The sequence below is a fragment of the Haemaphysalis longicornis genome, unplaced genomic scaffold (genome assembly GCF_048455015.1).
Source record: "Haemaphysalis longicornis isolate Haplotype H1 unplaced genomic scaffold, Haemaphysalis longicornis Haplotype H1 scaffold_10, whole genome shotgun sequence".
Classification (NCBI taxonomy): domain Eukaryota; kingdom Metazoa; phylum Arthropoda; class Arachnida; order Ixodida; family Ixodidae; genus Haemaphysalis; species Haemaphysalis longicornis.
The window spans coordinates 75,673,077-75,740,052 of record NW_027526204.1 but is presented as its reverse complement, the minus strand read 5'-3'; the positions used below and the strand labels follow the sequence as shown (position 1 = coordinate 75,740,052).

General features: G+C 47.9%; 2 protein-coding genes across 2 annotated transcripts; both read right to left on the bottom strand.

Moving 5' to 3' along the window:
- Positions 1 to 13,349: 13,349 nt before the first annotated feature.
- Positions 13,350 to 38,938, bottom strand: LOC144158799 (chitin deacetylase 7-like). Its single transcript, XM_077689940.1, has 5 exons — positions 38,754 to 38,938; positions 27,058 to 27,358; positions 23,721 to 23,906; positions 17,387 to 17,632; positions 13,350 to 13,736 (listed from the first exon to the last, which is right to left on the bottom strand). Exons 1-5 carry the CDS (start codon positions 38,884 to 38,886, stop codon positions 13,370 to 13,372), a joined length of 1,233 nt encoding a protein of 410 aa, XP_077546066.1. The 5' UTR covers positions 38,887 to 38,938; the 3' UTR covers positions 13,350 to 13,369.
- Positions 38,939 to 43,834: 4,896 nt separating this feature from the next.
- On the bottom strand, positions 43,835 to 61,154 carry LOC144159902 (chitin deacetylase 8-like). Its single transcript, XM_077691557.1, has 11 exons — positions 61,028 to 61,154; positions 60,697 to 60,789; positions 60,312 to 60,404; positions 59,980 to 60,072; positions 59,649 to 59,741; positions 59,317 to 59,409; positions 57,368 to 57,463; positions 49,057 to 49,354; positions 46,089 to 46,274; positions 44,890 to 45,135; positions 43,835 to 44,217 (listed from the first exon to the last, which is right to left on the bottom strand). Exons 1-11 carry the CDS (start codon positions 61,152 to 61,154, stop codon positions 43,854 to 43,856), a joined length of 1,782 nt encoding a protein of 593 aa, XP_077547683.1. The 3' UTR covers positions 43,835 to 43,853.
- Positions 61,155 to 66,976: the final 5,822 nt, after the last annotated feature.

Below are 66,976 nucleotides of genomic sequence, written 5' to 3'. Positions count from 1 at the left end.
TGATGATGAATATGAACACCTGAACAACTTATTCAAATGCACCCACTGCATCTGAGTACCACATAATGTTTTGCTCAAGAGGGCAACAGGTTTCTTAATAAACAACCCAGGTTATTTTACGGACTTCTTCAATCCAGTTCATAGTTTTCATAGAAAACCTACCGGAACTACAAAAATTCCTGCTGTAGTTCTGGACTGAATGACATGGCAGACACAATACGAAATAAAGAAAATTTTTGAATAATAAAAAATTATCATATCTGCCCTACCTGTCTATGCTTTACCAAAAAAAAATTAAGAGCATGATAACAAATAATAATAACCATCATATCGAAGCTTTACCAAGAAAATTAGGAGCATGATAACAAATAATAATATAAATGTATAATAATATTTCCCTTATTTTCCATCCTTGAAGATGGGGAGGCAAGGAAAAAAACCTGTACAATCAGCGTGACCTGCTCCCTCCAACATGAAATACAGTAAAACGTTGATATTTTCAGCAGCGTACAGCATACAATAAACACACCGACAAAAGAAAAAACAAAAATGATAAAAGAGATACAAACAATCAGCAGTCTTTGCAATAACATAAAGCATGCAACAATCCCGGTTGCACGCGTTTTTTACATAATACGAAAAAAGAAACAATTACGAAATAAACCAGTTGTGTACAGACAGAAAGAAGAATGTATACTGTTACAACAGGTGAGCACAGGAAAATACATAAATTAAAATCGGTAGCAGTCACTTGGTTTTGCAGCTGAAAGAAGGCACACAATTCCTTGTCCGTTGTCCTTTCGATAACGATGGTGTTTGTCCGGAAAACATTTAGCAATTCTTGAAGTTTGTTTCTCAACATTTCGTTTCCATAGTTTGTTCTCCAGACATCAATTTTAAAAATTCATTTGTTCGAGTGAGATATGAGTTCATTTTTACGCTGAGAGAGCACAATTGTGCGAGAAAGTTTCTTTGTTGTTTAAGTTCTTTTTTATAACATAAGGCTAAGCGATAGGAATAAAAGGAATATTTTTAGTTATAATATGCTTAAGAAAGAGCTCGGCGGAGGAATGATCAAATGGGACATTAGAAATATTTCTTAAAATGTTTTTTGCAAGCATGAATTGTTTGTAGATTTGCGATTGTAGTCTTACCCCACACAAGATGACAATAGTTAATATGCGATAACAGGGCATTTGTTGGGGCTAGTTGGTTATGCATAGCTTGATTGGAAAGGGCTTAAACTTTGACTTTGAACTTTGTTGCGCTTCGTCCTGTGTTGTAGTTTTTCTCGTTCTTGTTTACTAGTCAAAGTTTAAGCGCTTTCCATTCAAGTTAATATGCCAGTAAAATAACAAATTATAAAGATATATTTTAACTTCAGTTGGCAGTATGGCCTTGTAAATTAAAGTTAATCCAACTATTCGCAATAATTTTGAATTTATATAGTTGACATGCTCGTCCCAAGTCATTTTTTACGCTGAAGATAACCACGAGTGTTTTATAGGCAGTAACTATCTCTATCGCTGCATTGTTGTACTTAATAGTATCGAAAGTAGATACATTTTTGTTTTTAAACGAAAAAGAATAGCTTTAGTCTCATTTGTGTTTACTTTAAGGGCATTGTACTTGGTTCACCTAATTATTTAAGCAAGGGTTTTGTTTGCTCTTGTAACGAGACTATCAGAAGATGTATCAGAAAACAGTAATGTGGTGTCGTCGGCAATATATTAAATTTCGCGAATTTGTCTATGTTAACAATTTCATTAATGTATAAGTTGAAATGTGACGGGCCAACAATACTGCCTTCAGGGACGCCAGACAATAAAGGTTTCACTTCTGATGAATAACCATGAAGGCTTACGTATTGACGTTGGCTTCCAAGTTAAGATTTTAGCAACGTTAAACCAGTACCGCGGAATCCGTACAATTCTAATTTCTTCAAAAGTAACACGTTATTTAACTAGTCAAATGCCTTTGTGTGATCTATATATATTCCTATAGACACCTGTTCGTCTTCAAATGATTTTAGAATAAATTCCTTCTGTTCTAGCAGGGCTAACTCTGTAGAGCAGTTTTTCCGAAAGCGAAACTGTGCGGATCTCAGTATGCTATATTTATCGCAAACATTTTCTATTCTCAGAAAGAATTACTTTCTCAAATCCCATTGAAAAGACGGGTAATATTGATACGGTTCCGTAGTTTCTCATATCATTTTTACTTCCTTTTTTTATGTATGACTGCTACTTTAGCAATTTACATTCATTTCGGAAACACTCCCTCTGATAAGCATAAGTTAAATATATGGGTTAGAAATAGGATATTATTTCTATAACGTATTTAATGGGTCTAATAGTTACCCCATCAGCATCGCGGCTAGCAGTGTTACTCAACCTTTGAAAGATTGCGGCCACTTCTGCGTCAGATACAGGATTTAAAAAAAAGGAGTCTGCTTATATGTTCGAGAAAACTGAGCGCTCTACAATCGAATTCATCTGTGGTTACACTGACAAAATGATTGTTAAATGCATTAGCTAAGCTTTTTCCTGTCAGTTCTTTATTGTTCAAAGTAATTTTATCAATCGCATTTGTGTGGGCAGTACGATTGAGAGTTTTATTGATCATTTTCCTCGTTAAATCTGTTCTTGTTGCACATGCGGAAAACAGTTGATAAAAATGGTTATTTTTGAGACTTAATCTGTTTTGGTAATTTGTGCCAGATAGATTTGAAAGCTTTTAATGACTCGGAATTCGGTTTATAAAAACTTTTCTATAGAAATTATCCCTTTCTTTGATCTTACTGAGAAATTCAGGACTAATCCAAGGCTTGCGGCTTTTCTTGCATGAGCGAAGTCGCTTGTAGGAAAACGAGTCATTATATATGTTCAAAAAACTGCCCAAAAAGAAATTCTAAGCGCTCTCTGCATCAATTTGTTGCAATATCGTGCTTCCATAAAAACGTTCTAGCTTTTGTCTAAAGTCGGTAAGATTATTCGTCTTCATCTCCTGAAAAAAACTGGTGGTGCTTTGTGTAAATACATTTTTGTTTCTGTATGCGTAAGTAAATCGCACAGTGATAACTAATACCCGTACTGACAACACCTGCCCTTAGAGGAGGAGTGTGTATGTTCGTGATAAACAAGCCTAACAGAGTAGTGCATGAAACGGTGAACCTGGTTGGGCACGTTACAACATTCATGCAACCATATCAGACGATTAACTGTTCAAATTTTATCTTCATACTGGTGTCCGTTAACATGTTTATATTAAAATATCCACCTAAAATAATGGTGTATTTATTTTCACCCACAAAGGTTAGGAGAGTATCAAGAAAAGGAACGAAATTTCTAAAATTCCCGTTAGGTGGACGGTATGCAACCGCTAATATGCTTTCTTTTGTGTACGAAGACAAAAGTTCGAAGTCAACGTTAGCGCAAGAGAAGTCTGATATAACGTCACACATAACACCTTTTTTAACCATGAGGCCTACACCCCCTCTGCCACTGTTACTTCGATTCAAAAGAAAATTATTGTAATTCGAAATCCGCAGAACATTAGCATCTCCGACGTACCAAGTTTCTGTTAACACAATCGTGTCGAACACATCGTTGAACTGGTCAAAAAGTACTTCAAGTTGCGGTATCTTATTTCCGGCGGATTGCGTGTTTAGCGATTGTGTGCAGTCGCTACCGCAAACGTTGATAAACTCGGAAGGCATTGTCAAGTCCCCCATTGTCTTGATAAAGAGGCCCTATCGTGGAAGCTGTAAGAGCGAAGCCGCATTTAGCCAACGTTATCTAATTCGCTTTCGTTCCTCACCTTGACCGCCTTCTCTCCATCTTTCTGCCTCAGATACACTTTTCCGTTCTTGTGCAAGCCGTATTTCATACCTAACTTTTCAGCCCACACTTTTGTTGTTGCTTATAGAAGCCTGTTTTTTTTTGACAAGTTTTCCAGAATGTGGCATGAGTCTTCAGATTTCCTCAGTTCGTTCTTTTGTGCCAAGAAGTAGTTCCTTGTGGCTTGCTTCACGAATCCTACGATTACGCCTGGAACTTTTACCTTTAGCCGACGGTAACCGGTGCAAGGCTAAAACATCACTGTCGGCAAGCTGGGGCAGGGGTAATTTCTCCGCTACGTCATTGATGTTACCCAAGAGGTCCTCATTTTCGGGTAAGGAAGGCCATGATACTCAACGTTAAGTTTTCTACTGTACAGCTCGAGCTCGTGATGTTCCTGAGCGATTTCGTCCGTTTTGTACGTTCTATCCCGTTCTTCAATGGCCATAACCCGGTGCATCAACTGTTGCACCTCTTTGTCATGTCTAGTAATGTGAGCAAGAATTTCATCATACTTGCCTGACATCATGTCCATGGACTTCTCAATATTTTCTACAGTTGTTTTAAGCGTCATGAGGCCTTCAAGCTCTTCGTTGACAGCTAGCATTAAGCTCGCTACATTTACATCATGGTTCTTCGGTTTTTCACCCTGACTGCCTTTCGACTTCTTTCCCTTGCATGTTTGGCACTGCCATGATTTTCACCTTGCCTCGCCTTTAGACTTCTACGTACTTTCTACAATGTTGGAGCATTTCCAGAAGTGATAGTTATGGTTGCATCCCGCAGGCAGCAAACCTTCACAATCTTCACAATTAGAATCCCAAAAAGGGCACTCTTCACATTCATTACTAGGCATGGCGAAGTATGGCAAGATAAGATACTCCTTGAAACTGGACAGTCACTAATCATAAAAAACAAAGCAGCAGCGACAGCAGCAGCATACTTTGCATAATTGGTCAAAAACCTTCACAGAAAAAACAAACCAACCTGCAGAGCGCGATGCGCACAGATTAGCTTAGGCCGGCACTTTTACCCTGCCGCTGCCAAAATGGTCCAGGGGTGGATGCATCGCTTTTTTATAGCGATGCCGGGAGGCCCCTTTGAGGTCGCTGGCGTCAGTGGTTGGCAAGTTATCCTGGCGATGCTCTTGCAACTTTCGGTACGCTGTCGCAAGAAGCTGTCCGGTGCTCTAGGTTGATCGTCCGCCCGTTCAGCTGTTTTCTGCGCCAACCTTTTCGGCGACTCCTCGCACGCATCAAGGGCACATCGTGAAAGCAGGCCGCTGTCACACCAGCAACACACTGTATAAGGTGGGTTAGGTTGAAAGCAGAAGGGACAGGCTTTGGTAGGGTCAAGCGTGATGGGGCGACCCGGGGCTAACTCGACCGGTCTTGTTTCGGTGGAGGCTGACGGGGTGGTCGATGAATTAAGCGGGCACGGCGCTGTGTGAGTTTAGTCACCTCAGTTTGCAGCAAAGCCAACTGCTGCTCTATCTCTCCTAGCTCTTCTGTAATCGGAGACAATGGCACTGTTTGACTGTGCTGTTTCTTCTGTCGGCGGGAGCCACGGAGCACATCATGGTACGATGGCTGGTAGAAACAGAATGGCTCCAGAGCGTCTTCTTCTACTACTTCTTCGCTTTCCTCCGCCAAACAGCCGAAACGATTGGACAGAGGAATATCGTTGGGCTTGGACTGGCGTCGGAACGCGCGTCGCTTAGCGCGAGTAGCTTTCCACTTAGTAGGGCACTTTTTGTCCGTGATGTCATGTGCATCCGTGCGACATAGACCACATCCAAACTTAACTTGCGGTGAGACGGACGATGACGTAGCCAGTGCCTGTGATGCCGTAGAATCCGGTGGTTCTGAGGGTGTTGTCACTGGTGGTTCTTTCACAGGGAATGGGCACGACTTGCTCATGTGTCCCTGAGGGAAGCGTTGATAGCAATGCACCACTCCGGCCATGTATAGACGTGGGCGAAGAACGCAGCCGTTGTATAAAAGACGAACCGGTGGCTCTAACGTGCCTCGAAGAGTTACGAGCCACGTGCTGCCAGCTCCCAGGTAGCGGACATGAAGAACCTGGTGCGTGGAGCACCGGATACTGGCCTGCAGGTCTTCGGGATTCTCTCCGGGGTCTACTCCCGAAACAACACTGCGTCGAATGCCAGTACCGGACAACAGGTACGCTTGTATAGGTAGCTGTTTTTCTGCCGACAGAAGAATATGGTCCAGTGCGCAGAGTCGCCGGACCGCCTCAAGAGACGACACCCAGACAGACACTCTGTTGGTGCGCTTGTGGTATGCGTAGCCGGAAAATCCGGCTATTCCTAAGCATCCGTCGAGCGTCTGCTTCAGTGTCTTTGTCGGAAGAGAGAGGATCCTGAATCACTCTCGAGGTTTGATGGCAACTTTGTACACCGAGGGACTCTGCCCATTGGTTGTAGGGCCCTGGGAAGTAGCTGTCGGTGTTGTAGTCCGTATATCGGCCCCTTGCAGGGATGTGTTTTCGACAGATCTACACACCCGTTTTACCGCGCACGAGGGTGGAACCTCAGTAGTAACCTGGGCCGAACCTTTGTCCGATGGCCGCTTCGATAAAGTAGAGGGGTCAGCCGGGGGTAGCGGTAACGGTAGCGTTACCTCCATTGTAAGCGGGTCGCCAGTGCCGCGCTTGAAGCGACGTCAGATGCAGCGAGCGTCGTCCCAGTTTGAGTGGATTGCGCGACGCAGAGCTTTTCCGGCATGCGTGACATAGGTGCGCGGCGTCGAACCCGCCAGTGACTGAGAGACAGAGTGGTTAGGCCTAGCGGCAGCTGGGCCAGATCCGATGCAGAGGAAAACCCCGAAGGGTCATCCTTTTGCTTGCGGTGGGACCGTAGAGAGGCCAGAGATGTTACAGCGTCGTTAAAGGTAACTGGAGGGGAAAAACAAGCTGAAAAACATGAGTTCAAGCGAAAACAACGAGCAGAGGAAGAACACAAACGGACCGCTCCTTCTTCGTCGTCATTGTCTTGCTCCCGCAAAGATGCATGAAGGGCACCATTGCACGCGCTCAGCGGATGCCACGTGCTTGGTCCACTACCACAAATTGTGACGATCGCTCGGAGCACCGCGCAAAAGCAGCTATCTCGACAGCAGGCACTCGGGCGGAAGGTGTCGCGCCGATAGTTCTCGCGCATTCCTCCCGTGTTCCGATTTGTTTTCTTATCGACAGTAAATATTGTATATCTTGCCTTTGCTTGGAGTAGACCGTTTGAGGCTACGTGCCGTCGCCCAACGATCCAGCGAGCCATCGCTCCAGCGATCATCTCATCAATCATTGCCCGGCCGCTCCACCTGAATTTAACTGAGGGAAAGGAGGAAAGGAGGATAAGGATTGTGCGCGAATTCGTGCGTGTTTTATTCACGTACACGATCACTTAAATGACCCTGCCATACATTTTTCAACTTTTTTCAAAATATTACATGCTTTGACAATGTACTCGACAAACACATCCAGTACGTAGAATAGAAGGTCACAGAACACCTCAGCCACTCATTTCGGCACTATGGCCATCATGTGTGGTCAAAACTTACTGAAAAACATTTTCTGTCTTTCCTGGTGTTAAATTTCTCCGAGCGCTGGGATGGCGTCATTAGACCGGTAGCTGCTATTGGCCGGATTCATTTCAGTTGCAACAATAAACAAATTTGGTAGCCACTTAAAAAAAAAACTCCACAAAAGCAAAGCAGTAGATGAAGGTGTATCTGCTCCAACGCGCAAATCCCGCAGTGCCACTCGGTGTTGCCGATAACTATACCTTAAACAGGGCTTCCAGATGTGAAGGAACGAGTGAAAGCGTTTATCGGAAGGGTTGCAAAGTCTCTTTAATACACCTTTCACGGGAGGGGGTATTACATAAAGGGTGGAAACCAAATACAACAAATGCAATACGTATCCAGGATGGATACTAGTTAAACGGGAATTAACGAGTTACTGAAAAAAAATCAGAACTATGTCGCGCCGAGTAAGTGCTGATGCACATACATAATGGCGCCAATCTCAAGAAATTAGGCGTAATCTGTTCGAACAATCTGTTGTTTAATTTTTAATCATGCATGCTGTTTGATGTAGTTATGTTTATTCAGTTTTCTCTAAAATTCCTTCGTAAATTTTCTGTCTCTCCTCCGGTGTGCGAACTATTTTTGGGGGACTTACAAAATAATACCTTCATGATCCGACTTCGCTTATGTTGTGCTGAATTGCGCTGGAGAGCATGATTGGTGGAAAAAACACCTCTTGGGTGATAACTGTTCTTGCGGCCTTTCTAATCACCGTCAACCCTTCTCTCATAAATGGCAATAAAATATTTATCACGAATTGAAAACCGTTTATCAGTTGAGATGTCGAAGCCGAAATGCAATATTTCGGTGAACTCTCTTCGAGGTTTGCAGCGGGATTGATTTGTACCAGCTCGTGATAACCGCATGTTACAGTCAGGTACTTCCCTCTTGACAGCGTCCACAAGGACGTGCCGACCTGTGGTTATGTGAGCTACAATGGTATGAGTGAAGCCAGCGTCGCGCCAGCGTTTAGTCATTGGCTGACGTTTTAAACCTGTCATCATCATCGGCGGCGGGGGCGTTAGGTCCCCCAAGAAGAGTTATCCCCGGGCGCGTGAATGGCAAACCTAGCCACCTAGACGCACACCACGTGACCTGACGTACTGTCCGGCCACTTTTGGATGGTTTATTTGTTGTCATGCCTACTACACTCAGCCCTGGATAATGCAAATGACGCGGGGTACTCATGCTCGTTGCTACGCGGCTAGATTTAGAAGAATGTTGCGAGAAAAAGAAGCACTTTGCGCGGCACCGCTGCTCTCTCAAGTGTCCTTAAACCTTCATCGTGTTGTTATCGTGGTACTTTGTGTTTTTTGTGCTACAAGCACCACGCAAATTGCTTTCAACGCTACACCAGAGCGTCCACCACCCCCCTCTAAAGACTTCAGAGTCGTTTTTGCCGTGTTGTCGCTGTTAGGACCTACGCTAAGCAAGTAGCTTTTGTAGCCACTTCAAAGCATGCACGCCAGCCAAGATCGCACTCAATACACTACGCAGTATGGCGTCTTCATCTGCGCGAATGCCGAGGTTCAGCTATATACGAACTACTTGTATGCCCTAGCATATTGGACGAATGAGAGAGAGCTATACTCATCAAAAACGTGTAGTGCTTTTTGGTTTTAGCTGCTGCGCATTAGGCGTATTGAGTAGGATGGAATTGCAGTCGAGGGACTACCTGACGTACCCACGCACGTACGAACAAATGTTTCTCTGTCAAAAGTCACATCAATGTACCCGAACAATATAAATGAAGCTTTGGTAATGTGCCACCAGGCAGAACTCATAAAATCGCCTTGAAGTTTGGTTTCGGGCTGACGCTACGTACGTGCAGTGTGTCATGTGGCTTCTCACCTTCTCTGCCGCAGTACCGCAAGTTGGCCCAGATGTAATTCTTTGTAGGGGGGGGGGCAGGTAGATGGTAAAGTAGGGACGCATTGGCTGCTTCTTTCTTCGTCCCTGTTGTTTCAGAGCTTTCTCCACCACAACAAACTTCTCTGTCTTTTGTGTTTTTCTTTTGGCGCAGTGGTAGTTTGCACTGTTTCTTTCAATCTACATGCCACCCTTGCCCTGTTTTTCTCCAAACATAAAGTTTTGCCAAAGAAACGATTTTCTTTATTTTGAACAAACCAGGCAAGTGGTTCGAAAATAAGCTTTTATTTGCGCGATGCTGACTTTGCAGAACATTTCACTGGTTGGAAAAATTACCTGTTAGATACACATTACTACCTTCTCAATCCACTAGGGTACCAAAACTTCAACCTCAGAACTCAAACATGGTGACTTGTTCGTAATAGAGTGCTAAGTTGGGCTACTTAGTATGAACTGACCACACGAAAACAGTGCGACTCTGGACGACAAAAAAGACGGGTCTGTGACGGGCAGTGCTCGTGTTTGTCCTTTTTTCAATCCTGTATTTGAGCTGTTTCTAGTGTGTTCATGTTCACAGTACTGAAAGGGCACAGGCATGAATACAGTATGTTTCCGCTTGCAAAGCTCAATTATGCAACATGAGCATTCATAAGTGCTAACAGGGAGTATGCAGGGAGGGACATTCAGATTTCAAGGCTGAGTTCTCTCCCGTAAGCCACTCTTCGAATATAGTTGTGTTGCAGGCTCAATAAAGAAGGATATTAGTGATACAGCATTTTTTCGTCTAATTTCATCCTTGAACATCTCGCAGGTTTTACAAAAAAGATCTTGGAGCCTGGGCAGAACAAGCACAACCAGGACAGGGCATGGTTGGAATGGTGGAGCTCTGTGCTACACGTTCGATCGATGAGCCACTGGATTACGAGACCCTTGCCATCGGGCGCCAAATCATTTTATTGTCTGGGTCTCCCTTCCGGAAGGGTCAAGTGACTTCAGGGCCCTGCTATGTTATCCTACTCTGGCTTGAACCTGCGTTCCTGTTGCGGCGGGACGTGAGTTTGTGGTTCCTCGGTTGTTTTTGCACATGCACTAACCGCTTCGCTGCTACGACTTGTCCTTGACATTCTGGCTCGTCCTATCTCGCGGTTGATGTGTTCCTGAGTGTCTCATATCAGCTCGCAACTGGTCCTGCCATGCGAGACGCTGCCGAGCCTGAGAACCATCCCCTTCGGTGTACGCTGGGACTGATTGCACCGCACACATGAGCTGTGTTACACCGTGAATGTTTCATGTGTCCAGCACTAGCCACATCCACAAACCACAGTAGTGGGCCTTGTTTTGCTGATGTTCTCCCATTCACCATTATTTTCTTTATTGTGTCACTGTCTGACGTCCTTTCTCTGCTGTCAGGTGCATTTCGTAGAAAGAACACACTTCAAATTCACTTCATGCTTTGGGCACGTCCAGAACACGGCTGTGATCTTTCTCCAAGGTGGTAGCATAACAATGAGTTTAACACCAGCATTTCTTTACACTTACACTCATGCAATAAACACGTAGTGTTTCTTTGCGAATTCATTGTGTGTGTATCCCGTGCACAGAAGCTTAGCACTCAGTATTCCCGACAGCTCCATCACACCTTGTGGCATGTACCACAGTATATCCCATGCAACCGAGCTGAGGAACAGCAGCCTGCAGTTGGTTCTGATAGTACCCCAACAGGGTTCTACGGCAAGTAAATTATTATTATTGTTACCCTGATAGTTTTTGGCACCAGCTGTGTTGATGTGAGCGCTCAGACGGAGTGAATGGCTACGTCTGGTTGCTCCTTTTTTTGGCCGGCAAGAACCCTGATTGATCCTCCTAAGCTGTGGTCTGTGCCTTAAAAAACTTATTGCCTGGGCATCGTGATTTTATATTATACTTGTTTTTCCTGCTATCCTAATGTTTTCAGCCTTATCAGGAAGCAGTGCTGGAGACACTTGCCTTGACACCATCCAGCAAGGTATCATGCAACGGGTTTCCTCCAAGTACAACAATGCCAATGGCCTAGTACTGATAGTCAAGATGCTGCACAAGTTTTTGACCACTGTCAGCGAAATGTGGATGCTGAATTTAGTCCGCAAGTGAAAGAACGTTGTAGATTAGTCTCGGTGATTAACGAGTTCATCAAGAGCACGCTGTACATTATTAGGGGCTTACTTCCTATCAATGTCATGCCGTAGTGGATTCAAGAATAGCGCAAAAAGATTTTTAACATGAATTGAGATTTCAACTAACGCGGTTACTGAGCTTCACTCCTCATATAGGAAAAAGATATGTGAACATGATGATCATGACAAAGGCATGTAGGAAATCGGTGTGATGAGATAAAGCCACCAAATGTACATATGACCTTTCACACACCACATTTGCGACATAGGCTTAAAAGCAATTTCAGAACTCCGAAGACGTATTGACAGATTTTCACAAAAGCATGTTTGGACCTGTAAGCATGTGAGGACATGGCTAGCGTGTATACAGGCGCGTTTAAATGACTACATACAGCCAACCCTTGTCGGTTGGTCCAGGTTACTTAACTAGACGATCCGTTTGCCAAGGTTAATGACAAACTTTCCGAATTATTTATTTGCGTGCTCCCAACTCTGTAGCCCAAATGTGAATTCGGGTGCCGCAGCCACTGCTTCCTGCTAAAGTCATTGGAACTAGTTACTACAAGTGGCACCTCGTCCGCTTCGTTCGGACCTTCTAGGGGATCCCGAAGCGTGTTTGTACCGGGCAAACCAATGGGCACACCACTCCGAAACAGCCGCTTCCGACAAGGGGCAGCCGAATACGCGTACGTGAACTGGACGCCTCGGTGCCATTTTGCAGGCTGACGAGTCAACAAAAATGGGCTATTTGTTCCAGAGACAGGTAGGACGCGGTGGGAGTTTGAACAGCTGAGCAGTCCGATCACGACGTTTTAAGAAAACCGATGAGCATTACCGAAAAGCGTGCTGTTTCACGCGTGGGTCGATCAGATACGACTTACTTAATTTTATGGAATTAACTATGTCACAGCTTTAAAAAGCGTCATGTGTTTCTGTATAGACTTCTGTTGATGCGGAGTAAGCGCGCCTGTCGATCACACGTTTCGTAAAAATAGGGCGCCGCCATTTGCCTATGCAGCTGCTATAACCACGGTGAAACAACCTTACAAAGCCATTTACCGGCTTTAACCAAATTTTAAGCAAAATATATTTAAATATGAATCTGAATTAACCATACATTGTTGATTTTAAGCGCTTGTATAATAAACACACCTTACATGACGTTGAGGAGGTCACATGGGGTGCGTCTAGGCGGCCAGGTTGGTCGTTCACGCTCCCAAAGCCCCGCATTTCTTAATCCGGCACTGAATAGAACGGCATTTTTTGTTGCACTACTACGTTGTATATTGCCGTGGTGCAACGCGAGTTGTTTCGAGCGTGACTGTCGGTTACGCGATTCTGTGCTTTTCTGAAATGGCGGCTGGTTTGGTATTACCATTCTTTAATACAACCAGAAATATCTTCGGGGCTTTCGGCTGCTCGTACAAAAGTAAACTCCGTCTGACAAACTGGTGGCAGCAAGGTGAAAGCCACGTTGCGTGAAACGGCGGTGCGTCTGCGCAGCGTCGTATGATGCTCTCGTTACACCTTCTACTCCTTTTTTCCACCACTAAATTATGCAATGTTGTGCACACTGCTGTAATTTAGGACTCTCCAAAAAACTTACCCAGTCGTCTTCAAAATTAGTAAACTGTACTACCCATTTTATAATTTTTTAGCTTTACTGTAGCAGCGCGATCCGGCTTGGGCACGTTTACGGCCGCAGAATTGTGTAGAAGTAGGACCAAGACATGTGAATACAAACATCTGGATGTATGACTTCTTTCTTGTCCTGCACTTCGATAACTTTTGCTTAACATTTTGAGAGTTCATACACCGAACATCGTAGGTGAAGATATGCATAATAATACTATACAGATGGAGGATACAATTCAAAAAACCACCACTGCCGCAATTTTGTAATTTAATTCCCCAACGGGTTGTTTACCCATGGGTAATTTTTCGGACACTGGGAGCAGGTCCTCATGTAGCGCTCGCCTCCTGGTGGCGTGTTCTTGTACGAGCATGTAGTCGGCCTGGGACACGTCGTGTTCGCGCCACTGTCGCTACGTCTCCTGCATGCGCGCTTTCTGTAGTCACTAAGTGGCTTAGGGTCCTCCATAAAACGCAGGACCTCGGTAGCGGTCACCAAGTACACGTCATCCTTTTCCAGGAGCCAGTCTACGAACTTCAGGTAGCCCGCCTTGCGCTCGGGGTGTCGCAGATATGCCTCGTGAAGAAACACGGGGAAGGGGGCCCGGTTGGTGGTGTAGAATTCCTCGAAGTTTGACCTGCGCATGTAAGCAATGCAGGAAGGCGTTAACGCTGAGCCGGCTTGCGGGGAGCGCCATAGATAAATTTGTGTAAATTGCACCGCTGGCTCTCAGTGACGCCGTCGATGTTTCGCCGTGAACAAAACACGTGATTCATTGTCTGTTTTTTGTTTACGTCAGTGCTCGAAGCCCAGTCTACTCGATATTTAGATACCATATTTTCTTCTTCTTGCTAGGGGTTATATAGATGATGGCAGCCAACGGAGCGCTGAAAAGCTTAATTGGGAGGAATAATAAATACGAGTGAATGCCGAATATTTGAGTCACATGAGATTTTCGGGAAACCCTGCCGGTTTTCACTGGTTCTGGACTGCACCTAGAAAGAACGGTTCCCAAACTGTGCTCCGGAAGCACCGTCTAACTGTTACAAATAAGTCAAATATATTGTTAAAGAGACATGCAGACAACGACGACGACGTCGATGATGATGGTGATGACGATTATGCGTATGATGATGATGATGGCGGCGATGACAACGATGATGACGATAGTGAGGCAGAGAGAGGGACAAATCGCTTTATTTTCCACGCAAGGTGGCTAGGAACGTGTGGTGGCTGCCGGCTGAAGGGTGGCGGCGACGGTGGCGGCTCGGTCAACCAGAAGTAGCTGCACCCCCGGTTTCGAGCTGCCCACCCCGTCCTCCCACTGCTCGACGCTGGAGATGGGGGGAAATGGGCTAAGAGGACAGGCTCATATCGCGTGGTTAGTGTCCAGGGAGTCACAGAGGGACAGTTGGGTGAAGGGAACTCAAAGGAATAAATCTTGTCGAGCAGGGACCGACTGGCGAGAGAGTTGGTTTGAAGAAGTCGCCATAGGCGCTCCTGATCGTTGGTAAGGGATGTGTGGGCAGGAGGATAGCGGCGGCGGGAGAAAGGGTAATGCTCCATGACTTCTTGGTACGAGAGCAGTCGATGGCGGGCCGACCGAGCACTGTGGTAGGGAGCAGGAACGAGCCCAGCACGGCTGGTAAGTTCTCGTGCTGTTTTGTTGGGCCGCCTCGTTGCCTTCCACCCCAGTGTGAGCCGGGGTCCAGACGATGTCTACTGGCTGAGAAAGGAGATTCTGGAGGATAATTATGAGTGCCGTAGCCGAAATGCTAACGGTAATGAAGTTTTGAACGGCCGTCTTCGAATCAGTGATTACAATGTGTGGTTGCGGTCGGGTGATAAAAGCCAGGGCTATTGCCGCCTCTTCTGCCGTTGTGGGGTAAGGTGTCCGTATGGTGAGGAAAGTGACCAGGGGAGAGTTGGGGTGAGTGACCACTGCGATAGCGAATCCTTCCACGTGTCGGTACTCCGCGGCGTCTACATACATGGTGGTGGGGGATATGGGGTATTTATCTGTAAGGGCACGGTCTCGGCGTGATGTACTGGGTGCATGTTGCGGGGTAGTGGGCGTATGTGAAGGCAGTCTCGGATGTCTCGAGGCAACGAAGCTTCGTTCTCTACCATTTCCGGTATGCTAATTCTTAAGCGATGAAGAATGTGCCGCCCTGCGTAAGTGTTAGAGAGGCGGCGTAACTGATTAACACGATAGGCCTCTAGTACCTCGTGGGTGGTATCGTATACTCCCGACGAGGCGAGTCTGGCAGTGGACGAGTGGAGGGTGATTTGTAGTGCTGCCTTGTATGACTTTTGGGTGAGGCAGTCAATTTTGTCTATGTCGGAGGTGGTAAGCTTAAGGTAGGGAAGAGAGTACGTGACCCGACTGATGATGAAAGCTTGAACTAGGAGGATTCGTTTTAAATGCGAATGCATTTATTAGCCGGGGGTTGTTTTGCTCCGTTGGCCGGCGTGCGCCTGCATTCCTCCAGCGCGAGCGCACGTGAGCGCGCGCCTCGTAGTTCTGCCTTCGTCGTCGTCGTCGTCGTAAATGCGAATGCATTTCTTAGTCGGGGGTTCATACAATGCAACGTGAGCATTAGCCTCTCCCTGGCGGTGACTTCACTGCAGTTGCTTCCACGTCATCATCATCGGTTGGAGAAGAAGAAGAAGACAATCTGCGAAGCGAAGACCGCGTAATGCCGAACGCGTTACGCGCTCGGGAACATCAAGAAGTAGTCTAGTCTGGTCTTTACGCGAAACTGTGACGCGCGTATGCTTCTCAAAGACCCTTTGACCGTGCACTTTAGCGATCACAAGGCAGTGATTGTGGCCGTCAGGTACAACGATAACGCAAACAGGTGCTGATGAATAAATGATTACGTTCACAATCTCGTCATTAATTACGCCATTACTCGCAACACACTCATCGGTGCACCCAATGCATTCGCATTTCTGCACGATTCCCTTCTGGGAGGTGCGGGGGAATTTTTTTCTCCCCTTGAGCCCGTGGTGACGGCTAGCGATTCGACGAATAAGGCCGATTCTTTGATTGACCTGAGAATTACGTAGGAAGTGAAATTTAGGGTTACCTCGATTGCGCTGTATAATTAGGCCTAGCGTCTTAAGAGTTTGCACCTCTGGGATGATTCGGTGCCCAAGAGAAACCTGTATGTTTGGTGAATCACGTCATGACCGGGCGGGAGAATGAAGAAGGCGGTGATAATGGTGTCGGTGACGAGGTGTGTACGCGTTGGCTAGCCTGCGAATAAGCTAAGCATTCTCATACTGCCGTTGAGAGCAAGAAGCACGAACAATACCAGTCGAATTCAATTCCGTAGCTTACCTACTTTTCCAGCTTATTAATACGATCCAATAGGTGCCCGAAAAGCCGGCGTCATCCTCGGAAGCGGGGAATGGCACCCAGGTGACTGCGAATCTTTCCATACCACAAGCTTCGTTGACAATGCTAACAACGCATGTGAAACCCTCCGCTTCTAGGCAATACCCAATGGAAAGCTTAGTGTGCATCGTGGATGGCAATACAGGGATGAAAGGCACATTAAGCATTCTCTCCGCTGACATAACATTGGTGCAACAGTCCCAATTATACGCAGCCGTAACTGCAAGGAGCGCTAAGGGACGTTCATTCGGATATCATTACTTTCGTATTCACAACTCATCAGAAGTGATTCGCTATCCTCGGAGTTCTTTTCTTTTAAAATGTCACTTGTGAGACAATGTCATGCGAGACATTTTTACAATGTCTCACACTATTTTACAATGTCCCTCCACAATGTCACTACTCAGAAGATTGCTGTACTCGGTACCCGTCCCCGAGGTTGCATCTTATTCTCAACTTGCGCGCTTATGTGTGTCAATAAGCCCTTGTACCGTTACAGTAACAGATCACAGTACGATAGAGAAAAAAAATCATAAAACAGTATCTTGCGTGAAAGAGAGCCGCCACTCTGGGGCGCCCACGGCTCGGTGTGTCCCCTATACGAGCCAAAGTATCATGTCAATCCGCAAGGAAGACCGCCGATGGTTGATCACTAACTGATTCTGTTGAACACTATCGATTTAAGCCTGCGGATTGGGTTTCAGAAAATTGTGCCTCTACTTTTTATTCTTGAGCATAAAAAAGGTATAGCCGTGAACCCTATTTAAAAAATTTCCAGCCTGCAAACTTGCCGAAACACGGTTAAAAGTGCATGTTAGAAATTGCCCAAACATTTTCCCCATCCCCTCTATCGTCCCCCCTCCCGCAATACTGCGCATGCGTACTTGAGGTATTCGAAAGTGTCCTTGGCGGTGTCCGGCTGAGGCAGGCAAGCGTCCGCCATTGCACAGGAAAAGGCGCCCTCCTCGTTTTTTGCGAAGTACACGTTTAGCGGGACCACCCAGAGTCCCGGGTAGGAGCCCTCGGGACAGGGGGCCACGCTGCAGGTTCGTCGAAAGCCGAAGTCCATGGTGTACGGGTAGACCGGGCGCTCGCCTCGAAAGCGCTGGTGGACCAGTGTGCTGTCGTACCTGCACGCCGAATTGGAAGATGCTGATACCCACTTGCACACACTTATCTTTTCTGCTCGATTCGATTTCATACTGGCCTTTGCAAAACACGCCAAGTTCAAGAAGGTTTTGCAAAAAAACAGCGATAATGCCACCGGCCAGGCACACCCAGATGCATAGTTACAGATTTTAAGAAAAATTTAGTGCCTTTCCACTCTGTAAACAAGGACAACCCGCGAAGCTGCGCTCCCTCCAAGGGGTGCACGAAATAAAAGGCGTTTGTTTGTAAATTACGGCAGGGCATAATTCCTAGCCAATTACATGAATGAAAGAAGGAAATACCCGACCCAGCCGACAAATGTAGGACTCCCTCTTTCCCTCCCTCCCTCTTTCCCTTGCTGTTTGTGTAACGCGCCAACCCAATCCACTCTTCCACCGTTCCGGACCAATCGCATTTGGCTGTTTGACGGCCACGTTTACACCTCACGCCAGCACAACAGACATGTCATCAGTGAGGGCATGAAACCTATAGCTGCGCGCCCTCGCCCCCTCCCTCCACTCGCAGCCCGTGCACTCATAAACCGGCATCTGGTCATGGGCGGGTGCTTAGAAGTGAAAGCCATGGTCGAACATGTCGCTCCTGAAAGACCTTTAAGCTGAACAACTGATGCAGTTATAACAAGGTGGCAAATTGGGCGAGTTGGATCGAGTTGCAGTAATGTATCGTCAATATGGACCCCGCTAATATGGCCACCCCGCATTATAGACCAAATTTTTCGTGACGGGTCTCTCGTCATTCAATTCTGTCCCGTTAATGTAGAAACCCGCATTCCGGACTATGGATGGCTACGTTGGGGACGAAACGCACAAATACAGGCATTTTTGTCTCGTTATTATGGACATGCGAGCACAACAAAAACAAACTCACTGGTGCCTCCCAGAGATCCCGGCGCGTACCAGGAGTTTACTGTTCGCCGAAGCATGCACACCGCAAGCATGCGTTTATCTCGAAACGGTCTCCCTTCCAGTGCCACCGAATTAGATCGAGAACATTTCTGATCAGCGAACAACACTATACGGTAGTGATAACACGGGGACACCCTTTCTCTATCAAACAAGATTGCTCGGTGTGGTATACGCCGGAAAGAGAAAGTCATAAGGCTCACGACAAGATGCCAGGACGATAATTATTTGTGCCAATATTCGCTCCGTATAAAAGTAGGGGCTGTACGCTACGCCAGTCGGTTCGGCGCATGCAATGGTTGGTATTCAAGTACTTCAAGTAGCCGAGTTGGTGCGCTTTCTGAACACTGCAGTAGGATCTAAGGCATCGGTGCAAACCCACATATCGTTTTTCGCCGCATAAACCGCGTTCTTTTAGGTGCGGACTACCTTAGGACCGCACAATGTCCGTCTGAGTCCGTGCCCAAAACATTTACAATCGCAACAAATCACACAAGCACCCGCAGGATTCGAGCCTGCGTCTGGTAGACCACACAGAGTTAGTGTCAGTCGTCTTACTCATTGGACTACCACCATGAGTTATAATCCGAGAGTCAAACGGCTTGCTCCCTCGCCTGTAATGGTGCGGAGTACCTTAGGACTTCCCAATGTCCGTCCACGTCCATCCATGCGCACACCACCATCAAGCGAAAATCTAGCGAAATTTCATTTGAGCCGTGAGTGGCAGTTTCATTTACGGAATAATCCAGGTGCAACTCCAGGCTCAAATCGAATGATGGTCGTGGCGCAAATCGGAAGTCACTCGCTGCGCAACTTGGACGTCATTTCGAGTCCCCGTACTTAGCACCCTCGCCGTCATACACGGCGAGGAGATGCTGGCATTTTTTCTGGTAAATTATTCCTTAATATTTGTGTTTTCAACGTTGATTCGTTATTATAGCGGACTCACAATTTTTTGGGGAATGGAGGCATTCATATTAATGAGACATGACTGTACTGGCCCACGTAGGCGTTCCAGCCGGGCCAGTTGCTGTTCATCCGGGAGGAATTCGCAGCTACTCGACCTGCTGGCGTTTGAGACGTAAATGGCGGCGGCAGCGGTTTTCCGTTGTTTTCTCGTCCATTCACGCTTCTCTGCAAGCTGACGTTTCTTCAGTTACCGCTCTTCTTCCTCCAAGCGAACGACATGCTTCCGTCCCATAGCGAGTTAACACAGCGATGCCCTCAACTTTTACTCTATCCGAAAAACACATGAGTTTCCCTTCACTGCCCAGTCCCAGTCGTAGTGCTGCCCCAGTGGTAGCCATCTTATCGTCTGGGCAACACACCAACCCAGAACAAAACCGCTCGAATGAGGAGGACAGCCGACAGGGCGCATTGGGACATGCGACTACCATGTTTTAATGTCCCACCACCGCAACGGATATGTCATCGGTAGCGGTATTAGGCGCTTGTCTGTGTGTATGCCCCTTCCCTCTACCCCAAACTGGTTCAGTAAAGCTTGATGTCTGGTGCACGCCTAAACCGGCCACCGGGAATAGGCACATAATTAGGCGGGAAATACACCGGCGAAAAGAGACTAAGACCGCATATGCGGCCAGAGTAAGATCTATTGTTATTTTTCCGACAGAAGAACTATGACTACTCGTCAATGAGGGCCGTCGTTGCGACAATGTCCTCTGAATGGCTTTCAAGCTATTTTCGCTTTGGAATGCCGGCGTTCCAACGGGGCAAGTGGCTTTAAACGGGCAAGGATCCGGAGCTTTGCGGGGAGGTGTAATTTTAGGCGGTAACGTTTGCGGCTGTATTCTAAGAGGCGACGGTGGCGACGCCTTTCGTGCGAAAGCGTGAACCGCATGCAGCTGTTTTTCACGTGATTCGTGCGCGTCGGCGTTGCGCGTGCGATTTTTTACGCCCCCGTCGACGATTCCCCGCGCGCGGCCGCTTCTGGCTCGGTCAGAAAATGACGCCTGATTCGCGGGGCCGTGGGAGGCGCTTGACGACTTGCGCCAATTCAAATTCATCTATATAGCCTCCGGAAGCTATATAGAGGAACTCTAGCATGAATGGGGGGCGCGCGCCTCCTGGCGGCAGTTTCGAAGCGCTCGAGATATCCGAGTGGCTCTGCCAGAGATGTTTAGGCTTACCACCCTGGCAGATATTTCATGGGCGCTTTCACTAGCGGCGCGGATATAATTCTATAGTATCGTGCACGCCCACATTATCAGCTTCTTTACAGCACGAGCAACTCCGTGTGTGCCTTGAGCGGCATTTCAAAGAGCGTTTAGAAGCGGTCGCTCGAGCTCCCCACACCACTTCGCGGCAGGTGCCGCCGCCATGTTGCCGTCACCGTAGCGCCGCGGTCAGCGTGCGGGTGGTTCCGCGGTGACGTCAGCGCGCCTGTGGCGTGCGTGGAGCGATTTCGCGAGCAGAAAACGCTCCTTGCAGTTCACGCTTTACACCCATTCCCGCTGCCCTTGATTATCCGCAATCATCTGATAACGGTTACGGCGCCACTGCGCTACGGCCACTGTCAGCTGCCTGCGCAAATTGTGAAAGAGGCATCGTTGTGGCGAGGGGAATAATCGTTTTGATAACAGTTGTGAAAAAGGGGTCGGCGGTGGCGAGGAGGAGCCTTGGAGCGGCGCCGAGTAATACCTTAGTTACACGGGCACAGTTACCACGGTTAAGCAAACGGCGGTTAGACAAAACCGCAGTTTGCTGCGTTACACGGCAGAAGAAACTGCGGTTACCCCGCTAACCATAGTTAACGCAAACTGAGCTTGGCCCCCTCAGTTCGGTCACGCTAACTGCCGTCGCCGCAGCCGCAGTGTTCAAAAGCGCACAAGACAGTTCGGACGCAAGTGGCGGCGCATCAGCGGAGGCGACAAAAAAAAATCACCTAGCGTTCGGAGGAGGCGAAGGCCCTCAAATAGCGGGCGGCCCAAAACTGCCCACTAGGCGCTTCCGTTCTTTGCGTCGCTCTCGCAATTAATGCGACTGCCCGTGAGCAGGGGCTCGCTTGCCGATCCACCCGATCAACTACGACAGAAGCTGTTATATATTTAAAAAATGGACAAAGCAGACAATCATGAACCGTTTTCAGCACTGTGAAACGATTGGGGCGCACGTCGGCCGTGCCTGAAAACACGCTGGTACGCCTGCCCGCATGGCACTAGAAGCGGCGCGTACCGGCCCAGACCACGCCAGCAACAGCTTGTTGCCGTTTTGCCACATTAATCTGAACACAGAAAAGAACTTCCGCATGGGAGAAATTGCACTGTGTATTGTAATTCGCAGTTGTAGAGATAGCGGCGGTCAAACATCCGCCACGATGCTAAGCCTATACTTCCCAAGACCGAGGCGACCCGAGAAAACCTAGCCGCTGTCTTGCTGTTGGGGCAGCCCCTCTCTTGCCGCGCGCGCGTGCGTCGCGTTTGGTCTAAACCAATTGTCTTAACGATATTTCCTTCTGTCTACTATTCTTCACGTTTGTTTTTTATCGGGAGGTTAAAAGCTTGTTATTTATTTTTGTTCCACTCACAACAAAGTGACCGCTGTCGACACACTTGAAATTTCTGTAACAGCCAAAACCGCAGTTCGTGATAACCGCGGTTAAAATTTAGTAACCACGGTTAAACATAATTGCGGTTACTTCCGCCGTGTAACTATGGTATAAATCTGCATCACCGGAATGAAAACGGGGGGGGGGGTGAGACATATACTGCTTCGCCATACAAATAGGCACCTACTACCCGTTCCCTGCACACCCAAACCTCAAGAGCACTGGAAGACACTGCTGCCCAGGCCCTGCCTGTCGGACCAGCTCCTCCTCACTGGGAGAGTAGTTGATGCTAAGACGGCTCATGGATGCCTCTAAAGAGGAGGCCACACCAACAAGAACGTCCTATACGCTCAAAATAAGTTACTCTCTCTCCTCCTCTCCCCTTTTCTCTCTCTCTCTCTAGTTTTATGTCAAAGACCGCGTACCTGCGACGGGTACGGCTATTACACGGCGCAAAGTTACAAACTTCTCGTCACCCTGGCTACTTGGATCGTTCACTGTCATCGTGTACATAACGGGAAATCTTTGCAAATGGTGGCAAAGATTTCCCGTTGAATAATAACACTGGCGCCACTTTTATCGCATGTTACCCGGCGATTGAATTATCTCTGTTATCTTTCCTTCTTTTCTTTTCAGGATCAACAAGTGCACCACATTGTTCAGCTCGATAAGGCACTACGCTGCTGCTTTCGTCGTCTGCGTATACTATAAGATAGTTTTCTGTGCTGTAGGTCCCCAAACGTTCTGCAGCGTTGCTATGATCAAAAATACCTTGGCGTCAAATCAGCGGGCAGTTCAGTTGTCATGATTTGTGAAGCGATTTGGCCTTCGATTTTACAGCCACCACTTTCTGTCGTTTTGACGTGAACGCTCGATCACGTTTGTAGGAGAAACTCTTAGAAAGTGTGACACCTTCGGTAGGGTGCTCGTAGCAATGAATTTGTAAGAACAGGACACAGAGTCGCGACGAGGTGCGGATTTCAGCGCTGGACAAAACTAGATAAAAAGTGCATGGGAGTGTACACAATAGCTTCCTCCATCTCTTTAATCTGGTGTTACGGCTTTGAAGAACGCTAAGAAGAACGGCATTCTTAACCGTTAGGAATTGTTAGCACGGAACCTTTACGGAATCGTTCTGTGAAGAACGGTATTAAGGCTGTGAAATCTCAAAATTGGTGCGTCAGCATGCTTTCTATAGTAAAAAACAATCCTCATAAAGTGTGCACTTTTAGGTCTTTCTCTATTTGCCAAAGCTTTTAAAAATGAAGAAAGAGCCCGCATTCTCCCTACTCCCCATATAACGTATTGTTTCCCCCTCATGAAAATAAACTTACTGACACCGATGTGACAAGGGTTGAGATTTCGCTCCAATGGCAATGTTTTCTACTTCGGGAGAAATGTTGAACTGGCAGGTAATAAGAAGTGATGTGGCTCAATACTAAGGCAGAGGTGCACACCATGTCATGTGCGATACTATGGACGTGCAGTGGTAACTGATCATCGCCTTGTACGGCGATGAGACCACTCAAGAGAGCAAGACACGAACGTTCTGTCAGAGCAATCTTTTCCAAATTTACCCACCGGAGGTTCTTGTGGAGCATGCTGAATCCCTGGTCTCCACCGGTGAAAAGGAACGGTCCCCTGAAACCGATCACGTCGGACGCTGGCACGTTAGCGAAGGCCGTGAGCATGGACTGCTCGTCCATCACCTCCCGCTCCCACTGGGTACTGTTGATGGTCTGCCAGTAAGAAGAGTCCGTCCGGTGGCTGCGAACGATTATGAGAACTAAGCCTCACCCCAGCCTCGCCCTTGGAACTGTTTCGGTGCAAGAAGTACTTTTTTGCGCATGTTAAAAATGTAAAAGCTCAATCTGTCAGCCAGGTGAGGGATACTGCAATGGTACACGCCCTTGTCACCACTACTTCGGAGCATCACGACACCCAAAGCGGCGCTACCAATCCTACAGCAGTACCTATTGCAACTGACATGTGCTGGTACGTATGTACATCTCTTACTGACAGTGGCTTTTTGTCGCGTCATTCTGTAGGGTTGTTAGAGTGATCATATTAACGTTACCGCTACCACATTCAACAGCAAGAACTTTCGCATGCTGACACGAATCCACGGCGGCTGCAATGTAATATTTTGCCACTAGAATGCCTACTATGGGTATTTGTCACGCGTTCTTTTCCTCTTCTTCACGTCTGAGTCGTTTACGTGGCTTGGTTTGCTAATACATGTTCATCTCTGAGAATACTTCTGCGATGTGTTGAAATCCCTAATTTACCGCGGCATGGAATGACGTTATCTGGTGTGGCTCTAACCACCATCAGTATGAAGAAAAAAGGGCGTCCATTTCAAGCTTGTGCTGAGATGCTCATGTCCTGCTTTGTGCTGTGGCAATGCCTCTGTGAACATTGCTTGGGCCCCAGCCAAGTATGGACTATCCTGGTAGTGCTGTTACGGCTTATAAAAATTACAGTGTATTAATATTACGATAAATGCATATGCAGATATATTCAATGCCATCAAAAATTGAGACAAATAAACACAAGCCCACTTCAAAATCTCTTACAATTCTTCTACGGTATTATGGTTTATATGCGCGGTGAAACTGGGCTGAAGTTAGGATTGGGAAGAAGTAGGTGCTACAGCGGAGAAATATGCACGCGCCCAACCTGCTACGTCGAAACAGCCCCACCGCACGTATCCGTTCAAGGAAACAAACTTGGTTTAGTTTGTTAGTGTATTGCTCCAGTAATTGTGGTAAACCAGATTGCTTTAGTCACACTTGCGTTTAGATTCTTACAGCGTTACTGGGCTTTTCCTGCGAACGCCAGCCCGAAGCTGGTGGGGTTTCTGAGACAGCCTTACGCTTGATTTCATTGATTGTAGGTTTTTAACGCGCCGACGCAGCGCAGGCGATGAGGCGCGCCGTAGTGGAGGGCTCCGGAATAATTTTGACCACCTGGGGATCGTTAACGTGCGCCGAAATCTCGTACACACGGGCGTTTTTGCTTTTCGCTTCTATCAGAAAAGCGGCCGCTGCGGCCGGGAATCAAACCCGCGACCGACTGCCTTATGCTCATAGCGCTGCCTGAAGTAACATACTCGCTGGTGCCACATTTTACAGCTACAAGGGCTGTTTTGTTTGAACTGTAGGAAACCAATTACTTTCTAAATTTGCACACTGGCCCTATACCTGAATTGTACGCTTTATTTCATTGATTCTATCATGAAAAATGAAATCGAAGGGGGCGACGGAGCGTAAGGGCACAAAAGCAGTTCCACTGGGCTCCTGTTCCTCTGGGAGAGGGTACGTTCTCTGAAGAATCCCCAATGATGTATTTGTACCAGACAATGCCTTAGCGAAGGGCAAGTGCACGCGCCAAAACCGCTCTGTTGTAGAGGGAGCGTGCAACAAAATTATAACTGCGATGATCACAGAAACACACCCTGGCATTTATAAACCACTCCTAATAGGAATAACATATAAAGGCCGAATAATTACTGTAGTAAAGGAAATTCGCCCCTACCTGCATTGGCAACCGTGGTCACAGAAAACGACACCAACGCAACTCCTACGGTAGAAGCGCAATTGGTTGCTGGTCGAGTGGTGGAGCCACTGCTACCCCAAAAAACCCGCAAAGTAACTTCCGCATGTTACCGAGGAAAAACCCACTGGCTATACCTTCCACCTTCGCAACACCAATAAAATAACTTGAAAATTTCTACCAGCTCATGTAGCTTCACTGGTCTCTGGCGGAGATTGCCGATAGTTTGCAAAATTGACGACGCGCTTTTTAGAATTATATTTTATGTGCACACCTGTAAGCCCAGCCAATCATATTTTCTAAATGAGATGACGTGTCGCCCCTCTTTAAGACAAGTTATTACTAACAGCCAAGTTTTGAACCATTCTAAACCAGAATAAGTATCTGAAAAAAGCAGCAACTGCTTCTGCTGGATCTGCACAAGCCAGCCAGGATGAGAGGCAAACCGCAAGCAGTTTGACACCTACTCTAAATAAACATATTGCAGAAAAAAAAAACCTTACGTATTGTAACGAGAATAGAAAAATTTTACTTCGAAATGTAAGTACAACACAAGCTTTGTAGCAATTTTATTGCTGGAACAACTCCAGAAACACTGTCTGGTGTTTTAAAATGAGGGTTCTACGGTACAGCTGACTGAACAACTATGAAATCATAGGGAAATACGGCGTCTAATGGGCGAAGAAGCAGAAAACTATCAACAAAACAATAACAATATTAAATCTTCGGAAGTGGAAAGTAATGGCATAATTAGCTGGTCCTGTTAGTTTATGCTGCCAGTTTTCAGGAAGCCTTCAGAGATTTTGTGAAAACTCTCACTAGGCACAAGTTCTCATCCACCGACGCCTTCCTTCGCATAATGGGAGTGGTTTATGGCCTCAACTCCCTTCCTGTTATGTTCACTATACCAGGGTAGTGGAATCGATCAAGTAAGTTAAACGCTCCCACCAAGGCGCTTACCTAATATATTGATTGATTGATTGATTGATTGATTGATTGATTGATTGATTGATTGATTGAGTGAGTGAGTGAGTGAGTGAGTGAGTGAGTGATTGATTGATTGATTGATTGATTGATTGATTGATTGATTGATTGATTGATTGATTGATTGATTGATTGATTGATTGATTGATTGATTGATTGATTGATTGATTGATTGATTGTAGGGTTTTTAACGCGCCCGTGCAACGCAGGCGATGAAGCGCACCGTAGTGGAGGGCTCCGGATTAACTTTGACCACCTGGGGATCTTTAACGTGCGCCTAAATCTCGTACACACGGGCCTTTTTTCTTTTTGCCTCCATCAGAAAAGCGGCCCCCGCGGCCGGGAATTGAACCCGCGACCTCGTGCTCAGCACGCTTACCTAATAGAATGCAGGGCTATCTCATTACCCCAGGAGTGCAGCTGGTTCACGGCTTCGTAGTCAAGGTACTCCGCGGAAACGAAAAAGGTGGCTGCGATGCTGCATCCATTCCGCGTGTTCTTCCTTTTTGGGTTATTCAAGAGATCCCGGTAGAAAGCCATGTTGACCTTGTTGACGGCATCATCGAACGTCAGCATCACGAACTGGGGCATCTCGTCGACTCGCAGGCCAGCCGGGGGTGAATCACTCGCGCAAACGCACCGAGGACGCTTGCAGGCTTCGTCGTCGCATTCGGCAGACCCTGGTGTAACACGGCACAGACACGTTGCGCAACAGATAGGGTATAGCGCATCGTCTCAACCACTATCATCCAAACATTATTTTTTATTACCCTAGGGGCCAGCGATGGAGATTACAGTGTAAGGGGGGGCGGTTAAAAACAGAGAACATAACACTATCTTAGTTGAACGAGGAGTGACGCTCAGAGTACATCGATCATTTATATCTGTTCCTCGTTTATTTTGCTTACAGTGCATATATCAACGAAAATAGGTTAATACTGAAACAAGGTTACTTATAAGGAGCTAAGAAAAGAAACACGCAACATCTTAATCGTCCAAGCCGCTTTAGCTTCAGTGGTCACCTAGTAGCTTTAGCTGGGTGTGCAAGGATTTCAAGGTAATAGGTGTACAAGGAGTGAGTTCTCGTCGTAAATGTTGCATCGGACAGAGATATTTTAGCGACGTACACATTTAGAGGCAGCGAACGTGTCCCAAGACTGTGTTTCAGCTCTTTATATTTTAACTCGTTTGTATCTTGCAGAAAATTTCAGAAAGCCAAACACTTTTTATACACTTTTCAGCTCCACAATTAACTTAACGCACGTGTTTCCATACCTCGGCAAAGCTTGGCGCCACTCACTCACACACGCACAGAAAAGTATATTTTTCCTCACGCATTCACTCGCACTCACGCTCACTACGCGCCCTCTGCCACTCGCACCCACTCGCGCTCACGCTCCTCACTCGCCGTGGCCACTCGCAGTCACTTGCGCTCACGCTCACCGGTCGCCGTCGCCCCTCGCACTCACTCGCGCGCACGCTCACCCCTCGCCATTACCCCTGGCACTCACTCAGGCTCACCATTCCCCGTTACCACTAGCGCTCACTCGCGCTCGCGCTCACCACTCGTCGTCTCCCCTCGCACGCGAGTGTACGCAGAAGACCCTCCATGAGCCATGAAACCTTACCGTATTAGCGCATTACGGAGTCAGAAGGCCATCCAAATCCTATTCCTAAATCAGCACGCCACCAGATAATTAATTCTAGGGTGTCCCGTAGCATGAGCTAAGGGATGACATATTTCCGAAGCTAAAAGCAATCCCGCCATTAACAACCATCACAGCGAGCGGCTCCTGCAACGGATAGCCAAAAGCGAGTACAAGCACAATATTGTCGCTCACCACGGCAAGCCCATCAAGTGGCGTGAGTAGCACGAGTGCACTCGAGAGTGCTGAGCGGGACTCACTGTGCGTGGAGCTCACACTCACTCGCACTCAAATTAGCCAGTCAAAAACTAGGTTCATGATCAGTCATCATGAGTGGTGAGTGGGGTGTGTGTGAGTGCACTCGTGAGGAAGCCTGCCGGCTTATGCGTGTTTCACAGTTAGCAGATAAGAAGCAATATAAAAGTAACAGCACATTTTTGCTTTTTTGAGGAATTTTTAAAGCAATTCCTAATCCAGATAGAATCTAGTACGTCGAAGTAAATAGAGCATTTTCTTAGCCGCCTAGAATAGTAGCTGGTATTCCTCAGGGTAGCATGTTAGGTCCCCGTCTTTTTTGTATATACGTGAACGACCTTGTTGATATTGACTGAAATACCAAGTTCATTATTTACGCTGATGATACGAATCTACCATTCTTTTCTGATAACGCTTAAACATTAGGGTCCGTTGCTAATACTCCACTTGCAAAATTGCAGAAGTGGTCTGAGGCAAACGGTCTAACCATTAACGCCAAAAAAGCAAAGCCTATACAGTTTCATTCCATAAACAAGAAATGTTTTTTTTTCAAAGTGGTATTAAATTGGTAGCCAAACCATTGACCCTTTAGATTCAATAAAAAGACTAGGCATATTCTTTGATAAACACATGTCTTGGTCTAAGCATGTTGACTTCCTTGTAAGCAAACGTTCGAGAATCATTGCTATTATTGATGCTCTGTCTCATATACCGTATTGTATTAAACTGCTAATTTACAATGCTCTATTCGCTAGCCACCTACGCTACTGTACACTGTTGTGGGGTACTCCTATGGTCACCAATATTAACCGAATCTATGCCTTGAAGAAAAAGTTCATTCCCGTTCTTTTTAGGCTGCCACTGAATGCTCATACTGAACCATTTTTCCTAATGAGTCAGCTCTTGTAAATTCATAACCTGCTAAATTACCGGCCGGCAACTAGTTATCGAAAAGAACAAAGAGCTGGGAGTCGTTTTCTTAGTTCGTTGGCGACCTTCAAGCTAAACATTGTGTACTACTGCACTCGTACACGTGAGTATTCTCGAATGTATCGCAGCCTAGAACCAACTATGGCCTGCAGTGGTTACGGTCCTGCTTTCCGTGGCTACTTAACAGTCTTGCTTCTGAAAACATTGATATAAGCCTGTGTTCCTCAACAAAATTGTATGGCCGCTTTTCCTGCTTGTGAAAACAATATTGTGCTATGTTTCTGTGTTTTTGTTGATACTATGCCTTGTAATCCACTGTATTTATACTTGTGACATATTACGATTGTAAGATGTAGTTGTTTGCTCTTTGTAAGTTGCACTTGGTTTTCCTCTCTCTTTTTTTCTTTTTCTCTCTCTCCACTTCCACTTTTTTTTCCTTTTATTATTCGTGCTGTTGCTCTGCTGCTGCCTGTCAACTTGGATTTTAGGGCTAGTCCAGTTGCCTACCCGCAACTTTTTTCCCTAAATATCCTCCATAAACGCTACTTCTTTTATGGAAATAAAGTCATTTCATTTCATTTCATTTCAACCTATAGAACTTATGAATGCAATGACAAGTTCTGTCATTTGCAGAATTTAAGGTTTTTAGTCGAGTGGGAGGCACTTCAGCTTCGCATGCGCCGTTTGAATTCAGCGGTGCTGAGTTGTGCGCACAATCTCTGTAGGACTCGTATCATTTGATCATTAATAATGTTGATATGGCACCTTAAAACGTAAAACAAAAAGCGTACAATACAAAAATTTCAAGAACAATGATGCAGCAAAACACCTTGGTTTGCCCTACGTTCGAAGAGATGTTCGTAATGGCCCGTTTTAAACCATGTGTTCGTGCAAAGATGTGTGGCTGTCCTCGTGGTGCGCTTCTTTCTATTTATTCAACGCCCTCCCGCGACCCCAAGTTGATCAGGGGCTTTTCTTCAAAAAAGCACAGCCGCTGCACTGGCTGACGCATTTCCCCTCCCGATGACAGGGTGAGGGAAAACCAGCGCACAGCTGCGTCGCGTCCGGGCAATAGCTGCAGAATGTGCTCAAGTTAGCAGAAGTCCAAAGGAGATACTCAGCAATGGCTCAGCTAGCGTTGCATGCGCGAATGAGGCAGTCTGGGGGAATGGCGGTGCACCGAAATACGCAACTTCTTCTCTATCCGTTGGCCAATCCAGAGAGCGCAGTTCGAGCCAATATGGGCCATGCCACCACATACCTGTGGCTGCAACAGCCGATGCGCCAACGCCACGAGAAATCATATCGGCTGGATTATCCTTGTTGCGACGATGCGCCCATGTGCTTCGGCTTCGTGTCAGACGCTGTATCTCGGCCACGCAATTTCTCACGAATGGCGGCCATCGGCTCGGCTCCTCCGAAATCCAATGCAGGGTGATTTTAAATCCGGAGCATTTCTTAGGCTCGCCTGGTCCTCCGTCGTTGATGGCGGCGGCGTCCACACGCTCACTGCGCATGCGCAACTCTCCTCCTCTCAGCTCCGTCAGCTCCGCGGTACTACACTATAAAAAAGAAATAGTTAGCGGCGCCCGGTTTCGATCCCACGAATCTCTGGCCGCAACGGGAGGTACGCGGTGCTCTTCCCACTACGCTACAAATCCGGGACAGGAACAGGTGCTACGAACGCGCCTTATGTCCTTGACTCATTCAAACTACGTCAAGGAGCTACTGACACAACGAAGGCACGAAAAGCTGAACGTCAACGGAAACGACGAACTGAAACCTTTAGAGGGGGATGCTGAATTTCCCGTGGGAAAGCTGCGGCGGGAAGCGCCACGCGCCTTGCAGCTCAACCAGCCCCGTCCGCAGCGCCTCTGATGCTGACTGTGGCAGGATACCCCTAGAGATTGGCCAACCAAAGAATCCATCCCGAGATAGGTTCGCGTTCAACCACCGTCGTCATCTTCCCGTAGGGGAACCGCCGAAGAAGAAGAACGAGAAGACAAAGCTGCGAAGAGGAAGGCGTGTACATTGCTCTCAGCCGGTGCACCAATGCCAACAACCTTTACTTCACCAAAGCTGACGGAGACTACCGATTCTACCACAAAGACAACATCGACAAGAACATGATGGACCAGTTTCGGCGCCTCGAGAACCACCGCCTACTCACCTTAACACAAAAGCACTTGCGTGCCTTTGCCACCGGTGTGGACCCGGATGCGGAATTCCCTCTGGCGCTAGTAAAAACCAGATCACTCAACATAACGGCAACACAATGGAACCACACGGAACCGCCACGATGCTTCGCATCCTCATCAGGGTTCCCCACGGGAAGATGGTGTAATGTTTTTGAATTGGTCCAGACGAAAGACCGGAATCCTGATAGGTACTGTATCCCCTTTAGGAAATCAAATAGGCGGGAAGCTATTTAGCAGGCGAGGATTTCAAGGCGTGGGAGTGAGGTTGTTTTGATCGGTGCGGTGTGGCCTTTGCTGAGCAGCAGGTTCACTCCCCCTCTTCCAATTTTCCCTGATAACAACCGGACGTAGACTGCAGTTTCATAAGCCCTCGGGCTGGCGTCAACGAACACGTGAAGCTCTCGAGTGTTATGTTCCGTGCACTTCATAGTAAAGGCATTCCGTGGCAAGCAAATCCATCTTAGGTCGCTGAGCTCACCGCACCAGCTGTTCGACACATTCAGTTGAGCTGTCGGCAGTGGTTAATCCCACGAATGCTGCAGCTTCCACAAGTCCTGGAAGATGATCTTGGCGCGAATGGTGGAAGGGACAAGAAATCATGGTGTGTCTTAGAGCCACGCGAACGACTGAAGCATTGTCTTGTTTTTCAGAGGCTTTGGAAACAAAGGTGGAGACATTGTCCGCACTCAACATGACCCGGTCGTCTGAGCGGTGCCTCTGCATAACTAGCACTTTTATGTTAACAGGGTCACCTCCTACCCTTTTGAAAGCCGTCTGTGTTCACGGATCTGGTGCCGCAGGGACGAAAGATTGGAAGCCCATTTCCTTAGTTTCATTCCGGCGCCCACCGTAGTGGATCTGGGTTCGGCATACACCCGCTTGGCTTGCTCAGCGTTGTTGACCCGAATGCCAAAAAAGTTCACGGAAAACACGTCGACTAACTTGGCGACCATGTCTGGAAACTGCTCTTTGGGTTTTTTAAGTGGTGACAAAGTGCTACAGCGAGTAGGAATAGGCTAGACGTGGCTCCGACTGGCACTCTTGTCATGCGCCAGTTAACTATCGGAGGGAAAGGGTCGTGCTCATTCAAAAGGGGCTACACCCAAACGAACCTCAACGTGTTCTCATCCTCCTCTCAAACAAGCATCTGCATTTATGGTTTCTTTATGTCTGCAACGAGAACGACATGGTAGCAGTGGAACTCAACCAGCCGCTTCAGTAAGTGTGCGTATAGGTTGGGGTCATTCAATAGTACGATGTTCAAGGATGGATGAACGGGAACATGGGACGACGCGTCGAAAACAACTCGAAGTTTGGTCGTCACTGCATCTCGATGCACGACGCCATGGTGTGGCTTATAATATGTGTTCGGTTTGCCATCCACCTTATCTCGGGTCACTAGTTCCGCGTGCCCTCATCAAAGTATGCGCGGATGGTCTTTTCATATTGCCTGAGCAAATCTGGCTGACCGCAGAAGAGTTTGAGCTGCATGAAGAGCCTCTGCTCCGCAAGCCGATAATTGTCGTCGAAGACATCGAGCTCTGGCTCTTAAATTAGAAGGGGGGCTACATAGAGGTAGCTTACTTTGCGAATTCTATGATCAAAATGGTGGATGGCAGGGTTGTTGAACCCGAAGTTTTCCGATGTGCCTGCATGCTGATTGCTTATAGGCGACACGTGGACGATATTTTAATATCAATGGCGGCGTCTTCATAGGGCGTTTCCCGAGGGATAAAAATAGCGCGCTGCACTGGGCGATCCAAGGGCTTGGGCTTTCAATTTGGGCACCTTGCACAGTCCAGCCCAGAACTGTCTCCACGGCTGTCACAGAAAGAGAAATCTGAGAAGCCCGTCCCGTGGCCACCTTCCAATATGCCTCCGTCTCAATCAGCACGGTAACCTGATGCTCCTGAAACATTGCCGAAAGCCGGGCATCAGCCGCAACTTGACTTTTAGCAGCCCTCGCATAAATGATTTCTCCGCTGACGGGCGGACTTGTGACGGGGCGGACATTGGGGACTTCCAGGGCTGTGACTGTGATGTTCTGGACTTCATGCTGACTTTTAAGCGTCAAGGACATTCGGTTTCACGAAACAGGTGCGCTCGTGCGAGTATTTTCGAAAGTAGCAATGGTGCGATGTTCCACACTGTCGAAGGGACAAGCGAGTGCACGGGACACATCGAGTTGGATGAAGGTCCCTAACATCCAGAATCCAACAAAAAGCGAGCGAGCAGCTGGCGGCTTGTGCCGAGGCCACAAGCAGAGCCTGTCTCCCCAACTACTGGTGTGGGGTGAGCAGCGCTGGTCGAAGCGGCCGTAACTGCGTTGGCTGTCACGAGTGTCGCGCTGTCGCTGCGACTGTGATCTGGCTTTCTGCTGACAGTCCCTAACCTTCCCGTAGGGCATAGAATGTCGCCCAGCGCCGTGACATGCTGACGTGAACAAAACCGCATACCGACTGTTGGCTGACCTGCACTACCTTGAAAATGGTTGCACTTGCCACATCTGAAGCAGCACTTTCTTGCCTGCAGACGCTTCCGCTTCTCCTTGGGCGATATTGTTGTTGTGCAGTAGGCGATGACATAGGCCCAAGCGTTGCAAACGTGACACCCATGTATCCCCGAAGACGGAAATCGGGTACCGAGAGTCATCGCGGTTGGTGGATCGATGCGCGGAGGCGATGACTGCTGTCTCCCCTGGCCGCGGTGCGTGAATGTAACAGAACGATCGGGCGCTCCCTCCTCTAGAATTTCCAGCTGGACGCGGAGGACGTCCAGGATTACTTTGATTTGCCTGTACCTGGCGGATGAGGACGTGGAGACTTCGGATGCGCCCTGCTGCGCCTCTTTCAGTCTTTGCCAGTACAGGAGCCCCAGGTCGTGCGGCAAGCTCCGTAGCAGAACGCGGTGGAGCACGACGGAGTACTTTTCCGGGAAGGTCCCCAGGCACTTCAAAGCGTTAATGCGAAACGTGAGCGTGTCGTAGAGGTCCGGGAGTTTGCTGACGTCGGAAGAGCACTGTAATGGCTTCAGGGCGAGCAACTTGTCCAAATGTCATCCACCGGAAGATCCTTACCCTCGAATCGATTTGTGATGACCTTCATGGCGAAGTCATAGTTGTCGCCGGCCAGTCTGATGCCATAAATCATGTTGTTGGCGGGACCGGTAAAGCACAAGAGCAAGTACTTAACCTTCTCGATTTGTGGCAGGGTTGCGTCCGAGTGGACGCTCGAATCGTACTGGTCCGAGAACCCTTGCTAGTCGCGTCGGTCGCCCGAGAACGGCGATATTTGCAGCTTGGAGACTGCGGCAAAGTGCGTTCCCAGCGCTGCCTCAGAGAGGCCCAGTCGAGGCTGCGAAGGAGCGCTCCCGCATGGCTCATCAGATTAGGCTGTAGCTGCGCTTTGCTGAAGGGGCGGGGCTCGTGACGGAGTGCACGCGCGTGCGAAAGGCGCAGATGAGCTCGTAGTATTCAGTCGCGTCCAAAACGTCAGCGTCAAATTCCTAGCCGGTGAGACTCGCTTGAATCTGGCTGTACAGTTCGTGCAAGGCTCCCGGTTTGTCGAGAATGATGTCCTGGTGTATCTGCAAGTCAAGAGTCGGTGCCGCCGCGTTCTTCAGCTACGCGTCGAGTGCGTCTTTTCTGTGACGGCGCTCCGGCGAACGGGTCCATGGGGCGGGTCCATGGGGCGAGTCGGCGGGAGCGGACGCCTCTTGGTTTGGCGAACCAGAGCTTTGTGTGGTGAAAAATCAGTTAGGAACCGGCTTTCGAAGATACCAACGAACTGACTGATGCGGGAGCCGCGCTCGTAGAACGAGCTCTCGCTGGCTGCGCTCGTGGCGTGCTCTTTCTCTTTATTCAACAGGGCGAGGACAAGGCCGTGACTGCAGGCATTCAGAAGACCAACATCAGCTAGCTTGTAGAAGGCTGTTTGGAGAGAGTACGTTGTCCCGCATATGTAAGGGATATCCGTTATGAGGTGGCTTTCCATAAATATCAGTTTGCAGCAGCGCTGCGTCATCTTGCGCTACTTTTTTGAAATGACAAAATTTCATGAATTGCTTTCTTAGCCCGAGGAATGTCGCTAGTGCAGAACAGTGCGGGTTTTCTTAATGGAGACCTCCCATCGCAGCCGGCGACAATGGGAGCCAGTGGGCCGAAAAATTGCAGTGTAGAGACAGCGCGCTTCGTTAAATGGGGCTAGGTTTAATACCCAAATTTGCCAACTGCGCTTCGCCCGCAGTGGGGCCTGCGGCTGCTCGCATAAGTAGCCGCCGTATCGATCAATACCGATTGTACCGTAACTGCTTGTAATACCAGCCTGCAACGAGAATTTTCAGTTAAGTCCAAACACGTTCCTTGGCTATGCAAACGCGAGCGTACACACGTAAACCACACTGCTACCACAAGCGCCGGCTTGAGTAGCATTTTTTTTTATTTTCAAGCATTTTCAGTCACTTAAATGCTCGGAAACATTGCGGACTTTCGCTTTACATCGAGGGGCTATCTTTTGACGTGAGGCTCGTGTATGCTCGTCCAAAAGTTCTGAAGGAAGAATGGAATTTGTATATGCACCCCAACACTGCCATTTTGTGTGTTCTGGTGCCGTCGTTCTTGCGGCAAAAGGAAAAAAATAATGTTTTTCCAGCAAGGGAGAGCTAACCGCAGGCACCTTTTTCAGCCGATGCGGTGTGTTCGTTATAAATCAAGCGCCATGCTTGTACGAGCATCGTCGGGCTGGCATAGAAGCCCAACAAATGGTAAAGTTCGCATCTGACAACCTTCTTTGCTCAAGGCTTGCGGAGAAACCCGTAGTTATTATGTGGATATCTTTTTGAGCCACTGCCCCCTACTGGAGCCATCGGAACTTGGTGAAAACAAACTGCCTTTACCGTGCGCCTGCCCAGATTGCTCAGCTCTGCGCAACAAACACCACTGCGTGCGATATATTCACTGAAAAGACGATGCAAAAATGACACACAGTATCCTTCAGCATATTCTTTCGCAAAAGTTTGTCTTTTGGCTAAAATTGTCGCAGAGCCTAGCTCCTGCCCAAGTCGTATATAACCTAAACCTTGCAACCAGTCCCACTGCAGCTACGTTTTCAAGAATCACTATATTCATGCTGCTACAACACTGCCTCCATAGAAGCTGAAGGACCGCAGAAACTGAGCGGAAAATGCTGTAGAAAAATATGTTGTGGTGTTTCTTTCGTATGTACCCGCGCTATAAAACCCGTCGAACGCCTTGGAATGCGTTAGCAAATGGTTAGTAACTACGCACACTTTTAATGTGGTTCATGTAGGCGTGCGTGCGCATTCGGTGGAAACCGGACAGGTGCCAAGTAACAATTTCGCCTTAAAAGTTCTTATTTCACCACACCGTCAAGACCAGGGGGGGGGGGGCGGTGCGGTGCACTTCCTCCACTGTGAATCGGCAAGAAATGAGCATAACTGACCGAGAAAAAGACGAAATAAAAAACATGGCCGGCCAAGCAAACGCGTATGTAGCGGAGAGATGGGGAATAAATGCGGTGCCAGCCAGTGCAGTGACACCGGAAGGAACTTTTAAAAATTGGCCGTGTAATCCTCGTTTCGTTGCAAACATCGGCGAACGACGATAATCTTTCATCGACATTTTTCAAAGTGAATGCTTCTTTTCGCTTTCCCGCTCACTTATTATGCTGTTCCTCTCCCGTCGCTCACCCCCTAAGATAAAAACTCTAGAGGTTTGCTCAAGTCAATTTAAATTTACCGCGTTCCACTGCTCCAGCCCTGGTGCCTTAATGGCAGTGCTGCCGCACTGCGGAGACGTGCGTGAATCGATGCGCCCTACTTGAACGTTTATAGAACCACGTTGCCCTACTCCACGTGCGTCCCAAGCGGAACGTGAAACCACCCTAGTGGAACGTTTCATAAGTGTTGCCGTTTCATTGCTAAAAATTCCGCCAGAAGCAATACTGGCGTGGGCGATACCAGGTAACAGAGTGAATTTTTTACACTGAATCTAGTGTTTCGTTTGCTATCGAAAAATAAAGCATTCATGATTTCGTTATAAAGGAGCACTGCAACTATCACTTATGTATTGATTTTCTGCGTCACATTTGCAAATTGTTTTGTTATAATTAAACAATGTTGACAAGTATGAACGTTGTCACCATACTTAGAAGTTTAGATTAGCCTGTGGGTGTATAAAACTATGGGGCAGATTCTGTTTCACTTTGGCCGGCCGACTGAATTTAGGTACAGACAGACAGACAGACAGACAGACAGACAGACAGACAGACAGACAGATAGACAGACAGACAGGCCGAAACTTTGTCATTAAAGTAGCCCAAGAAAGGCTATCGTCGGAAAAAGCCAAAGAAGCCATGACACATTGGCACGCGCAGTTGGCGACCATGGGCAGGCCGCTATCTACAAAGCCTGTCGTGGTGCAGAGCCGCTCAGTTTGTCCTCGATCAATGATCCATGCTAGTGCCCCTCGTGGAGCAACGCGCATTGCGTCGGTTGACTGCCTGTTTATTGAGGACACTATAACTATTAGTGCTTACAGCGTTTCCCAGTCGTATAAACACAGCGTCGGAAAATAATTTAGAAATGACTGCGTTGGTTATGGGTGCCACTGAGGTGCGTGTTTATTGAGGACACTATAACTATTAGTGCTTACAGCGTTTCTCAGTCGTATAAACACAGCGTCGGAAAATAATTTAGAAATGACTGCGTCGGTTATAGGGGCCACTGAGGTGCCTGTTCATTGAGGACACTATAACTATTAGTCCTTAAAGAGATTCTCAGTCGTATAAACACCGCGTCGGGAAATAGTTTAGAAATGATTAATTGTTTTTAATTATACCTCCAAGAGTAGAGACAGCGAAATCACCAATCTTGTTTTGCAGATCTGCGCGGCCGATCACTATCCAAAGTTCTGCCACCTCCGATAGGCTGACAGATTCGTACCGAAAACAGCTTCCCCTATAATAAACTATACATGGTGGTCGCAGTACAAACGTACCAAACTACAACTTCCCGCTCTATTTACTTACCGCTTTTCGACTGACTGAGTGACAACTGTTGCCGGGATAGGTCGGCAGCCATTACGCTTGCGCCAAGACATCCGTACCACGACACCATTACGGGGCACCATAATAATATCCATCCGCTGCCGTAGAGACGCATAGTGCTGCCTCGCTAAGTTTCAAACCTAGTCTACACACACAATCGATTCCTGGGGCCTCGCTCTCGTACTGGATTTGTGCCAAGCCGGAGACCTCTGTCGAAATCAAATGACGCCGTATTCCAGAACCTCAAGAGATAGATAAACAAACACCTTTGTTGCGCACATATCTCGTCCTTTCAATAGCTAAGTGCGATCGCGCTGATGCAAGTACAATGCTCATTATGCTATCGCTTCCTCGTATTAGATAGATATAAGCTGTACGGAACAGACAAGATACTTTCACTGAATTCATAGCAGGACTCGACTGCAAATATGGGCCGCCAAGGGCACGTGCAAACGCCTTTTATCAGCGAAAGATAATTGGGGCGGGATAAATGCTGCAAGGAATATCAATGCGTCTGGACAATAAACGTGAGAGCGCTGGCGGTTCGCAGAAGTGCTCAATGATATAAAAAGACTGCACCCTTCACAAAAGAAACACGCATGTAGTAATCCCCTACTATGACTTCTATGACGTAAAGTTTGCAATGATAAAGGAGGCAGAAACAGTGGCAATGTTTTAAAAGCCAACAAACGATGATATTTTACATTTAAAAGTGGAAAGGAAGGCCGCCTTGAATACCTAGGGCTGAAGCTACAGCTTTGAAATGAACAAGAAGCGACAATGGTGTGGTTTTATTCGAATCTCACCAAACAAAGTTTCACTACATCAAGCGGCACACAAGCGGCAAAGAAGTCGTGCCGGCATAGCGCTACAAAACGTTTGGCTTACAAACTGATCGCCTTTATTCCTAGCTGCTACACGAAGCAGGTGCTTGTTTCCACAGCCGAAAGGGCGCCAAAAATTTATGACAAGCCAAAGAAAACAACCAGGCGCCCATCCGTCTCAGAATGACTATGGTTGAACGCGAAGCCTTCTCGTCATGGATTCTTTGATTGGCCAGTCCCACAGTGCCAGTGTGTGGTACTTGGAGGTACGCATCACTTTTCTAGAATACCCACAGCCTCACACGGGTTTGCACTCCGTAGGCCTCACGTTTGGGTTTGGGGTGTACGCCGTGGAAGCGGTGCCTGCTGCTTGACGTTCGCTGCGATTATGTCGAAATCGAGCAATCGGATAGACGACGGCTTCATAACGCAAGCGACCCATGTTTGATACCGGCCATGGCAAACGTTTTTTAGGGGCGAAGCTCCTTCTTCTCGGGCCCTGTCCTGGCCATACACGGCACATTGCCCACGGCACATTGATGATGATTGTGGCAGCATCCCCCTAGGGATTGGCCAACCAAAGATTGGCCGAAGAGGTCATAACGTAAACGCGTCCGTTGCTACCCAACAAGGAGGAGAGGAAGAAGAAGAGGTTGTCGTTCGTCGTCTGCGAGCTGAAGACACGTACCAGGGGTACGCGACACAAGACGGTCTGCAGAAGGCGACGGCCAAGGTAGCTAAAATGTCACACACCGAATTCGCCAACTTAGCGATGGAGATTATCATCGTCCAAACAAGCCCTTCATAATCACCACAAACATCGACGTCGTCGACGGGCTTGTCAACGGAGCGGTGGAAAGCTTGACGTGTCGAGTCTTTATATGATGTGTGGGCAAATGTTTCACGGTTATACCGATAAGCATTTTCGCTTCGCCCCACTCATACTCATTGACTTCGTGGAGATGGCGGGGTTTTTTCTTTCACTTCACCCAAGATCATTCATCATCATCTTCAGATAAAGTTCGTATCCTGCAGGGCGTAGTGGCGTACAACGGTATCAGTGGAAACACTAAGGGTTCGCGTTAAAAAGGAACCCAATAAAAAACGGCCCTTCCAGCACTCACGTACACGAACAGAGTTTTGCATGCATTAAAGCAACTTGCAGCGCCGGAAATATCTGTGCGGTTTTTCAGCCTCTTATAACCCAGAGGCGACGTGCAAAAACGTTGACGAATTGAAACAAACCACATAAAAAAAGCAGCAGTCTCCCAGCCTCAAACACGTCGCTTCATTTGTTGAATGGAAGTTGACGATTCTTACAAAACTTTGTTCTCCTCTGGGGTATTGTGTATCGACGAGTGGTCAGTGTTTCAACGACAGACATAGGAAGCACAACAGTGCTCGCAAATAGTAATCGTCGGGCCGTCTTGTTACGCAGTGTGCATACTATGGATGAGCACCGGGACTCGAGCAAGCAACGCCGCTGTTTCCTGGTGACGACCAGGTGGTGAAGGAGGTAACCGAAGCTTTCAACATAAGAGGCACACTGTGATGGTGTCAGCATGCCGTCAATACCACTAACTGATGTGGTAGCCGAAAAGGTATGGAAAAAGTATCGGATGGCTCCTGAGCACAAGCGGAAGCTGATATTTTGCGTTATCTCTTTCGTTGGTAGCCGATACTACACCATGGCGGGTATGTTTAAATAAATCAATGCTTTGAATAAACTAGATGAACTATGCGCAGCAACGTAAAGTTGGCTCATTTTGAGGTCCTCGTATTTAGAATTAGTATGGAGTGCACCCGAAATTTGAATTTAGGACTGTACCAAACAGCCGTTATACAAAGCTTTGTTCGCATCCCTGATGTGGAATTTGCCAGACCAAGCCTTTCTATGTTCAAGGAATGAAACCGCTCACTGCAGTTTCCATGACGTCGGATGGCTGTCTCTCTTCCAAATGCGTTTACAAAGCCCTGAAGGGCGTGCGTGTATAACAAAGAACAATTAAGCAGCATCTGGTTTCGATCCCATCCCGACCAGCAACACACTGTCAACATCGCCTTCCAAAGAATGCTCGATGCTTGCTAAGCGTGAGTTGGGTAGGAATAGCAAGAACTGAAGCGCAAGCAACGGCTGCATATATATTTATTCATTTACCGGTAACTCAAGGGCCTCATTGGCTGGAGTCTTACATGGGGAGTTTTACATGCATGGACTCATAACTACGATAAAGTGCGTGCCATGGCGGCTGATGTCCCAGATGTGAAGACATGCACAAGCTCCACAGCTAGGTATGATAGCCTTGCCTTTGTTCAAGGCCATTGCGACTAAGGGCGTGAGCTTGCCATTGGAGTGTGCAGCACACCCCTGAAATAGCGGCCCTTAATCGGACGACTGAATGCTATGCAAACTCTGAAGTATACAATTTTGCGCGACTGTTCTTTCTTACACTTTTCAGGCACTTATGTTCATTCAAGTGCAATATCCGCCTAGGGGAAGCCCCTAGCGCCACTCCAAAAAACTCGGCATCAACGGGCCATCTCACCACCCCCAGGTTATAAGTAGAGCGCCAACAACTTTTCAAGAGCAGTCGACTGATGTGGAACACTCTTTTCCTACCTGTTACACTAGGACTCCAAACTAGCGCATACTACAAGCGATTAATATTTTTTATATTTGTAACCACAATAAAACCAAAAGAGAGTACCAGTTTTTTATGTTATCTACGGAAAACTCACAACTTATCTACAAACTTACCTTGCAAGTCACCCATTTCTTTATTCTCCCTAGGAGGCGGATTCATTCTGACTGTCGCAAACTCGAACATACGAAGTCCAAAAGTGCCGTATAGCTTTTTCATACTATTACTATTGTGCAGCGCCTAAGTCTTGTTACAGTCGTCCGATTCATTCAGTTCGGTTCTATTCGCCCCGAGAAAACACTGGAACTCTCTCGAACGAAGCGGCGGTAACGCGACCACTGGTAGGTTCGCCGGCAAGAAAATACCAAATTAAAAGCTCCCCCGCCCAGCTTTCACCAAAACTTGAGTTCTTTCGGGGGGAGAGCGTAGATTTGCCAGTGCTAAGGCGTACCGATGATTCCAAAACGGAGGAAGAGGGAAGTTGTGCGCGCGACGGCGGCTGGCGCGTTGTGCGTCGTATCCCTCTGTCCGCGCCGGCAGTTTTAAAAAGAGGTTCCGCGCCGAAGCAAATAAGCTACATTTGGAAGTCTTGATGTAACAACGGCTTCTGCCACTTTGTATACCACCATCGCCGACCCGCACCATGGAGGACTCCAACGTACTACCGGGCCTCGAATAACCTTGATCATCTCGGCCAGCCTGGCCTACGACGAAGCCACGCCTCACAGGCAGCCGTATCGCCTCGGCAGTGGTGCATCGTCCAGCCCTGTCGGTGAAAATGCTGGGATTTTGTCTCTCATGTGCATCGAACCGTTTAGCTTTAAGATAACTTTTCTACCTCAAAAGTTTCATTGTTAACGTTCCTGATTGTATCATTTTGTCTAAATTGAACTGTTTCCCGCATTTGTATTCTATATAGGTTGTCTCTCGTTAACGTTACATGTCCTCGTGCTTGTACAGTGTTTTGCCTGTCCAATAATACATCTTTGTGTTGTTTTCGTTCAAGGCTCTGACTGATTCTTACCGCTCTGGTCAGCGAAATCCGCACACCAGAAGTCCACGGCCTCCTAACCTGTGCCCTGCAGATTCGGGTGGAGTTGTTGGCTCTCTTGAGTCGACTCTCCATATCTTCTAACAGCGCACCCAATTAAGAACATGGTAACACTGACAAACTTAATGCCCTCTTTTTCTGGATAAACCTTTTGAAGTATCCACTTTGTCTGTAAGCAATAACAAACTGGAGAAACCTGCCACAAGGCATACTGAGAGATGATAAGGTTACAGCTGCGAAAAACAATTTTGCCCTGCTTTGTTTTTCTGCATTGTGTGTCTCACTACAATGTTTGTTATAAGTAATTTGTTCCAACCACTGGCCGATTTTTATGACCAGAATTTAACAATAGAACTTGTTATTTAGCATTTTTGTGGCCTCAAAACACGTAGACGTACAACAGTACATGTAAATATACAAATTATGCCAATAGCTTGCCTTAAGCCTTTATGATGGCGAGTTATCTATTACCAGTTCAGATGTGACACGTAAAAACACGCGCGAATACTACACTCTTGTAAATATCAGATAAACAGGAAAACGACCTCTCAAAATTACATTTATTTCAGATTCCCAAGGGGTTATTCACCCAAGGGTAATTTTTGGGACACCGGGAGCATGTCCTCATGTAGCGCTCGCCTCCTGGTGGAGTATTCTTGTACGAGCACGTCGTCGGCCTGGGACAGGTGCTCGGTCTACGGACGTTTCGTCCTGTGCATGGGCGCTTAGCGTAAGCGTTCAGCGGCTCCGGGTCCTCCATGAAACGCAGGACCTCGGAGGCGGTCACCAAATACACGTCGTCCTTCTGCAGCAGCCAGTCGACGAACCGCAGGTAGCCGGCCTTGCGCTCGGGGTGTTTCAGATACGCCTCGTGGAGAAAGACAGGGAAGGGGGCCCGGTTGGTGGTGTAGAATTCCTCGAAGTTGGACCTGCGCAACAATAACGTTGTATGGCTTCCTACAGGTAAATTTAGATTAGAATGACGTTGTTATGTTTTAAATAAATATGTAATTTTCTTCACTTGGACGCTTGTTTGCAGGGCGGGATGCGAAGATTTCAGGGATTTTAGCATAAAAGCAAAAAGTAATCTCCAGAAATAATGAAAGTTTAATTCACCTCTCGATCCTAATTTCATATTTTCCTCACCGTTTCTCAGACTTCGAAAAACGTTTGCTGCATTTGATGCACACCTTTTTCGCCTGTACAACTATAGTTGTGGATGCACAACTTGGGTAGCCTACGAATCTTAAAGGTCTCAGTATGGCTGCGCAAATTAAAGTTATTCCAAGAGGTCTCAAGGTGAATTAAATGGGCCGATCTCGCATATTTTGCATCATCTAGTGCCCTTCTTTGAGTCGCACACATTAGTTAATTCTGCATGCAGAAAGCCGACCGCCGGTTCATCCGTACGAGGTTCCGAAGAACAATGTGACCTTATATCAGCAACTGTCCTGTTTCTCCTTTTTCCTTTGGCAACGAGAACAATCACAGTGCGTGCACGTTTACGTGTTTTTACCTCTAAAAACAGCTCATGCCCAAAACTACTCATGCACTAAAAAGCAACATAAACATGGATCTCCGTAGAGAGCGTGCATGCGTACTTGAAGTACTCAAAAGTGTCCTCGGCGGTATCCGGCTGCGGCAGGCACGCGTCGGCCATTGCACATGGCAGGTCTCCCTTCGTGTGCCTCGGGAACAGCACGTTAATGGGCAGCACCCAGAGTCCTGGGTAGGAGCCCTCGGGACACGGCCACACGTTGCAGCTTCGTCGGAAGCCAAAGTCCATGGTGTACGGGTAGAATGGGCGCGCTCCTCTGACACGTTGGTGGACAAGCGTGCTGTCGTACCTGCATGGACAATACGAGGATCGTCATGAACCAGTGGTCACAATTTTTTTTAAGTTCTCGCAGAATGCAATGTCAAGGCGCAGGTTGCGGCTGTGCCAAATCAAACTAGTTTTGTTGTGAATTCTACGCGCCTGCTTTGGCGCTCCTTGCTTGCTTTTGTTCTATTGCGTTACGACCCACAATTATCGTTCACTTCTGACCTTAACGCAAGTTTGCATTTCTTAACAAAATTCTTACAAAAGGTAAGTTTTTAGGAGTGTTCCTAGAACAATTTGTACTCCTTCTTTTCTTTTATTTTCTTTTCTTGCCAAGATACAAGTTGTATTTGACGTTGCCGTAACGCTGTCAAGTGCTTGGGGGCTTGCAGCTCTGTCAAGCTGTCTTTTTCTGACAGCTTTTACTGCTTGCTCCCAGCGTCATGCACGTTTGTCCAAGACGCGAATAACGACAAACCAACAAACAAATAAACAAACAATTATTCCGGATTTTCGCGAATGGAGAATTCAGGATCGCGAAAATGTATTGCTAGCAGAGCTAGATAGTGGTGTTGAAAAACACGCAAATGTCGCATAAAGGTATCTGATTTCACGATTTTCGTTTCCCCCCTAAAACTTGTCCAAAGATAGCCTCTTTCTCTATTAGTAGAATTTGTACGGAAGATATCTTAAGCAGCTCTCTCCTTACTCGTACACCTTTTAAATGAATTCTGGGAAAACCGATGCAATGACGCATGCAAATGTAGTGTTCTATCAATCTTGTCTACACCTGGAGGAAGTCTCAACAGCGTAACAGAGAATAAAAAATTAGGTGATTTCTTGGGACTGCCCTAGTGGCCGTGTGCCATACATACTCTGAAGACGTGCGCTATTACGTGATGATACCGTGTACTAAACGACTTTAAAGCTCAGGAGCATAACTGCTTCGTCCGGCTATTGTTAGCCTAATGCACATACCGGAAGTGCTTGTGGAGCATCCGGAATCCCTGGTCTCCGCCGGTAATGAGGAATGGTCCCCTGAAACCAGTAACGTCGGAACCTGGCACGTTGGCAAACGTCCTGAGCATTTCCCGCTGGTCCAGGACCTCCCTCTCCCACTGGGTGCTGTTGATGGTCTGCCAGTAAGAGGAGTCCGCCCGGTGGCTGCAAACAATGAACACAAATAGCGGGCAATTGATCTTCGGGCAAATCTTATCACAGCCAAGGTAGTTTCCCGTGAAGCCTTTTGGTCCGTAAAAAATTTTGGTGTCCCTTGGGAAAGAGTTAAACGCCTGAGCCATTTGTCACAGCGAAACTGTATGTATATGAATAGCGTCCAGCCAATCGTCTCCTCGCCACGACATACGCCTCTTTATAAAATATAAATATTCCAAGAGGAGAAGTTTGTACAGTGCTCACAGATTGAAACACGACACTGCGAGCGTGTGGCCGTCGGTCCATGCAGCGCCGCCCGTGGAAGTCCGTGAAAGCTAGGTGTTGCATTGTGGTATAGCGCGAGGGTGAGAGCATATTGACCATAGGCTTACTGCTTCCGGTTGCCAATGAGCGGGACTGTGGTTCCCTGTAGCGACAGTGGGGCGCTGCAATCTTGAAGTGCTGGAACGTTGATTGATTGATTGTGGGGTTTAACGCGCCGACGCAACGCAGGCGATGAGGTGCGCCGTAGTGGAGGGCTCCAGATTAATTTTGACCACCAGGGGATTTTTAACGTGCGCCTAAATCTCGTACACGCGGGCGTTATTGCTTTTCGCCTCCATCAGAAAAGCAGCCGCCACGGCCGGGAATCGAAACCGCGACCTCGTGCTCAGAAGCTCAACGCCTTAGCCATTGAGCCACCGCGGCGGGTGGAGTGCTGGAACGCGTTTGTGCGCCGACGGTAGTACCCCAGCTCTGCGCGCAGCCGATTTCGCGACATCGTGTGCGCGCACTCTTGTAACGCCTGCCCTTCCATTGCGGCACAGTAATGTCCCTGTAATGAAACAGTCACGCTCATCGGAATAAAAAAAGCTCCTGTAAGAAGAAACAGCAAACTTTATTCCAGGGTGTAAACTAAAAAAAAGGAAAGACGCCTTTGCAGGCACGTTCGCGTGTGGGGCGGTGCATTAGTACTTCGTCGGTTCTCCTGTTTTTTTAGTTTATATCATGGAATAAAGCTCGCTGTTCCTTCGTGCAGACGCTCGTTGTATTCAGATAAGCGCGACCGTGCCTTACATGCACATTATCTGTGTCGCATAGGAAGGGCACGCGTAAGGAGAGCGCGTGAGCAGACGATGTCGCGAAATTGGCTGCGCGGACTGCCTGGCGGCTACCACCGGCGCACAAACACGCTCCTGCGCTCAAGGCTCGCAGCGCACCGCTGTCGCTGCGGGGAACCACAGCCCCGCTTATTGGCAACCGGAACCAGCAAGCCTACGGTTAAAACGCTCTCATCCTCGTTGTATACCACAATGCAACACCTAGGTTCCACGGACGTCCACGGGCGGCGCTTCATGTACCGCAGGCCACGCGCTCGCAATGTCGCGTTTCAATCCGTGAGCACTGTGCATGCAAAACCTTTCCACAGTACTAAACCTAGTGGCATATTTCACACGTGTCAACACCATTGAATAAAAAGTAAACATTAGGCGTATTTCAGGCAAAACATCAGTTCACAACTGCTACTAGCGCAGTTCTCTTGATTGTAAATAAATGTGTACTTGGGTTTTGCGAGAGCAAATTACAATACGTCTTGAAAACACTATTTCAAGCCAGAAATACAAAGCCTCCTCGCGCCCTAGCTGCAACCTTGTCGCGACACCATTGGGCGGCCGTCGAAGTCCAACAGTAACGAAACGAAGGGTTCCAATAGATATACGCGAGCAGCGAAATGCGGTAAATTGAATTTACTTTAGTAAACCTCCGCCGTGTTTATTGTGGGAATAGCGGGAAGGGAAAGAGTGTAGGAGGTGGGAGTAGGATTGAAGAGGCATTTACGTGGCAGGGGTGGCAGAAACTGTCGTCTTTCGACATTTGCAGCGAAGTGAGCATATACGCGACGCTTGTCGCTCGCTCGGAGAACAAAAAGCAGGTATTCAGGGCGTATCGGTGTTCGATTTGAAAAAATTACGCGGAGATGCCCCGGGCACATGAAAACCCACTATAGCTACAGTTTTTCTGGATTCCATCTTCACAGAGCGTAAGGGCTTAAATTTTTTTTAAAAGATTATTCCCAAACCTACACTTACTTTTTACGGGTAATGGACAATCTAACCCTAGGAGTAAAAGAACCCGCAGTCATATAGGCTGGCGCATCGTACAATCGGTTGACTACAAAATAATGTTAGGGTCAACAACTGCATACAAATAAAAATATTCGTGCAATGCTAAATGTCAAATAAACATCCAACTGTAATGCTGTTTTAATACAAAAGCAATTATTTTGCACCACTCGAATTTCTGCCATATTTTTTTTCAATGTTCGCTCATGCTTCCCGTTTAGATATTACTTTTAAATATTTTCGTTCCCCCTTCTTACAAAAATATTTACTTGTTCAATGTTTCACCTTCCACAAAGAAGTTGTGCCGCGTATTAGATAGCTTTCCTTCAGCCTCCTCTCTTTGTCCTTATCGCCACAAGCACAACAAAAAATCAATAGCTGTGTAGTGAAACTTCGTCGTCAAAAGAAAGGCAGAGCCCAAACAAAAGGTGTATTAAAGAAGAAACTGCTCAGTACCCGTACGGAAGCCTATTCACTCTTTTAATCTGCTCTCTAAAAGCCTCTTCATCAGAATGAACTAGTCTTCGGTATGACAGCCAAAGCATCTCTTTTTTAATATGCCTTTGGTCGGCAATTTCCCCTTTTTTGCTGTGAATCTTCTACCTCATCCAAAGAAATTTCGTCATACAGCAGAATTTGTAATATTACTTGCTTATCTAGGCACTTACCTAATAGACTTCACGGCAATCTCATTTCCCCACGAGTGTAGCTTGTTGACGGCTTCGTAGTCGAGGTATTCCGCCGACGTGAAAAAAGTTGCTCCGATGCCGCATCCGCTGTGCTTGTGCTTCCTTTTTGATGGGTCCAAAAGTTCCCGGTAGAAGGCCATGTTACCCCCGTTCACCGCGCCGTCGAATGTCAGCATCACAAACTGGGGCATCTCTTCCACTCGCACACCAGCGGGGGGCGCATCACTTGCGCGAAGGCAGCGAGGCCGCTTGCAGACTTCGCTGCGTTCTCCAGTTCCTGGCGTAACAGGACACAAAACTTTTATTGCAAACAAATAACTCATGCGCAACTCAAGATACTTAAGATACACCCTAAAGCGACTGCGGTGATTAGAAGATGTAAACAGGATCACCAGGGCCATGTCTACGAATTTTAGGGCAAACCGGCGTGTTTGTCTAAGGAACTGTCTCCCGTGAGGGATATATCTCTGCTTCATTACACAGCGTGGCTCCACTAATTGGAGTGGTCGCGTAGCTTCCAGTGTATCTCATAAGGATCGAAATCATAATCACCATTGAACACAAGTAATGCTGACAAGAGTGATGACCATGCTGATGCTGCGCGATGTACGCTGATAAATACGTACGCCATGCACTAGGGCCATCGGTCCGTGTGTTCAGCGCAGTTGATTTTTGGTGATAACGTCAAGAATGACTACATGTTCTAAACCCACGTGCGCACGTAGTGGGCTGACGCGCTACACATAGGAGTGTTCGGATGTTTACGGCAGAGGCTTTCAGCCTGCATCAGACCTAAAAACTACCAGCAGGATCATAAGTTCGGTACGTATATATGAACCACGTTTTTTTTAGCCAGGCATACAAACTATACCGCAGTTAAGTAAGCTCAGCATAGAGTGTACACAACACTACTAGAATAAAAAATAAAAGCACGTAACTTGCGTATACCTGTTCTCAATTCTAAGCCTGGTCGCGTCGCCGATAATATCCTGGAGCACAGGCGATTAGTTTCGATGGGCTAGTTCACTGGTAGACGGGCGTGTTCATTGGGGTGCGGGTCGAAATGTTTGCACAAAAACGTTTCGATACTTGGCCTCCGGCAGAAATATAGGCAAGCCAATGCTATTGAAATTCTATTAAAATACGGACTCCGATCTGCTGTTCGCTCAAGTTATATCAGCATCACACTCAAGTGGATCAATAAAAATGCAGGCAAGTAAAGGGGTGGCTACAGTAGTGTAAGGTGGTCTGTGTCCATACTTGGATTTTGAGATTCTTGGAGGTATGAACGAGTATATTGGCCTGATTTTCAATCTTACTTTTTCAGCTGCATGCAAATCCTCTCAGCTGCAGCCCGCCTTTTCGGTGGCTGTTCTAGATTAGAAGGTGCAAGAAGTGAAGATATGTTCTAAAAAACTGTGCAATGTCAACGCTACCATGCAGTATCTCCACCCGAGAGTTCAGGACACTGCAGTGTTATGTTCCTAACTAGCAAACCTTGCCGCGATGCAAGGAATATGAGTACTGGTTTCACCTCGGGAGAGCATATATATGGAATGGCGGAAGTCTCGTACATCGGGCCAAAAAGGCAGAGCACCGCCAGGAGCTCTACGACCAGACAAAGACGTCCAAGCATTTTGCCGAGAACGTTTGTAAAGCCGAATTATGAACATGTAGTTGCAAATGCTTGAGAAATTCCTTTCTGATGTAGCGTGAATATCATATATCCTAGTACGCTGCAATTTTTAAGAAATAAAATGGGGAATGCCCAGCTTCAAGGGAATTTTTTCGTATACATTTGGGTGCACCGTCTAATCCTCGTTGTCATTCATGTTATCTACTTCTCACAACCGCGGGGAACGTAATTACGAGAGCGAATATTACCTTACTCTTTATGACAGAGTGACAAGTAACTTCACCTTAATTGCATCAAAGTACACATCGGGAGCTGTATCGCGCTGTTTTCCGTAGGTGCGGTCGTGAGTGTTGTTAAGGCTGAGTTTGTGGACCCGGCACACCCTAGCTCGGACCTCGGCGTTAGTTAGCGCGTTCTTCAGTATCGGCTAATGCCACGTGCTGATCCGAATGGAATAGAGCGATTCATCAATCCTGCATTAACCGCACCCCTTCAACGCTGAGTGGCTTTAGCGGAAACAAAGCAGGCGAGACCGGGCACACGACTCCCAGAGCCATCCCAGCACGGGCGACTCTGATGAATGGAGGCAGCATGATTCAAGCACCCAGGCACACCTCGTACCTGGAAAAAAGGTCTTCCTGGTCTTCCCATACCAGCAGCGTCATCGCATCCTCTCCGTCTGGGTTACGTGGGCAAGCAACCAGAACGGCTGCGTGCGATGGCAGAGCCTAGTGCGTAAGATTGTGGGTCTGTGATTGGACCAGACATTTAGGAGTTTTATTACCTAGGAGAACTCTAAGGACTTCGGCTTGAACAAAATTACGCCCATCTTCCGGCGAGGGAACCCTGGTGTGATGCGACGCATCGGGGGGTTCAATTGGTGTTTCCGTTGGGTTCATTCTCTAAATCGGGGGAAACGTGTTGTGACGCGAAGTCGAACGAGAGCGAGCACTGACTGAACCGCCGCAGCGCGCTACCCGCTTTATATTCACAGCGCCTGAAGGAGAGGAGACAGCGGGGGAGAGTCGCGCATGCGCGCACTTGCGCGACGTGAGCGGAGCGAAGCGAGCGAAGCGCGCGCACGCAGCTGTTGTTTATGATAATGAGACGGATTGTGAGTGTTGCGCACAGCTGTCGGAGAGAAGAGCGGAGGAGAGAAGAGCGGAAGAGAGTCGCGCATGGGCAGGTGGCGTGCGGACGTCGCCGACGCCGACGCCGACGCGGGAGGGACATGCCTCAGAGCAAGAGATGCGTCGCATCTAAAAAGGCGGTGTTGCGAGCAGCCGAGTGTTGCTGTTGCTGTAGCTGTTGCAGGCTGTGCGATTCGTTCGATCAAAGCATCCAAACCTGTGCTCGTTATGCAAATACTTGTATACACTTTTTTCTCCTTCATCAGCAAGCATCGGTCTCTTGATCAACGTCTCCGGTCACCAGTCACGCTACCAGGATGGTTTCCTGAGCCCCGGATCCCCAACAACTGGTGTGACCAGTGGGATTAGACCACGCACATCGCAACAGCGCGCCGTTAGCTTCGCCTACGCCACCCCAAACTTGGTGCATAAGACTACCCTAACAAAATGTTTCAGAAAAAAACTAGGCTTGGGCTAGACTTTCAAAGTTCCTCGGCCGCGTATAATCACTGTCTGTTTGTGTCCTCAACACCAACAGTTGTAGAAGCTAATGTATGACGCCTAAAATCTACCGTCGGTAAAAAACGTTGCAGCTTACTCTATTTAATAGGACACAGATGTTAAAAATGCGAATGCACTCGCAAACAGAGCCATTACAAGAACGAATACTTGAAGTCTGTCATTTGGCTTTGCGGCGCGTGGTTAAGAGAAATTCATACAGAGTGTAAAAAAACCCACCGCACATTTCCCTCAACCTAGGCCGCAGTTTTCATTTTTAAGATCGCCGGCCTCCCGCGAATACCCTAATCATACCATAATCCCGGGAATACCATAATCATCCTGGCCAGTTAGACCACCCGACGGATGTTCGCGAGATAACTTCTGGTGTACACAATGCACACAGTAAACTGCGTTTTCGGTGCACCTTAAACATGAAAAATCTGACTGCAAAGAAAACACGATACGCAAGTGAGAAATAGAGCAAACGATCAGCATGATGTTCAAGAAAATAGTAAGTCCACACAACGCACGCACAGCAGTCGAAAACGATCTAGGAGATAAAGTACGGTAAACTTGCTTAAGACAAAAAATGTCGGCAAAATCGCCAGTAGACGTGCCGAATCCTGTATTCTGTTAGAATTCCTTGTATCTAAACCTCAGACCCTAGCCTTTGGCTAGGGATCCAAGCAGTTTTTCTGAGCTATCATATTGGATTTGGAAAAAAAGGGAAATGAAATGAAATGAAAGTTCAGGTGTTACAGGAGTCAACAAAGCTCCATTTTACTTTGGGGGGCTGGATCAAGCGTTTGAGAACAAGATTTGATTGAACGATGTGTGCTGCAGCATAAGAATTCCGCAGCGATGCTATAGACCCTTCATCGACTGGACACGCTCTAGTGAACGCATTTAACGCGTTAAGTGCCAAATGATGGACTTGCTCTTGACGTGAAGGACTAGGTTTCTTTCTTATCCAAGGGTTGAACCTGTGAATACTAGAAGTTACTAAAGAAAACTCAGACGGCGCAGGAAAAAGGTCAAAATTATTGGTTGGCGCAGAAAACGTCAAATAGAGATAACAAAGGCTTGTTTAGGACCTAGGTTTTCTTGCATTCAAATTTAGCGTGCGCTGCATACGTAGACAACGGACACGAACAGAGATAGAGACAAACCATACGGTGATGTTGAAACTTGCAACTGGTTTGCTGAAAGTGTAACCAGTTCCCTATAAGCATGCTACACTGCCCTCAAGCCACACATCACACAATTTCTGCGTAACATATGGCTAACACGGCAGTGAACCAACGGACAACAAACTACACATAATAAAACCACAATTTAGACGATACACGATTGATCCACACAACCGACAGAAGGGAGTTGCCATAGCAAGATAACGGCTAGCCCACACACATGTGACGCACTCACACCTGCTTACTGGATCGCCAAAGGGCTTCTGTGGCAGCTGTGTGGAGTGTCTATTCATAGTTCGCGTCCTAAGAGCCTGCCAAGTACTCGGCACAACACGACATAAACATTTATCTGAACTCTACAAACGACCTATTCTACTGCACCCATCGCACCTTCTAGCGCACGAACGCATGTTTTCTGTCACACGTGTTAAGTTTTTATCTGGTGTGAAATTCCTACAGCTCTGGTCATATCACTCATAATCATCCTGGCCCTATACTTCAGCGATCATTATTATCTTTTGTTTCGCTTCATGTTTACTTTTACTCACTGGTTTTACTATTTACGGTTACATCACTAAAAAAATAACTGTTTGCACTAGTTGGTCTTGTGCCAATAAACATTAAACATAATCACCATTATCCTCATATAGTGAGCATCAATCTGTACGATGCGCTAGTGCCCACTTGGAGGAGATATGATCAACTGCCCTTGTACTGTTGTGGCGAATGCACCGTGTACTTCGTCTGCTTCTCACCACAATTATCATCATTATGCCGTACCTCATCCCTTCCTCATCCCCATCCTCATCATTATTCCTGGTGCTGGAGTTCTGGGTTGCCGCTCAGTATCAACGCGCTGTTTCGACTGCCTTTGTGACGTCTCTTCTGGGTGACGGCTGTTCTTGACGTCTGGCTCAATATATACAAGCGTGCGATAGGGTGGGGCCTATCACAGTCATTCGGAAATATTTCACAATGATTGTACCATACATGTCTGCCCCTGTCCGTTATCTAAGTCTGCTGCGCACGCTGTTACACTTGAAGCAACCTAAAAGATTATAAAATAAATATTCTTAACACTATTCCTGAGTAACTCTTTCCGTTAAATTTGCAGAAATTCGCGGCATGGTCTAAAAGTGTAAATCATTCTTATGTAGCCTGTCTTCATTTTGCGTTCTTCACAGTCAGACTTAGCTATGAGCAGCCAGTTACATTGTGCCATTATTTGTTTTAATGTGTTGCTTTGTGCTTTCTTGCCAATTATGTGTATGCGCTCCAACTAAGCAATAAAGGCCTTACTTCGGCAAGTAAGTATTTTCCCCCAGGTGCAAAGACGTACTCACAACTGGTCCGTTTTCGCAACAATTATTGCCTGCTTTCGTATTTCCTTCCTGGTCTTTTCTTATCCTGGTCTGCCGTTTGCGGGCGAAATGTATTCTATAATATTTACTTGGAAAGTCATATTTGAAGTTTTTTATTTGTCTTTTTTCAGATCTTGTCTCTTGAAATTCGCTCCAACCAATTTTGTTCATGTACATCAATCTGACGATAAAATAGGGTAACTCCACCAATTACATTTTCTGTGTGAAAATACAGGCCGTTGAACCAATAGCCTCTTTAAACATTTTTTTTTCGCGTTTCCGTCGTCCACTTGGGAACCTTTCTATTTTCGCCGTCCGCTCTTGTAAGAGTTGTAAATATTTCATTTTTTATTTTGTAATGTCACTTTTACAATGTTTGTTTTATTTTTGCATTTTTTGCGTTTTTTATATTTATTTCGATCAAATATCTCCATTTACGCCATTGTGACGAATAAATGTATGTCGGCCAATTCTGGACTTTTATGCAAATTCAGGGTGTTAAATGGTTGGAACTGGGGTGGTTCTAAGCAAAGAATGTAATGCATTAATTTAGTAACGCCACATCTCTATACGAAAAGCTTATTGCAGCAGCGATGCCGCCAGTCGTTATTGCTAACATGGCCTGCCATATGCTCGCTTTAATCTTGACTTCAGCTGTTCAATAGGATGATGAAGGCTCTACACTGATGAGGCTGTTACCTGAACTGGCTCGCATGTACACGTTCAGACGGATGATTCGCGGATTAAGAATAAAAACTCGAACAATATTACCGTTTTGTGCTAATGAGTTGGATGTATTGAGTGGCCTTCATCGTTTTATGACAGGCGTTCAACGCGCCATGAGCGAATGCTGGTTCATTCTATGTTGACTCACAGCAATTAACCGTACCGAAATGAGCATACAGCAATTACCCTTTACCTTTTTTTCCTTTTCTGTTCTTAATTTTGGAGTCTTCATGAAGGTAGATTATTTTACTATTTCTAGCTTTCATGCCTCATAAAGCTGACTTCTGGCAAAAGCGTCTGTGGGGACATCACGTAAACGTAAGCAGCACGCCCACGGGAGAGGGCAGCCGTCCTTAAGGCCATCCTCGAAAGGGAAACAAACTGCAAAAAGCGGCTTTTTCTTGAGTCGTGGCACAGTCAACGAACCCCTGGGAACCTTAATGCCTCGCTTGGTACTCTCCCTTCGGTGTACACACACGCATTGCGTGGCGCAGCGAATGGCTTTCCGTGAGGGCAGCAACAGTGAAAGACTATAAGACGCAGCTGCAGAGTGGCCCCAGTGACACCTGAAGAAGAAGCCGAGCCGGCTTCGAAACGTCGGGTTTTGCCTTGTACGATTGGTTGGAGCATAATTAAATTTTAAGTGCGAATGCACTTCTTAAGCGACCCTGAATCACGCGTCCACCGCCGTCCGTCCGTTCGCACCACATACCCACTTAGGGCGATTGGCCAAGAAGAGTTTCTAATTTTTTTAGCACATACCCACTTAGGGCGATTGGCCAAGTAATCTGAATCACGCGTCCACCGCCGTCCGTCCGTCCGCACCACATACCCACTTAGGGCGATTGCCCAAGAAGAGTTCCTAATTTCTTTAGCACATACCCACTTAGGGCGACTGGCCAAGAATCGGGCGTGAGAAGGGCTAATGCACCCGCTTAAAGGAGTACTGACACGAAATTTCAAAGCTGAGATCCGATCTAGCAATCAAGTACAACGACAACACAAATAGGTATCTGTGCATGGCACATACCCACGTGGGGGATTGGCCAGGAATCGGGCGTGAGAAGGGCTAATGCACCCGCTTAAAGGAGTACTGACACGAAATTTCAAAGCTGAGATCCGCTCTAGCAATCACGTACAACGACAACACAAATAGGTGTCTGTGAATAAATGCATCTTTCTTTCTTTGTAGTTGTGTGTGTGTCTGTGATCTCTCTTTCGCGAACATTACCGAACCGCGCAAATTCAACTCCTGCATTCGCACTTTCACATTCTTCCCCTCGGGGAAATGCGGCGAAATTTTTTGTTTACTAATTTCCCAGCCAGTCAGAAGTCTGTCAAAATGTTCACCTTCACATTTCATTGCCTGCTTCGGGTGTGTAACTGTCTCATTCATTATTTCGTCCGCTGTTCAAACTCTATGAAAATTATTAACAAACTCACCTGCCACAAACGTGTAGCAGCTCCTAATTCCGAATAACGAGACGCGAGGTGGCTTCTTCTAGTTCTGCCCGCGAAGTGTGGTTCGCCCTCCAGCTAATTGGAACTCCGCTTAATTCGAACAATTTTATGGACCCTTCTAGTTCGAATTAGCGAGGTTTTACTGTGATTATTATTCTTGTGCTAACAGCAACAGAAGGGGCCCCGGTATTCACGTATACACAGTGGCATTGCACCCTCGTTCATATATTTGTTTTTCCTGCTACCACCATAAATATTGGAACAAATCCCATAATCAATACGTACCACTCTGAGTGCCAGAGGTGGCAGGCACCTCAGTTGCATGGTCAGACGTGTGGCTGCTTTGCCCCTCTGATGATTGGGTCACCCTGGAAGTCGCCTCTGAAAAGAAACTGGCAGTTTTAGGGGCTTCCACTGTGAAACTTACGAGTGATTTCTTTGAAGGAAGTCTTTGACACCCTGTGGTTTATGTTAGGGTTAAACAATCCCTCTCTTTATCTGAGAGCACTTGAGAAGGCAAAGGATACAATTTCGTTCCTCAATTTTATTTCCACCGCTTCAATCAATCATCAATTCGTCAAGCCTTTGTACGGCTTTTTGTCCGTTCCTCCAAACATACTTTATGTTAAAATAAACTGAATGGAATTGAATTGAATTGAACCTGGGTCCGGCTTTCCTGATTAGCTATACTTTTTGTTTCAGGATAGAGCGGGGCACAGCCACAATCCCGAAACTCATTTTAGGTTCACCAATCGTCCGTAGCTGTGGTGTTTGTTAACCATAAATGTTTCATCAAGTTTTGATGGGTTAGCTTGTTATTGCATTCATGAATTGCCGAAAAGCAAGCTTCCACTGCAAAGCACACCAGCGGTATTATGCCTAAGCATTCCAACGGAAGCATGCGTTTGATACGCTAGGCGCTTGATGGACGCTTGGCCTAGCTCTTAGCTCCACTAAGCAATAAGAGCAATACTAAGCTTCTTATCGCTGTTTTGACACGGCAACAAATCTGCTAGACTTACACAAACACTGCGCGTCCGAAGACATTATGTCGCGTTTTCCGGCGATTTCATTCGGGAAAAAATGCGGCGCTCACCCACCCTTCGACAGCGAAGCCATAAATTGGGGATATACGCAGCTACTTTAGCATGCTTTAAACGATCGAAGGCTCATCAAAAGGAACTGCAAGTTTTCTGCTGAAACACAGCACAGTATTTCAGAGCCGCGACGTCGGGCACATTCTGACGTGTCTGCCGAAGGTGAAGACTTCCATGCCTGATACGAATCACACAATCGATCACGTAATGCAAAACTCAAATCAAGCTCTCTATCCCTCATATCTCCCTTGACTTTCTCGTGTGCTCTTTTAAAATTTACCGCTTTGGCTTTAAGACACGGACGCCTTCTTACAGCGTTTGTTCCTTGGCAACACGCGCCACCCTGAGTGGCCTAAAGTTTACGGATGGCTTGATGGCCTCTGGCGTAGTCTTTTTGGGGCGCATGGTCTTGCTTCTTAAAATACTGCAGCTGCATCCACTCCTGCATCTCGTACGTATGCTGCTCTCCGCTTTTCGCCTCTATCACCAAATGCTGCTACAATGGCCGGTATAGAACGGGCGTCCTTTCGCTTAGCAGAACAACCTCGTACCCACTGAGCCACAGCGGAGGGCAACTACGGCATTGCTGCTGCACCTCTGCCAACGAGGGCAGCCGGTTTTGCAGCCTCCTTAAGGTCGATGCAACATTTTCTCTTCAGTTTAATCATTCATTACCCGTGCGATGATGGCCACAGCTGGGGTTACCATGCACACGCAAACATTGTGACATCACTTAATCTTTCATAGGTTGATACTCTTCCTTCTACCATAGTGACTATCTGCTAAAAGACCATAGCTTGCGTAACCCTAGAGGCGGCAGAAGGGTCAGGCCACGATGGTGTAGCAATGGTCGTCTGGCTGCTTGGCCACTGTGGTTTTTCGGTGGTGAAAAGCTCCTCTGCAAAGAAAGCTACAGTTGCAGGCCCTTTCATTGTGGAAGTTGCGGGTAAATTCATTGAAGAGAATGTTGGGCTAGTAGTGCTACCACATGCAATTTGATAATTATCAGTGCAATGGCGGCAACGGCAGGGATAACCATTCACATGTGCACATTGTGACATCACCCAAATTTTTCATACGTTCATATTCTACCTGCTACCGTAGTGACCGCCTCCTAAAAGACCATAGCTTACGTACCCCGAGAGGCGGCAGAAGTGTCAGGCCACTTTGGGTCACGTTCGGTTGTCTCACTCCTCGGCCACTTTGGTCGTTCGGTGGTGTAAAGATCCTCTGCAAAGAAAGCTCCAGTTGCAGTCCCTTTCATTGTGGAAGTAGCGGGTAATTTTATTGTACAGAATGTTGGGCAAGTAGTGTTCCCACATGCAATTTATTACTTATCGCTGTTATGGCGGCAACGCCAGGGGTAACCATATACATGTACACATTGTGACATCGCCCAAATTTTTCATACGTCGATATTCTTCCTGCTACCATAGTGACTGCCTGCTAAAAGACCATAGCTTACGTACCCGGAGAGGCAGCAGAAGTGTCAGGCCACTTTGGTGCAGGTGTGGTCGCAGGGCTACTTGGCCACTGTGGTCGTTCGGAAGTGTAAAACCTCTCTGCAAAGAAAGCTACAGTTGCAGTCGCTTTCATTGTAAAAGAAGTGGGTAATTTTATTGTACAGAATGTTGGGAAAGTAGTGCTCCCCTATGCAGCTTAATATTATCGGTGCGATGGCGGCAATGGCCGGGATAACCACACACATGTACACATTGTGACATCACCCATTATTTTCATACGTTTACATAATTCCTGCAATCATAGCGACTGCCTACAAAAAGATGGTAGCTTAAGTACCCCTAGAGGTGGAAGAAGTGTCAGGCCGCTTTGGTGCAGGTTCGGTCGCCGATGTACTTGGCCACTCTGGTCGTTCGGTGGTGTAAAGCTCCTCTGCAAAGAAAGCTCCAGTTGCAGTCCCTTTCATTGTGGAAATCTTGGGTAACTTTATTGTAAGAAATTCTGGGCAAGTGGTGCTCCCCCTTGCAGTTCAGTAATTATCTGTGCGATCGCGACTATGGCCGAGGTAACCATACACATGTACACAAGATGACATCGCCCATATTTTTTATACGTTGACATTATTCCTGCTACCATATTGACTGCCGGCTAAAAGACCATAGCTTACGTACCACGAGAGGCGGCGGAAGTGTCAGGCCACTTTGGTTCAGGTTCGGTCGTTTGGCTCCTTGGCCACTGTGGTCGTTCGGTGGTGTAAAGCTCCTCTGCAAAGAAAGCTCCAGTTGCAGTCCCTTTCATTGTGGAAGTACGGGTAATTTTATTGTACGAAATTCTGGACTGGCTAATTTATTCTGGCTAAATTCTGGCTAATTTATTGTATAGAAAGTTGGACAAGTAGTCCTCCTACATGCAGTTTAATAATTATTGGTGCGATGGCGGCAACGGCAGTGGTAACGATACACACGCACGCATTGTGACGTCTCCCGTACTTTTCATACGTTTACATTATTCCTGCTACCATAGTGACTGCCTGCTTAAAGACCATAGCTTACGTACCCCGAGAGGCGGTGGAAATGTCAGGCCATTTTGGTTCAGGTTCGCTTGTCTGGCTCCTTGGCCACTGTGGCCTTTCGGTGGTGGGAAGCTCCCCTGCAGAGAAAGCTTCAGTTGCAGTCCCTTCCATTGTGGAAGTTGGGGCTAATTTACTGAATAGAAAGTAGGACAAGTAGTGCTCCTACATGCAGTTTAATAATTATTGGTGCGATGGCGGCAACGGCAGTGGTAACGATACACACGCACGCGTTGTGACGACTCCCGTACTTTTCATACGTTTACATTATTCCTGCTACCATAGTGACTGCCTGCTAAAAGACCATAGCTTACGTACTCCGAGAGGCGGTGGAAATGTCAGGCCATTTTGGTTCAGGTTCGGTCGTCTGGCTCCTTGTCCACTGTGGTCGTTCGGTGGTGGGAAGCTCCTCTGCAAAGAAAGCTTCCGTTGCAGTCCCTTTCATTGTGGAAGTTGCGGCTTATTTATTGTATAGATTGTAGGACAAGTAGTGCTCCTACATGCAGTTTAATAATTATTGGTGCCATGGCGGCAACGGCAGTGGTAACGATACACACGCAAGCATTGTGACGTCTCCCGTATTTTTCATACGTTCATATTCTGCCTGCTGCCATAGTGACTGCCTGTTAAAAGACCATAGCTTACGTACTCCGAGAGGCGGTGGAAATGTCAGGCCATTTTGGTTCAGGTTCGGTCGTCTGGCTCCTTGTCCACTGTGGTCGTTCGGTGGTGGGAAGCTCCTCTGCAAAGAAAGCTTCAGTTGCAGTCCCTTTCATTGTGGAAGTTGCGGCTAATTTATTGTATAAATTGTTGGACAAGTAGTGCTCCTACATGCAGTTTAATAATTATTGGTGCGATGGCGGCAACGGCAGTGGTAACGTTACACACGCAAGCTTTGTGACGTCTCCCGTATTTTTCATACGTTCATATTCTGCCTGCTGCCATAGTGACTGCCTGTTAAAAGACCATAGCTTACGTACTCCGAGAGGCGGTGGAAATGTCAGGCCATTTTGGTTCAGGTTCGGTCGTCTGGCTCCTTGTCCACTGTGGTCGTTCGGTGGTGGGAAGCTCCTCTGCAAAGAAAGCTTCAGTTGCAGTCCCTTTCATTGTGGAAGTTGCGGCTAATTTATTGTATAAATTGTTGGACAAGTAGTGCTCCTACATGCAGTTTAATTATTATTGGTGCGATGGCGGCAACGGCAGTGGTAACGATACACACGCACGCACTGTTATGTCTCACGTATTTTTCACACGTTCATATTGCCGCGAACCATGCATTGGGTTTGTTTGTTTGTGTTTTGCTTTTACCGCCCGGCTGCACCGGTCTGTGTTATCTTTGTGCCAAGGAAACCGCGTGTTCCATTCTTTCTTTCTTTGCCGCTTGAGGTATCTGTTCTGATAGGGAGAGCATTCCGATCTAACGTGAACAGCCTGGAATAATCTTCTTGGATCTACAATGTTCTCGATGCGAATCGACGGTTCGAGAACCACGCGCGCCGAAAGATAAAAAGCCTGCAGAGCAGACGCCGGGGCATTCGATTCTGCGACGCTCGCCGACGCAAGTCACTTTGTTGATCGCTGCTTCGCCGCCTCTGTATTCTTTTGAGTTGTTAGGGGAGCACAAGTTCGCTCCAAATAAACTTGTTTCTCCTTCAAGACAACTGCATCGTCCTTGGCTTCGTGACATCTGGTGGAGGTGCTGGGTACGCACCCTTCATGCCCACTACAACCTCGGGAAGCCGCCAAGCCGGTCCAACAAGAGCCAGCCTCCGCCTGCAAGATTTACCACCCGAGTTCGGTTTGATGCCAGAAGGGCCCAAGAAAAGGAACGCTGCAACCAACACCATGGGGCAAGAAACAACGTCACCAATCATCCTGCAGCAGCTCCGGGAACCGCCATCGTTACGGGGAGCCCCCGCTGAAGACCCCGAAGAATGGTTAAAGAAGCTGGAGCGCGTCCGCATCTTCAACAGGTGGGACGACGAAGAAACTTTCCGGCATGTCTTCTTTTACTTAGAAGATGCTGCTCGAACTTGGTTCGAGAACCATGAGAGTTCTTTGACCGACTGGACTCACTTCAAAAGGGAGTTCCTTAAGACATTCACTACCGTTGTGAGAAAAGAGCGAGCTGCGCTTTTGCTTAAAAATCGGACACAACACCCCAATGAAGGGGTCGTCATCTTCGTTGAGGAGTTGAAGCAACTATTTCGCCGCGCGGACCCCGAAATGACGGAAGAAAAGAAGTTACGCTTCTTGATGCGCGGTGTGAAGGAGGAACTGTTTGCTGGACTTGTCCGAAATCCGCCAAAGACCGTCACCGAATTCGTGACAGAAGCCAGCACCATCGAGAAAGCACTCGAAATGCGTGCTAAGCAGTACGACCGGAACTATGTTGGCACGGCCAATGCGAATTGCGTCGACAACGTGCGCATTCCCGAAGATGGCCTACGAGATACTATCTGCGAAATAGTGAGGGAGGAGCTGCGGAAACTGCTCCCGACGCCGCCGCAATCACAAGTCGCTTCTCTTACCGACGTCATTAGAGAAGAAGTGCAGCAAGCGCTGGGAACTTCAACGACGCCAGTAGCACCTCGCGAGCCGCAAGCCATGACCTACGCGGCTGCTGTACATCGCCCTCGCCCACCTGCACCCTATCGTCACGAGGCTCTGTACCGTCGTCCCCTCTCGCCGGCCCGACCACCTGCCGCGCATCCCCCTGCCCCAAGGAAGACCGATGTGTGGCGAACGTCCGACAATCGTCCGCTGTGCTACCACTGCGGAGAGGCCGACCACGTCTACCATCGCTGCCCCTACAGGAGGCTCGGTTTGCAAAGGTTCTCCGTCGACGCACCCCACCCCCGAACTGGCCAGCGCCCATCGGAGATCGAAGAGTACCTGTCCAACACCAGCCGTCGACCAGCCCGTTTCAACCGTTCGCCGTCACCTTACCCATACCAGTCGCCGAACCACCGTAGCAATGCTGAGTTCTCACGTGGAAGGTCCCCCAGCCGACGCGGGGGGGAAACTAAAGGAAGCAACTTCTGGAGGTGAAGTTGCTCTACGGCGAAAAACTGGAAACCCTCCAACGACGCGAGGACGCGCCGAAGACACCGATTCACGACATGCCCTCATCCCGACGACCCGACCTAACCCTGACGAGACTCCCGAACACGACGACAGCTACACGGCGCGACGCGTACCCGACATGACCGAGGCTGCCGCTGAGCAGACAACAACGACGCACAGTGCCCGACCGTCAACACGCACAAGCCGAGACGCGGCGCCCTGACGCACCCGGAACTCGAGGAAGGCGGCGTCCGACGTCCAGTTGTCCATCGACGGCTTTGACGTAGTCGCCCTCATCGACACGGGAGCCGACTACTCGGTAATGAGCGGGTCTTTCGTGTCTAAACTGAAGAAAGTTATGACCAGATGGGATGGTCCGCACATACGCACAGCAGGAGGCCACCTCGTGACGGCAAGTGGAACGTGCACATCGCGCGTCACCATAGACGGCACGACGTACCCAGCGGCGTTCGTCATTTTGCCTAACTGCTCCCGCGACGTAATTCTCGGAATGGACTTTTTGACGGACAACGGCGCAATAATCGATCTGCAGACGAAGTCGATAACTTTTTCCTCCGATCCCTCCATGACGCCGGAATCGAACCCCGATCACCGTGCTGCTGTCAGGATTGCCGACGATCACGTCACCCTGCCACCCCGCGCAAGCTTGATGATCGCAGTCTACTGTGAGGATGCTGCTCCTGACATCGACGCTATCGTAGAGGGTGACCAAAGGTTGCTTCTCAACCGCGGTGTCTCCGTCGCAAGAGGCATTGCGCGCTTTAAGCAATGCAAATCCCATGTTTTAGTCACCAATTTCACCGAGGAGTACCAGCATCTAAACAAGGGCGCTGCAATTGCGTTCCTCGAAGCAACGCAAGTAGCAAGTCAAGTGATCGCGGTCGCTAACTTTGAATGCGCACGCGCAGATGCTTCCAAGCCGCCGCAACCTTACGACGTGAACCCGGCGCTGCCGCAAGAAAATCGGGACAGATTGCTGGATTTGCTCCATCGCTACAGCGAGTGTTTTTCGGCAAACTCAAAATTACGTCAGAAACCCCTATCGAAGCACCGAATTATAACCGAAGATGGAGCCCCACCTACCCGACACCCGCCGCGGTGGCTCAGTGGCTAAGGCGTTACGCTGCTGAGCACGAGGTCGCGGGTTCGATTCCCGCCGCGGCGGCCGCTTTTCTGATGGAGGCGAAAAGCAAAAACGCCCATGTGTTCGAGATTTCGGCGCACGTTAAAGATCCCCAGGTGGTCAAAATTAACCCGGAGCCCTCCACTACGGCGCGCCTCATCGCCTGCGTTGCGTCGGCCCGTTAAACCCTACAATCAATCAAAACCGACCTACCCGACAGTCACCGTACCGCGTCTCTTCACACGAGCGGCAAGCCATCCTTACTCAAGTCGACGACATGCTCAGCGACGACATAATACAGCCATCGAAAAGTCCGTGGGCTGCGCCCGTCGTACTCGTGAAGAAAAAAGACGGCACATTAGGGTTCTGTGTTGACTACCGGCGACTGAACAAAATCACCAAAAAGGACGTGTACCCCCTGCCACGAACGAACGACGCCCTCGACCCCCTCTGCCATGCGAAGTAATTCTCATCGATGGATTTGAAGACCGGCTACTGGCAAATTGAAGTGGACGAGAGAGACCGAGAGAAGACTGCATTTATAACCCCGGATGGCCTATACGAGTTCAAGGTGATGCCTTTCGGGCTGTGCACGGCGCCAGCAACGTTTCAACGAGTCATGGACACGGTGCTAGCTGGCCTGAAGTGGCACACCTGCCTCGTATACCTCGACGACGTTGTCGTATTCGCCCGGACTTTCGACAAACACCTCGCAAGGTTGGAGTCTGTACTCGAGGCCATTCGTACGTCGGGGTTAACGCTAAAGCCTGAAAAGTGCCGTTTCGCGTACGAGGAACTCAAGTTCTTGGGCCACGTCGTCAACGCCGCGGGAGTCCTACCTGACCCAGCAAAAACTTCAGCCGTTGCGAACTTCCCAAGGCCGAAAGAGAAGAAGGGCGTGCGAAGATTTCTCGGACTGTGCGCATACTACCGGCACTTCGTCGCAAACTTCGCACGCATTGCAGAGCCGCTCACGCGCTTGACGAAAGATAGCACTCCTTTCAGCTGGGACAACGACCAAGAAAAAGCATTCTGCGAGCTGCAAAAACGCCTGCAAAGCCCGCCCGTGCTCGCTCATTTCGACGAAAACGCCGAAACGGAAATGCACACGGACGCCAGTGATATAGGCTTGGGAGCCGTCCTCGTCCAAAAACAAAGCGGGTGCGAAAAGGTTATTGCCTATGCCAGCCGTGGTCTGTCGAAAGAGGAGAAAAACTACTCTACCTCTGAGAAAGAGTGCCTGGCAATTATATGGGCGATTTCAAAATTTCGCGCATACGTGTATGGAAGACCATTCAAGGTTGTGACAGACCACCACACGCTGTGTTGGCTCGCCAATTTGAAGGACCCCTCTGGCCGTCTTGGACGGTGGAGCTTGCGCCTGCAGGAGTCCGACGTTACAGTCGTTTATAAATCCGGCAGAAAACACTCCGACGCCGACTGCCTGTCCCGCGCCCCCGTCGACCCACCAGCACAAGACTCTGATGAAGACAGCGCGTTCTTCGGAATCATGACGGAGACCGACCTAGCCGCCCAGCAGCGTGCCGACCCTGACTTACGCGTCATAATCGACTACCTCGAGGGACGCAACGTCGCCGTACCTAGGACCTTCAAACGCAGCTTACCGGCATTCAGCCTGAGAAACTCCGTCCTCGTGAAGAAGAATTTCAGCCCCGGAACGAGAACGAATTACCTTCTTGTCATCCCCGCAGACCTTCGTGACGAAATTTTGGAAGCGTGCCACGACGACCCGTCTTCCGGAGATCTCTGCACAGCCCGCACAATTGGAAAAGCCAAGGCGAAGTACTACTGGCCCCGCCTTACATCCGACGTCACCCACTACGTCCGGAGCTGCCGTGACTGTCAGCGACGAAAAACGCCACCGACGAGACCTGCCGGACTTCTGCAGCCGATCGCCATCCCATCAAGGCCCTTCCAACAGATCGGAATGGACCTTCTGGGCCCGTTCCCTACGTCACGATCGGAGAACAAGTGGATTGTCGTAGCAACAGACTACATGACACGCTACGCGGAGACCGCCGCTCTTCCGAGGGGGA

Coding starts and splice junctions, on each gene's coding strand:
- LOC144159902 (XM_077691557.1), bottom strand. CDS start 61,154: ATGAAAGGGACTGCAACGGAAGCTTTCTTTGCAGAGGAGCTTCCCACC. Junction 60,073..60,311: donor CACTTCCGCCGCCTCTCGTG/GTACGTAAGCTA, acceptor CTTTCTTTGCAG/AGGAGCTTTACACCACCGAA. Junction 46,275..49,056: donor ATTGCCGTGAAGTCTATTAG/GTAAGTGCCTAG, acceptor CATTGTTTGCAG/CCACCGGGCGGACTCCTCTT.
- LOC144158799 (XM_077689940.1), bottom strand. CDS start 38,886: ATGCGTCTCTACGGCAGCGGATGGATATTATTATGGTGCCCCGTAATG. Junction 17,633..23,720: donor ATGCTCCACAAGAACCTCCG/GTGGGTAAATTT, acceptor TTCGGCGTGCAG/GTACGACAGCACACTGGTCC. Junction 13,737..17,386: donor GACACTTTCGAATACCTCAA/GTACGCATGCGC, acceptor TTACATGCGCAG/GTCAAACTTCGAGGAATTCT.